The sequence below is a fragment of the Choloepus didactylus genome, chromosome 27, assembly GCF_015220235.1.
Source record: "Choloepus didactylus isolate mChoDid1 chromosome 27, mChoDid1.pri, whole genome shotgun sequence".
NCBI classification, from domain to species: domain Eukaryota; kingdom Metazoa; phylum Chordata; class Mammalia; order Pilosa; family Megalonychidae; genus Choloepus; species Choloepus didactylus.
This window is the reverse complement of record NC_051333.1, coordinates 10,335,989-10,397,753: the sequence shown is the minus strand read 5'-3', so window position 1 is coordinate 10,397,753 and position 61,765 is coordinate 10,335,989. Positions and strand designations below refer to the sequence as shown.

The following is a 61,765-nucleotide window of genomic DNA, read 5'->3' as shown; positions in this document are numbered from 1 at the left end:
ATGGGGGTGGGGTTAGCAGATGGCCTGGGGTAGGTGGGGTGGCCGCCCATCTGTCCCCTCCCCCCCTTTGTCCCCGGTGCCAAGGGGGATGGGAGGGAGTGGTGGTCCACTGCAGTCTGGATCCTCCCCCTCCATCTTCTTGGAGGGAGCTGAGGAGCTGGTTGCCATGGAGACAGGGAAGAGGCAGCAGGATGCAAGGAGACCCTGGGGTCAGGATGCTATCCACACCTTAGACCCTTTGAGTCACATACACTCGAACCACACAGGTTCATACCCCAACATCCATGGAGTTGGGCATGAAGTCCTTCCCCACCCGAAATACACACACAGTCACACATGCCCTCCTGCAGACACACAAGCCCAGGCACAGAGATGCATGGACTCACACAGTTTCACACACGCACACTCTGATCTACAAAGACTCACAGGGGATAGGAGCACACACACACACACACACACATGCACACCAGTAATCCACATTCAGTCATGCAGACCCAAAGCCATAACACAGACTTCTCATACAAATAGACTAATATCTGGATAGTTAATCTAATATCCAGGATGAGTATATTTGCACGAACCCAAGTGAACATATTCAGAGCCACAACAGCAGCTCACTTGGCCACACACAGCCTGAGAAGTTTCAGACACTGGATCGTGGCTGCATCTTGCATGGGAGTGAAACACCCGTGGCCTATGCCACGTGGGACATACATGTAAGGGATGCGTGAGGTGTAGGCTGCCACACAGACTCATCATGCCTCACATACGAGTTGGGTAATCACACACATTTAGATTCACGGCCTCACGTCGTCTCACACACACAGTGCACCGGGACCTTTTGGGCTGCTCACAGGGGAGCACACAACACACGTGGGGTGCCCTGTGCTGCTCAGCCCCCTACCCCCACTCCAATCATGCTTCGGCCCCAGCTCCACCCCACGCAAGCTCTCCGGTTTGGACACAGACAACAGCACAATCGGTCACGCACTCACACTGACACACAAATACAAACCTCCTCCTAGATATTTTTAAACCCAGGCTAGTTCTGCTGCCATGGCAACCGCCCCAAACCCATCGCCATAGCAACCCAACGTCAGCTTTCCAAGCACCAAATCCTGGGGGATTGCAAGGCCCCAATCAGAGGCCGGTGGAGGGGGCTGCTACACCCTCTACCATCATCCGAGCCACCCCAGAACCCCCACCTCAGAGCTTCCAGGGGAGGGGATTGCCCTAAGGCTGGGCAGGGGCTGGAGCCAGGGGCACCAAAGACCCAGACCGAGCTGGGGTAGCCCCAATCCTACTCTTCCCTCCTGCCCAGTTAGGGTTTTACGGCGAGGTTCACTGGCATGAAGGTCAGCATGCACCTGGACACTCACAGGCCTGGGTTTGAATCCCGGCTGTGCCAGTTACATGCTGCGTGACTTGGGCTTGTCCTTACCCTCTCTGAGTCTCACTTTCCTCATTTGGAAAATGCTGCTGCTGCTGTGGATACTAATGCCCTAAGTGTCTGCGGTGACTGAGTGGTCAAAAGCCCAAACTGATGTGCATCCGAATGCTGGCTCTCCCACTTTCCAGCTGTGTGAGCTCAGGCAAGGGCCTTGCCCTTTCTGTGCCAAATTTGGGGGTGGGGGACAAATAATAATCCCATTTCATAGATTCTCCATCTAAGGGGTGGGGCACTTTGCATGTGTTCTAAATTTAGGTCTGAAAATGACTGGATGGGTAGGTAGTACCATTATCCCCATTTTGCAGAAAAAGAAACTGAGGCTTGGAGACTTTGCCAGAGCTCACACAGCTACAAAATTTTGAAGTGTGGGATTTGAACCCAGGCAGTCAAAGACATGTCTTTAGCCATTTCTCTCTCGTGTCTCTCAAAAAGATGAGTTTGGAGAAGGGTGATAGAACCAGGGATTCTTGGGAATGCCTTTTAGGACTTGTTTTCTGGTATAAAAGGCCTCTGCTTTCTAGACTGCAAAATGGGAGTTGAAAGGGTACTGCTGACTGGGATGTTGGAAGGATCTACGAGGCAGCTTCCTCCTGCTGGGCCTGATGACTGGCCCACCTGAGTGCTCTCTGTATGTGGACAGCAGGTGGGGAGAGGCAGTGCAGGTGGGCAGGTGCTCCGTACACAGGCCCAGGAGGCAGGCTGGCTGGGATTCAAGCCATTCTCATCCTTCCCTCCGCAGCCCAATGAACTGGGGCACGGGCTTTTTCCAGTCTGAGCCTCAGTCTCTCCATCTGTCAAATGGGAATCACAACAGGGCTAGGGGCTGGTAAGGAATCCCTGAGCCAAAGTGGGTAAATCCCTGCAAGTATGCCCCAGCCAAGAGATAAAGCCGAGATGATATTACTATCAGCTATACAGTCTGTACATGGGATCTAGGAGGTGCAGGACTGTGTAGTACTGGGTTTTGCAAAATTTTGACCACATAAGATATATACTTACATCATGATTCAGTAACACATAAAACTGAAGCAAAAGTTTCAAGAAACAATACTTCACCTATACCTTAATATATACTATGTCTGTACTATGTGCATAGATTCTGATCTGTCCTATCCCTCTCATCTTGTCTCATCCTATCCTCTCATAAAATGCTGGTTGAGACCCCCCTAACTTGATTTCACAGCCCACTAACGCACTGTGACCCACAGTTTGGAAAAATCGGGGGTGGAGGTTATGAGCTGGAGTCCTGGAGCGACGGGAGGATTTTAAGCAAGGGAGTGACAAGGACATCAGAGGGACAATGGGTGGAAGAGGCCAGACCAGGGGCTGGGATGGAGGCCAGAGCAGACCCAGGGACAAGAGGTTCTTTGCCTGGACCCAGCAGGAGAGATGGCCAGATGGCAACACACAAAGCACTTCGTGCAGGGGATCACACTCAGATCGTGGAACAGTTAAGAGCAATTGAAAGCAGACACTCATCTACTCAACAAATATTTATTGAGCACTTACTGTGTGCTGGGCATGGTAGGCTCTGGGGATATAGCAATGAACCAAATCGACCAAAATTCCTGACCTCAGGAGCCCATATTCTAGGGAGACAGATAATAAACAAGGAAAAGCAGTGACATGTAGTATGTCACAGGGTGGTAAGTGACATGGAGAAAAACACATCTGGGAAGGGGGATGAGAGACCAGGTGGCTGCAGAGTGGCTGCATTTTAATAGGGTAGTCAGGACAGGTCTCACTGAGGAGTTGACATTTGAGCAGAGACCTGGAGGATGTAAGGAAGTGGGTCCTGTGGGTATCTGGGGGAAAAGCAATCCAGGCAGAGGGAACAGCAGGTGCAAAGGTCCTGAGGCAGGAGCACACCCGGTGCCTTGGAGGAGCACTGAGGGGCTCAGGGAAGCCAGAGAAGAGTGGGGAAGGGATGAGGCCTGAGAGGTAGGCAGGGAGCCGACTTCTGTTAAGACTTGACTCTGACTCTGAGAGAGATGGGAGCCATGAGATGCTTTTGAGCATAGGAGGGACATGATCTGACTTAGGTTTCATCACAAGATCCTTCTGGCTGTGTGTGAAGCACACTGTATCAAGGGCAGGGGCAGAAGTAGGGAGACCAATGAGGAAGCCAGCACAGCCATCTGGGTGAGGTGTGCTGGTGGCTGGGCCAGGGGGAGAGCAGTGGAAGTGGGGAGAAGTCAGTGGAGTCCTGGTTCCCCCAAGTATTAACTGGGTGTCTTTGGACAAGTGACTTCACCTCTTTGGAGCCTCAGTTGCCCATTTATAACTGGGGGTGAAAATAAAGCCCCCACCTCATGCACTTGCAGTAGTTGGCACAGAATGTGCTCTCAACAAATATTACCTGCCACAGCCATGGTCACTGATGTTGTCCTCCAGGCTCCTGGACCAGGGCAATTCTGGTTCCTGTCCAGTGGTCCAAGGATGGGCTTTGGGGAGCAGCATGCAGATGGAGGACAGAATCCTGCATGCATAATATATGCGTGTTTATCTGATCCTGGGAATGTTTGAGTCAGAATTTGAGGGAGATTGTGGTCCAGAGAGGGGCTCTATCTTTGCCCAGGAGTCCACCATGGGTTGGAGGTTGAGCCGGGGCTAGGGTTGCCATTACTTGTCTCTCCAGTCTGTGTTCCTGGTCCTGGCTGCCCATATGGTCGTTAAGGCATCTGACCCTGTCCCCTCCCCACTTGCACAGCCTCAAAATCTTCCTATGCCTCCCTACTGGCCAAATTCTCCCAGTTCTCGGGTCCCAAACCTTACATCCCTCTTTTCCCCACACCCACATCTAATCATTAGCAAACACTTTCTGCTGCACCTTTAAACCATATTCCACATCTGACCCCATCTCACCACCTCCAGCACCACCAAGGCTCCCCACAGATTTCTACCCGGACTGTCATAGAACCCTGAGCTTCCTGCTTCCACCCCTGTCTGCCCTTCCCATCCAGCAGCCGGAGTCATACTTTAAAAAGATAAGTCAGATCATGCATGTTTTATGTTATATCCAAAAGAAACAAAAATGGGATTTCTTAAAGAACATTGGGGAGCAATTATTGACTCCTCGCCTTAGGTCTTCTAGAGGAGGAGGGAACTTTCTGTGCATCTCTCCACAGGGTGTGACTTTACAAATATTGTGGATAGGGAAACAAGGCTCCGAGAAGATAGTCCCTCGTCAACCAGTGGAAATGTAGCAGAGCTGGGATTTGAACCCAGATGGCCTGGATGCAGGAGCTGCCCCATTCCCCGCTTCATTACACTGCCTCTCTTTCCCACACACCCCTCTCCTCTCTGCAGTTTCTCCAAGCCCCTACCCCCAAGGGCTCCCTGCTCCCTGGGGATCTCAGTGCTTCCCTGGCTTAGAACCACAAGTGGGTAGACTTGAACTGATTCTCTGCAATCATCTTTGATTTAATCTAATTTTGGTAATTTCCCCCTTTTACCTGCTCCCCCTTTGGCACTCACTCCAGTGTGCTTAACTTTTGTCCTTCCAATGTTTTTTCTATCCTTTTAAGATACGTGAGTATTTTTACTTTTGTCATATGTGTGTTTTAAATGTTCAAAAATGGCATTGAGCTACGAACCTCATTATCTTTCTTTCCTCGTGCATTTTGAGCGCTCTCTGTGTTGCTATGCTTACTTCTAGAACATGGTAAATGAATCTACATAGAATCTGGAGCAGGCTGTCTGAGTTCGAGTCCCAGTCCCGCTGCTGCTGGTTGAATGATCTTGGGAAAATTACCTAACCTCTCTGGGCCTGAGTTTCTCCATTTGAAAACAGTGGCATCTTTCTGAAACGATCATTGCAAGGCTGCATTTTACTGGGCATCTACTAAGCACTACATTGACGTCAGCTTTTCTATATTGCTGTGCAGTCATCTAGTTCCTTCCAACTCTTTGCTATATCAAACTGTACTTCAATGTGTATCCTCATACACAGCTCATCTACAGGCCTTTTGGAGGGTGAGATGTTGGATGGATCATCAGGAATCCTTATATTTAATTTCTCAAAGTATTACTGGATTGCTATCCAGAAAGGATGCACCTATTTACACTTCCCACGTCAGTGCCAAGAGATCCGTTTTGCCACATACTTCTCCAGAACTGAGTGAGATTAGTCTGTCTAACTTTTGCCGATCTGCTGGACTTGAATGTCTTGCTTTACGTGCCTTCCTACGTAGATTGGTTTAGCTTCTCTGGGCTTCTTTGGACTTCATCTCTTAACCCAGAAGTACCACACCCTAACAGATGTTTGTATTAGGGCTGGGAATACTAACCCTTTAATATTTTAGCCCCTATCCTAGTTTAAAAAAAGGAGGGGGGGTGGATCATAAGAGTACACTAGTCTCTGAGTGAGACTGCTGTGAGGATTTATTGAGGTCCTAATAGCCACCAATTATTAAGAGTTTACTACACGAGAAGCACTTTGCTAAGCACTTTACAACTACTAACTCACTTATTCCTCACAAAACACCAGGCAACACGTGCTGCTATTGTTGCCCCCATTTTACAGATGAGAAGACTGTAAATTGACTCCAAAGAGGCAGAGCTGGGATTCAAACCCAGGCAGACGAACCACTTCAACTGCCTCTCAGTGAGCTGATGCAGGGAAAGCAGCTGGGGATCAGCGAGTGTTCCCCATTACCAGAGTTTACTAATCAGAGCAGAAGCCTTGGGGAACGTTTGCTGACTGCCTCAGTGAATTCAGTAATGGGTTTAGCTATTGGGATATTTTACAAGCATAATAATAATAGCACCTCCGTTTAAAAAAGACAACAACTCAGAATTTCCAATTTTAACCACTTTCAAGCATGCACATTATTTATATCCACAGTGGTGGGCTACCATCACCACCATTCATTACTGAAATTTTTTCATCACCCCAAACAGAAACTCTGCATCATTAAGCAATAACTCCCCCTTTTCCCCTCCCTCACTTCATTAAAAAACGTGTTTTTAAAATCATGTGAAACCTATATGGATCCTCACCTGGACCTCCAACTCCCCATCTGTAAAGGGACAAGGTTGATCAAGATTTCCCGATCCTTCCCATGGCCCCTGCATTTCCAAAATCCAAGCACTTATAGCCATCACAGCTGCCCTCCCTTCCAGCTCTCACCAGGCATCAGACCCTGTTCCCAGTGAGCTCAGTGGATCCCACCAGCAGCGCTTCTGGGGGACAACAGTTCTCACCAGATTCTCTACCTGCTCCTTGCCAGCACCAGTGCAGCCGAACATGGCTGGAGCAAAACACATTAGAGTGAGAATGCGCTCACCCTAAAATCTCTCAAGATCACTCACCTGGGGGGATACCTGGCAAAACTACTCAAGTCCATTCACTCTCCCATACTCCCAGAAGATCATTTCATACCTTCTCCTCCAACCTCCACCACCTCCTGTACCATCCTCACTCTCACCCTTAATTCTGCTTCCTATTTCACTGCCAGAAGAGACCCTCTTAGAAGAGAACTTCTGCAAATGTCCACCAACACATCTACCTGTGTTGGTGTCACCTGTAGCTGGGCCCATATTCTCTGCCCTCCTGTTGACTATAGAAACTTCTAGGCCAACTTCTACACTCGTGCACTGGATCCCCCACCCTCTCTTGCCTACTCGGGACATCAGTCAAGCAATTCTCTCCTTTCTTTCCTGCATCATCAATTCTCGCTACTTTCCCAGACCAATCTCATTGTCGTTAAAAACATGTCATACATAGGGGACTGGTGGTTTGATGGGCTGAGCCCTCTACCGCAGGACTTGCCCTTCGCAAGACTGTTGCTACAAAGGAGAGGCTAGGCCTGCCTATAATTGTGCCTAAGAGCCTCCTCCTAAATGCCTCTTTGTTGCTCAGATGTGGCCCTCTCTCTCTAGCTAAACCAATTTGGCAGGTGAAGTCACTGCCCTCCCCCCACATGGGATCTGAATCCAGCAGAATGAATCCCCCTGGCAACATGGAATATGACTCCCGGGGAGGAATCTAGACCCAGCATCGTGGGATGGAGAACATCTTCTTGACCAAAAGGGGGATGTGAAAGGAAATGAAATAAGTTTCAGTGGCTGAGAGATTCCAAAAGAAGCCAAGAGGTCACTCTGGTGGGCACTCTTAATGCACAATACAGACAACTCTTATTAGGTTCTAGTGAATTGGAGTAGCTAGCAGTAAATACCTGAAACTATCAAACTACAATTCAGAACCCATGAATCTTGAAGATGATTGCATAAAAATGTAGCTTATGAGGGGTGACAATGTGATTGGGAAAGCCATGTGGACCACACTCCCCTTTGTCCAGTGTATGGATGAATGAGTAGAAAAATGGGGGCAAAAAAAAAAAAAAAAAGGCACCCAGTATTCTTTTTTACTTCAGTTGTTCTTTTTCAGTTCAATTTTTATTCTTATTATTTTTGTGTGTGTGGTAATGAAAATGTTCAAAAATTAATTTTGGTGATGAACGCACAACTATATCATGGTACTGTGAACAACTGAATGTACACTTTGTATGACTGCATGGTATGTGAATATATCTCAATAAAAATGAATTAAAAAAAAAACCACATCATAATACATGGTGTAATACAAATGTGCTTTTTTGACCCTCCCTGTGTAGCTACAGCACCAATGTCCCACTGCTGTTTACAATGAAACTCTCAAAAACGGTTATCAGTACTCAAGTCTCTGATTCCCTTCCTCCTGGGCCTTTTTGAAGCACTCCAATCAGATGTTGGCCCCACTGCTTGGCCACATCAGCTCTTGACAAGGTTACCAGTGACATCCATGCTGCCCAATCCAATGGTCCAATTAGCCACCCTAATGTTACTTGAGTATTCTTTCATCTCACTCATGGTCAGTCCCTCCTCCTTTGTTTATTTTCTTGCCTTGTCTTCCAAGACATCCCACTCTCATGATTTCCTCCCATTTCAGGGGCTGCCCCTTCCTGTCTTCTCTGCTGTTTCCTTCTCATCTGTGAGTCTCTAAATGTTGGAGACTCTTCCCTTCACTTACTCTTTCGGTGATGGGCTCCCAAATTTATATCTCCAGGCTGGACCTCAACCTTGAATCCAGACTTGAATACCCAACTGTCTCCTCAACATTTCCACTTGCATGTCTATTAGGCACCTCAACTCAACATGTCCCCACTCTTCCCCTCACTGACCCCCACCCCATACACACTTGCTGTTCGTCTAATCGCAGTAGAGGAAAACTCCATCTTGGCAGCTTCTCAGATCAGAAACTTTGGAGTCATTTTTGACTCTTCTCTTTCCCTCTTTCACCCAACACCCAATCCATCAGCAAATTCTGTCAGTCCTACCTTCAGAATATATGCAGATTATAACCACTTTTCACCACCTCCACTGCTACCACCCTCATAAAAGCCACCATTATCTGTTACCTGAATTGTTTTTCCTAATCTTTTGCTTTTTTAAATTTATTTTTTATTCAAGTGAAATTCACATAATATGAAATTAACCATTTAAAGTGTACAATTCAGTGGCATTTAGTACGTTCATCATATTATACAACTTATCATCTTTGTCTAATTCCAAAACATTTTCATCACCCTGAAAGGAGACCCCGTACTCATTAGGCAGTCACTCTTCATTTCCACCTCTCCCCACTCCTAGTAACCTCTATTTTATTTTCTGTCTCTATGAATTTGCCTATTCTAGAAACCTCATAGAAGTGGAATGATACAATATTTATCCTCGTGGGTCTGTATTCTTTCACTCAGAATAATGTTTTCAAGGCTCTCCCAAGTTGTAGCACGTCTCAGAACATTCCTTTTTATGGCTGAATAATATTCCACTGTATGGGTGTACCACATTTTGTTTATCCATTCATCCGTTGATGGACATTTGGGTTGTTTCTACCTTTTGGCTATTGTGAATAGTGCTGCTATGAATGTTTGTGTACAAGTATTTGTTTGAACACCTGTTTTCAACTCTTTGGAGAATATACCTAGGAGTGGAATTGCTGGGTCATGTGGTAATTCTATGTTTCACTTTTTCAGGAACTGCCAGAATGTTTTCTACAGTGACTGCACCATTTTATCTTACCCGAATTATTTTAGCACCTTATTCTTAACTCAGCCACCAGTCTGATCATTGAAGACATGAGTAAAACTATGTCCCTGAAGCCTACAACCTTCAATAGCTCCCACCTCACTCAGAGTAAAGCCCAAAGACATCACAATGACCTGGCCTCACAAACATCATCTCTTACTGTCCCACTCACTCAACAATGACCTCCTTGCTGTTGTGAGGCCATCTCAGGGCCTTCACACTCACCATTTCCTCTTCCTGGAATATTCTCCTCCTGTGCCCAAAAGACTGGCTCCCTTTCTTCCTCTGGTCTCTGCTTTAAGTCAGCTTCTCTGTGACACCTTCCCTGAACTTCCTGCCCTCTTTACTCCACTTCATTTTCTCCACAGCCCTTGCTGCCATGTGCCATGCATTTATCTCCCTTGTTGTCACCCCTTCATGGAGGCATGGACTTTTTCTGTTTGTTTGTTGATGTGCCTACTCCCCAGCATCCAGAACAGTGCCTGGAATGCAGCAGGTGCTCAATAAATGCTTGATGAATGAAAAAAATTGAACTCCATTTATACATGAAGAAAGTGAAGCTCACGGAAGAGGCATGACTAGTGGGAGTGACCAGCCCACAGCTGGTAAGAGGCAGCCTTGGGCTTCTAATCCATGTCTTTCTGACTGCAAAGCCCAAGTTCTTAACCAGACTGAGAACTTTATATCTGGGCCTCATAACAACCCTAAATGTTAGATTTATAGTTATACCCAATTTACAGGTGGGAAAACTCATACCTATAGAGGAAAGGGGGCCCCCACAGCTAGTTGGTGCCAATGTCAGGACTGGATGTTACACTTCAGGGCTGGAGTTTTGGCACTAGTTTTGGGCACACAGTAGGTGCTCAATAAATTCATGGTGACTGATGTTGAGGTATGATATTATCATAAAACTACGTAAGCTTCAGGGCTCCTCATTTGCACAGGCCTTTCAAAAGCCCTTTGAGGGACCCTAGCTATATGTTCCTATGGTCTGATGTTTTCATAAAACTTGCAGAAGGAAGACATTTGAAACACAAATGGTTGAGACCATGGTCTTTTTCTAGTCCTACTTCTCTGTCACACTTTCCTTTGCCATGGGTGGCCGTGGAGCAGCTTCAGGCATTTATGGGCTCTAGGAGAGCTGGGTTTAGTGAGATATTTTTGTGAGACTATAAAATAACTAAATGATTTTTGGTGTTTACGTAAATGACCTAACTAGTCCTGGTGAAGGAATGGCTTTCAGGAATGCCCCTCCTGTCCACTGAGCTACTGCACTATGTGTCAGGCCAGAGTCATATGGTGACATGACCTGATCTCTAGTGGCCAACGCCAGAAGAACATGCATAACAGAGGTGAGGCAAGAAATGAAAGGTTTGGAGCCTCAAGCTAGTCTGCAGAAACATTTTCCAAAACATATAGCTAACATATGAACGAAACTTCATGAAAGTTTTCCCAGATTTCCGAAAAATTTAGATGACATCACCAACGTTAAAGCTAAAGCTAAAAAAAAAAAAAAAAAAAAACCCACAAAAAAAGTCCCATGACCTTGCTAGAGGAAAGATACTTTACTTTTGTATTCGCTCTGTGAATAAGGCTATTGTAAAATAAGTTATGCAGCCAAAGAGAATAGGAAACATATCCGAGAGGTGCGCCAGGCAGTAAATTAATACAGTATATTATCTTTTGGCATTTTGCAAAGTTAGTGGCACTCATCAGTTCTTTTAAATATATAATTTATTTCATTCTCTAAGTAAATTTTCATGCTTATACTCAATTTTGGGTTTGTCATTTCGTATTTGCCGCCGCCCCTGCCCCCCCATCTATGTGTTTCCGCAACACAAAACCTGGCTCTACCCCTGTTGAGGACCCATTGCCTCAAAATAGGGGGTCACTCTCAAGCTGTGTGATCCCGGCCAAAGGCTGTACCTATCTGAACCTGTGTCAGCAAAACGCTTAGCGCAGGCCTGGCACTGAGGGATGATAAATCACAACCAGTCAAAACACTTAGCATATCCCCGCAACTTCCGGACCTGCAACCAAGACCTTCCTGTGCACACGCGCGCCTGACCCTTTCCTCCAGCCCTCCCCTCCACGTGGGCGCGGCTTACCACGCCGCCAGAGGCGGTGGGCGGGGCCAAGGGCCTGCTTCCTTGATTCTCGCCTCCACTCCTCTTCAGGGAAATTGTGTGACTGGCAGCACCATTAGCCAGTAGTGCCTGGAGAGAAGAGAGCCGATGGCTGCCTCCCTCAAGCCGCTTCGGAAACGCCTCTTCCGTGTTGGCCAATTGCAAGCTTCGGGGGGAGGGTTCGCCACTGGGCGGGACGGAGTGACCGACGTCGACTTTGACCAATGGAAGCTTGGCTGTGGGTCAGTCAGGGCCAATCAGAAGCGAGGAGGCCGGATCCAGGGGCGGGGCCGGGGCTTCGGCAGTTGAACCGCTCGCGAGGAGGGGTGTTGGTGGAGAAGGTGAGAGGCGGCGAGAGCCGCGGGTGCGCGGGCTGGGGCGGGGGTCCCGGGGGGAGGGGTGCTCTGGGGGACGGCGGGCTGCGGCGGGCAGCCGATCCGGCAGGGTGGGAATGGTGGTGGTGGTGGAGGGTGCCCTTTAACTCGGATACGCGCTTTAATGAGGAGTTGGGAGGCGGAGGGTGGTATGGGAGTCCGGGGTGATCTGGATTTCGTGGGAGGGTCTTTATGGGCGAATGTGTAAAGCTGGAGACAGCAGATGGTAGAATATGGAGATGCCCTTGTCATGTGGGGTTGCTATTGAATGGGAGGTTCTATGGCAGGGGGTTATTAGAGTGCAGTATGTGGGGGCGCGGCTCCCTGCGATGGGTTCTAAGTTTTGATCTGGGGGCGGGTACCGGGTGGAGGGCATGCGGAGAAGCACCCTGTGGTGGGAAGATGTGAGCCCTCCAGGGAGGAGGAGGCGAAGGCCTCTGACCCATGTGCTGTTTCCCAGGGGCTTACCAGGTCCCAGGCTCCTCACAACCCCGCGGAGGTTGTTGAGTGTTGGCTCTGGCCTGACTTAGGATCGTGGCTTCTCACCGGTCCTGCCAGGGACCCCACAATGGCTTTAGGCGAGTTTAACCCTTTTGGACCTCAGTGTTGTCATCGGTAGGATGACCTCATGTCTTCCTGTCTCTACCACTCACCTGGTAGCCTACCCAATAGTCTCTTGGCTTCAAATGCTCTTTATACGATGCCGTCTTCCAAGTGTGTGTGTGTCTCTAGCCTAGATCCAGATTCATGTCCAGCTGGTGTCCAGACTTAGTCATGTCCTAAACCAAACTTGTGATTTCCCCTTTCAACCTCCAAACCCAAGTCTTCCTTGTCACATTTGATGGCAGTTCCGGCTTTCCAGATGCAAGAGTCTTGGAGTTGTCCCTCACCCCGCCCCGTTTGCTCACCCACGTGCAGTCCAGTCCCCCAGCACATCCTATCAGGCCTACCTTCAGATTAGAATGCAACCACATCTCTCACTCCCTTGCTGCCAGTCTGCTCGTTCAGAGCCATCACCTCATCTCGCTTGGACTGATGCAGTGGCTGTCTCACTGCTCTCCCTGTCTCTGCTCCCTGTCTCTGTCGGGAGGATCCTGTTAAAACAAAAGTCAGAAGATGTTGCTTCTCTCCTCAGACCCTCCAAGGACTCCCACCTCACTCAGTAAAAGTCCTTGCCCGGCCCACTAGGCCTGGTATGTCTAGGTGGCCCCTGCTCCCTGCCCTCAGCTCCTGCCACACCCCCTGGTTCACACTGCTGCAGCCACACCAGCCCCTGGCTGTCTCTCGAACAAAGCAAAGTTGTGCCCATCTCAGGGCATTTATACCCGCTGTTGGCTCTCTCTGGAACTGGATCAGGCTACCCCCCGAGGTCTGCGTGGCTTTCCCTCTCACCTCCTTCACATCTCTGTTCAGACCTCAACTCCCCACTGACCCTTGCTGAGCACCCAAGCTAGAGCTCCTTGCCTGTCACTCTCCCTCATCCACTTTTGTTTTTCTTCGTAACACTTACCACTCCCTGACATATATGTTATTGTTGGTTTATATCCACTGGGCTTCTCAGCCCCTCTCTAGAGTGTTGGCCCCATGTGAACATAGAACTCAGTGCCATGAGGAGTGCCTGGCACACAGGTGCTTAAGAGGTGTTCCTTCCACTACTACCACCATTGCCCCATTTCTCAGGGGTTTCCCTCTGCTGTGGGGCAGGGTTGTTGAGCTGGGAGGGTCTTGTGTCAGGGGATAGGGTCAGGGTGGGGGAATAAACTGGGCAGATTGTGGTGCCCAGAGGGTCTCAACTCTAGTGAGTGTCTAGAAGCAAGGGGGGAAAAGCTTGTGTAAAATGCAGATTTCTGGGCCCACCTCCAGAGACCCTGATTCAGTAGGTTTGGGACCTACTCAGGAGCCTGCACTGTCATCAAGTGCCCCTGGTGATGCTGATGATCTGGGCCCTCACTTTGGAAAACACCATTAGGCCAGTCCAGAGCTTGGGCTAGACGGAAACAGTTCTCGTCACCAAGCTTCTGTGTATCTCATCCTCTGCTGGGCAGTGCTGGGGACTCCACAGGAACCGAGCCAGTCCCTGACCCAGCCTGGGGGGGTCATGGAGTGCTTCCTGCAGGAGGCGGCAAAGGGGCTGAGCTAGAATCCCATATCCTGCCATCCCCCATTAATTCACAAGCAGCCCTGATCTGGGCCAGGCCCCAGGTGTTGACAGTACAAGAATGATCAAAATGGCTCTGTCCTTGTGGATCCCCAGTCTAGGGTGAGGCAGACTGTCATCAAATAATTGCACAGATGTAAACAGCTGACCCAGTGCCAGGGAACATTTGAAGCACCTCATATGTACTAACTAATTTAATCCCCACCACCATCCTGTGCGGTAGCAGCGTGGGTGATTCCCACTTCACTGGTGGGGAAAGGGGCCCAAGAGAATAAGTGCCTTGCCCCTCACACTGCAAGGAAGTGGGTAGAGCCGGGATCTGAATCCAGGAGTCCCTAGCCTGCAGCGTGTGCCCAGCTGAAGGTGTGAAGCCAGGTTTGAATTGGGACCGGGAGGGAAAGGAACAGGGAATTCTGGGAGAAAACGGGGTGGGGTTAGAGAAAGGCATCTGGGTAACGAGTAGGGGGACAAATGTTCCAGTCCCTGGCCGAAGGATCCTAGACATGCCTCAGTTTCAGCCTCTGTAAAATGGGGACGGAGATAATACCTACAGAGAGCAGAATTAGGGTGGGGGTCACTGGGATGATGGGCATGCATGGGGGCAGCTAAGGAAAAAAGTGGGGGGACAGTGGGGAAGGGGAGCTGGGCACACCAGGGGACAGTGTGGGCTGCACTGTGGGCTTTGGAGGTCTGGATTGTGGGGTGTCCTAAAGGCCTTTTTTGTATCTATACAGTCCAGGGGACATGAGGGGGTGGCTTTTGTCAGTATTCCCAGGTGGAAGGGGAGGGATTCTATCAAGCTCAAATTCATGCCCATAGTGGGGAGGTGACTCAGAATGGGGGTGAGGAGGTGTGGCCAGGGCCAGGCTGTGTGTGTGTGTGTGGCAGGGCAGGCTACACTGGGGAGTCCAGCCAGGGCACGGGTAGTGGGGAGCAGGGGCTGCCAGTCCAGTGGTGATGTGGATTTGTTTTGGGGAAGCCCGGCATGGAGGGTTCTCACTCCCGGTCCTGGGGTGAGGGCTGGGAGCGCAGTTTGGGAGAAGGAGCCGGTGGCGGTGATGTAACCCTGGAAAAGAGCAGAGGGTCGCCGCCGTAGTGAAAGAGCGGCTGGAAAATTGTGTGTGCGCGCGCGCGTGTGCTGGGTCCATGATGTCATGAGGCCCGAGAACTGGGGTCAGGCGTGTGGGCCAGAGGGGGGCGCTGGGTGTCCACACAGCAGGCGCGGGGTTGGGTAGTGACGTCAGGGGCTGGCGGGGGCGGGGCCTGAAGGCAGTGCTGGGATGGGGGCGGGGGTCAGGAGGCCCGGGCAGAGACAGGAGCTGGGAGACTCTTGGCACCGCCACGAAACCAGCGGCCAAGATGAGCCACTGGTCACAGAGCGAGGACAGAAGATGCAGGTACAGGGAGGCGGCCGGCGGAAGGGGACGGCGCGCAGGGCCTGGGGAGTCCCAGATTTGGGGACGAGGTTGTTCAGGGAGCACTCTCCGCAGGGAAGAAAGGTGGAAATGCGGGGGTTTACACAGAATTGGGGAGGGTATAGAATCCAGGTGAAATATGGGGGCGATGGAATACAGACGGAAGGTGGGTTGTGTGCAGAGTAGAACCCTGAGCAAAAAACGGGGCAGAATCCAGGTAGACTACGGGGGCACCCACAGGAGAACGTGGGAGGCTGGTGTAGGGAGAAGGGGACGGCGGCTGCACCCCCCAATCTGGAAATCCTGGACTTTGGGCGGGGGCTGGGGGTGGGAAACGTAGTACAAGGGGGCCGGGCTGGAATATAGAGGGAAGGAGGTTCTGCAAAAGGGAGAGGGGACAGGATGCGGGAATCCAGAATCCCGTCGCAGTCTGAGGAATGAGTGATGGGGGGCTGGGGTCAGGGAGGCGGCTCGAGCCGGCAGGGATGTGGGATTTATTCCATCAGCCGCTGTTGAGCGCTTACGGCTTGCCCAGAGAGGGGAGGTGGGGGTGGGAAGCGGGCGAAATTTGTGGAGGTGAAGGAGGGGTGTGAGTGTGTGTGTAAGGAGAGGGTCGGCTTCAGGCAGACTATTGAGGGGCTTAAATCTGGGGGTCGAGGTGGCTGGGTGGGGGCCGGTGACATCAGGCAGGGGTGGGGAGGCGAGGCTTCTGTGGCGGAATGGCTAAGGAGAAGGGCGGGGCGGGTCCCTTACCCCCTGGGTCTCCTGCTGGGGGTTGGGTACCCGGAATGGGGGCGGTGACGCTGTTCGGCTCCCAGGTACTCTGCGGGGCGCGCCCGTCGCCTTGGTAACTGGACGGCGTCTGGTGGGCGGGGCCGCGCTGGCGGGGTGAGCGCTGCCAGGCATCACTTTGCGGGCGCAGGGATGAGGGATATTTTGAAATGCGCGGCGATTCGTTTGCTTCTAGATCAGGGATTTTTAACCCGGACCCCTGGACCCCCAGAGAATGAAAGCACAATTGCGTGAGTTTGTATTTTCCCGGGGAAGGAATCACCAGATCTCTCTCAGAACTTGCAAAGCTCTAGAGAGCCCTCTCTCAAATACAGTTGAGAGCTCGGGGACAGAGACAGAGAGGGGCCTGCCTGTCAGGACGCGTGGGGCTCTCAGGCGGTTGTCCCTGGGCTTCTGAGAAAGTTGATCCCTGGATGGGCCGTGGAGGCTGGGTGGTGTATTCTGAGAGCCCCTGGAATTACATGCAAATGTTGTGGGCCTATTCGTATGTTTGGGGAGGGTTCAAAGATTTCATTAGATTCTCAAGGACCCCAAAAAGGTTAAAAATTACTGGTCTACGGTTTCAGGGATCATTTTCTTCACACTATTAAGCTTTCCAAATTTAGACTTCAGGAAGGACTTTCAGGGGAAAGTGTGAGGACGATAGGAAGTCATGGGGAGAGAAGGAGACCCAGGCGTCTGGGGGCTCTCCTTGATCTGGGATGGGGGCAACCCTGTGGGGGAGGGGGCTCTGTCTTTGGAACATCTGTGGGACCTTGGACTTGCTGAGCTTCAGTTTCCCCATCTGTTTACTGGGGGTGGGGTGGGGAGGGGAGGAGGAGTGGGCTTAACTTGCCACTATGGTCCCTTTCAAGCCCAGAAACAGCAAAGTAATAATAACAGTGATGTTGGTGTCAAGATGTATTGAGTGCCTGCTGTGTGTCAGGCCTAGCTCAGTTCCTCCAAGATTTTTAACAGGCTTAACTCATTTAATCCTTACAACAGCCCAGGGAGGAGGGCCCCGTTATCCTCCTCTGGGCTTCTTGAGGCCTGCTTGAGCATCATCTGGGTCCCATTACATCTCTGATCACATTGCTTACCCTTCCCTCCTTCCCTTTCTTCTGGCCTCAGTGACCTCGTTGCTATTCTTAGAGTGAACTAGGAATATCCCACCTTTGAGCCTTTTCCTGACTATCTCCTCTGCCTGGACAGTCTTCTCCCAGATGTTAATGTCTCCCTCCCTCCCTCCCTCCAGGCCCCTGCTCAGAGAGGCCTTCCCTGGCTACCCTAGCCAAAAGATCAACCCCCAGCCCCAACCGCTCCGCACCCCTCTTCCCAAGCACTTAACATTTATATACATCTGTCTGTGTTCCCCCACCCAAGGGCAGGGCCATAATCTGGTTTCTCATCGTATCCCAGCACCGAGGACAGCATGCACTTTGCAGATGAGGAATCTGGCGCACAGAGAGGTTAAGTAACTTGCTGGTGGGCACACAGCAGAACCCTGGATATGAGCACCAGCAGCCCAAGGCTCCTATTTGGAACCATCCACCCCTAGATTCCTGGGCTGAGGCTGGAGCCCTGAACCTCTCTCCCAGTTCCTCACAGAATTAACAGTGTGTAGTCTCGATTGGCTAAGGGAATGTTCTTATCCTCACAGTGGCCTAATTGATAAAAGCAAGTATTAATTCAATGTAAAGGATATAAGTGTATCCTAGATAATATGTAATGTAGCCCTGGCTGTTCCCTCGGCTTGGAGCACGTCCCCCAGATAGCCATGTGGTTCACTCCCTTCCTCCTTCTGAAAGGTCTCTGACCTTCTTAGCTAAAATCTCTGCCCTGCCCCACCCCAACACTCCTGTCCCTCTACTCAGCTTTATTTTTCTCCATCAATGTTTGCTGAATGAATAATAGTAAATACATAAGGGGTATAAGGAGGAATAATAAACTGATCATCAATGGTATTAATTGTAATTCCCTAGTTGGTAATCATATTTATTAGCTAGCATGTATTGTGCAGATCCCAGTTCTAAGTGCTTCTACATGTATTATCCAACCTAATCATCATGACAACCCTGTGAGGTGGGTGCCTTTAATATACCCATTTTCTAGATGAGGAAGCCGAGGCACAGAGAGGTAAAGTCACTTCCTGAGGTGCCACAGCTGGTAAATGGTGGAGCCAGGATATGAAGTCTGGCCTCCCAGCTCCTGAGCCGGGCTCTCAGCCCTTCTGGGTCTCTGTCTCATCCCCGTCTCCAGCGACCTTGGCCATGGAGCAGCCGGCCGGCCTGCAGGTGGACTACGTCTTCCGGGGCGTGGAGCACGCTGTCCGGGTGGTAGTTTCTGGGCAGGTGCTGGAGCTGGAGGTGGAGGACCGGATGACGGCCGACCAGTGGCGGGGCGAGTTTGATGCCAACTGTGAGTGTGCCTGCCTGGGGTGGGTTCTCCTCTCCTCTCCCACAATCACTTCTCCCATTTGCCCACTGGCCTCTTCTGTCTGACCAGAGGCCCTCCAAGATGGGGAGGGGGTGCCAGGCTCTTCCCTCGAGCCAGAGGCCCGGGGTCAGGGAGAGTTGGTGACCTCGGATCTTGGCCTCCCCGGGCTGGGCAAGTGGTCAGACCTCAGGAGGGACTTTTCTCCCCATCCAGTCATTGAAGATTTGACTCACAAGACAGGAAACTTCAAACAGTTCAGCATCTTCTGTAACATGCTGGAGTCGGCCCTCACCCAGGTAGGGGCCAGGGCTGGGGCCTAGGGGTTCTGTCCCCTGGATTCCTGGGGGGGCAGATCCCCATCTGATGTGTGCAAGGCCCTCTGCTCTCCCTTTCATTGAAAGGACAGGGCTGTCTTCTCTTTTCTTCTTTCCCAAATGTAAATGACTTTATTGTCTTACTCTGATTCTAATGATAGTTATTCTTTATGTAGAAAATTCACGTCACAGAGAAGTTTCAAGAAGAAAGTAAAAATCACTCTGCTCCCTTTACTCAATCCTGTTATATTTTGGTGAAAATCATTTTAGACATCTTCTCTATGTACATACTCATGTGTGTGTGTGTACGTGTGTATTTGCAGGTCTATATTACACATAGTTGATGGCATTTTTCTGAGGTATGCATAAGTTATATTTCATAAACAGTTCCATCAGTGATCATAGCTCTTCATTCATTTCATTTATTCACTTGATGTTTGATAAATATTTACTGAGCACACAGTGTACCAGGTGCTTTTGTAGGCACTGGTGATACAACAGTGAACAAAAGAGACAAAATCTCTGTCCTTGTGGAGCTGATGTTCTAGTAGGGGAGACAGGCAATTAAGAAAAATGTAAGATTGGATGTCAGGTAATTAAAAATATTAATAATAAAAAAAAACAGGGTTAGAACTTAGAGTGACAGGGATGCTATTTAGATAGCTATATGTCAACTTTTAACCTTTTTAAACTTTTTATTGCAAAATACTTTCAAACTTACCAGACAGTTACAAAAATAATACAAACCCCATCCAGAGAACTCCCGCATACCCCTATGCCCCCAAATACCCAGAGACACCAATTTTAACGCTTTGCCAGATTTACCCTTTCTTTTTCTTCCTTCCTTCTTTCCTCCCTCCCTTTCTCTCTCTCTCTCCCTCTTCCTTCCCTCCCTCCCTTCCTCTATCATCCACCCACTCATCCATCCATCTATCCATCTATTTATCTATCTATCCATTTTCTGAACACATGAGTGTAGAGATTGTATACATCATGCTCCTTGAACACGTAACACTGCCGTGTATATTTCCTAAGAACAAGGATATCCACTTATGTAACTACCTTAAGTGCAGTTATCAAGTTCAAGAAATTTAACATTGATAGGAAGCTTACAGTTTATATTCCAATTTTTTCATATATCCAAACATGTCCCTTTGAGCCTTTTCTCCTCCCTTATTAGATCCTGTTCAAGATCATTTCTCTTTTGCTCCTCCTTTTTTTTGTTTTTTTTTTTTTTTTGCATTGTGGGAGCATATATATAACATAAACTTTCCCATCTCAACCACTCCCAAGCTCATAATGTTGTGGTGCCCTCACCACCCTCCATTACCAAAACTTTCCCATCTCCCCAGTAGAAACCCCACACCCATTTTGCATCAACTCCCCATTCACTCTGTTTACTGCCCCTGGCAATCTGTATTCTACTTTCTGTCTCTTTGAGCTTGCATATTCTCTTATTTCTATATATTTTTTCTTGTAATTACCATTGGGCTTATATTTAGCATCTTAAATCTATAACAGTCTTGATTGTTTTGATACCAACTCAACTTCAATAGTATACACAAACTTTTTCCTATGACCCTCTTCCTGCCACATTTATGTAGTTCTTGTCACAAATGACATGTCTATAAGTTATGAGACCCAAACCACTGATTTATCATTTAATTTTATGCATTTGTCTTTTAGATCCTACAAGTAGTAAAAAGTGGAATTGCAAATCAAAAATGCAGTAGTACTGATATTTGTATTTATTCATGTCGGTTACCCTCACTGGAGATCTTTATTTCTTCATGTGGCTTTGGTCAATTGTCTAGTGTCCTTTCCTTTCACCCTGCAGAACTCCCTTTACCATCTCTCGTAGGGCTGATCTAGTAGTGACGAACTCCCTCAGCTTTTGTTTATGTGGGAATGTCTTAATCCTTCCCTCATTTTTGAAAGGAAGTTTTGCCAGATACAGAATTCTTGGTTGGCAGTTTTTTGCTTTCAGCACTTAAAATATGTCATCCCACTGCCTTCTTGCCTCTGTGGTTTCCAGTGAGAAATTGGCATTAATCTGATGGCGGCTCCCTTGTACCTGCCACCTTGCTTCTCTCTTGTGCCTGGCAGAATTCCCTCTCCATTTTGGCATTTGACAGTTGCATTATAATATGCTGCGATGTGGGTCTATCTGGTTTATCCTGTTTGGATTTGAGGAGTGTTTTGGATGTGTCTATTCCTGTCTTTCAGGATCCCTGGGGGTCTGCAGATAACACCTGGAGAACAGCAGCTCTAAGCTAGCCCTCATGGTCGCACATTTCGGTTCTTTCCCATCTCACCCTCTGATGATGTTGTCATGCCAGCTCCAGGGCGAGGGCCACCCTGATCCTCTCCTGGCATTGGTTTTTTAGGAGAGCGTGCGGCTGGGCGTGTGGGCTGTGTGCTCCGGGTGCTTCCTGTCAGGGCCTGTGGCAGCTCTCCCTCCTCTTCCGACAGAGCAGTGAGTCAGTCACCCTGGACCTGCTCACCTACACGGACCTGGAGTCCCTGCGGAGCCGCAAGATGGGGGGCCGTCCGGGCCCCTTGGCCCCACGATCGGCCCAGCTCAACTCCAAGCGCTACCTGATCCTCATCTACTCCGTGGAGTTTGACAGGTGGGGCAGGGGGCTGGCTCCGGGCCCCAGCTGGTGGGCAGGGTGGGAGAGGATGCAGTGGTACCTCCAGAACCCCTGGCACCCAGGCCCAAGTGGGGATGTCGGCTGTGCACTGCCTTTGGAATCTTGGGTTTTGTAGCATTTAATATTGCATTTGGCCGCAAGCAGCAGAATAGCCAGTTACCAGTGCCCTAAACATACAGTAGCTTATCTTTCTCACATAATAAGCTATCTAGAGTAAGTGACTGTTGCTTAGCAATTCCATTAGGGACCCAGGCTCCTTCTGGTTTTTTTCCCCTCCTCTGCCATCCTTAGCGTGTTGGCTTTTTGTCCCCCTCCCTTTATGGTCAGAAAATGGCTACGTCTGTGCCAGGGCAAAAAGAAGGGGTCCAGGGCTGTGCTTACTAATTGCATTTGCCCTTTTTATCAGGAAAACAAAAGCTTTTCTGTAATATTAATTGGCCAAAGGTGGTCATATGGCCTTCCGTAGCTATAAGGAATGCTGGGAAAATGAATATCTGGCTTTTTAGCCTTTCTAGTGGGAGGCGGCAAAGGAGGAAGAGGTTGGGAACGGCTGTTGGGTAGCTGGAGGGCAGTGACTGCCACATTTGTGACTAGCTCCTGGATTTTCTAGTGGGAAACTACCCATCTTCTATGAATATGATCGGGTGGGACGTTAACCCAGATGCCCCACCTTTCCCAGCCAAGACGTGACCCCGGTCAGGCCAGCTGGAATCTCCCCCAGCAGAATCTGAGTTAGGATTGTGCTTGGCTGCAAGTAACCCGACACTGATGTTCAATCCCACCAGCTGGGTGTGAGAGGGGAGTTATTCCAGGCTGCCCCAGGCCCTTCAATCCCGGTGGTTCTGGAATTGCTGTAGGAGAGAGTCTTTGGGGTGGCAGGCTGGTGAAAGTGGTACAGGGGCAGGGAGGGGGTTGAAGCTGCTTTCGGATTTAAGCCAGGCACATAAGGTCTTTGGAATTGTGCATTTTGGCACGCTGAGGCTCTCAGGGCCTGGCAGTTACGGTTGGGCAGATTCTTGGCCTCTGAGATGCCACGGTTCTAACCCCCTCCTCAGGATTCACTACCCGCTGCCCCTCCCGTACCAGGGCAAACCGGACCCCGTGGTCCTGCAGGGCATCATCCGCTCACTGAAGGAGGAGCTGGGCCGCCTTCGAGGGCTCGATGGCCAGGACGCTCGGGACCCCAGCAGTGAGATCTGGCACCTGCGGGAGCAGTGAGTCCGGAAGGGGCGGTGGGTGGGGGTCCTTCCCAGCCTTCCCTGTGACAGCATGTTGGGAGGACGGCCGTCCCACATTCCCCAGCGGTTTGTTCTGAGCCCTTCCTCTGGGCCTGGCCCAGTGCTGGGTTGTGCTGGGGACACAGTGGTGACCGGGGCAGCCCTGGCTTTGTTCTCTTGGGACTCCCAGTCCAATGGGGGAGACAGATGTGTCTGTAGACAGTGACGGCTCACAGTGGACGGGGTTGGGAAGCCCCAAGGGGGGCCCCTGACCCTGCCTGGTAAGGGAGGACTGCTCTAGCGTGAGCAAAGACAGGGTGGGAGGTCGAGCTGCATTCCCTGACTCCACCTTCGCCCGGTGTCCCTTTGGTGCTGGCCCCCTCTGTGCCCTCCTGTAGCGTCCAGTCAAGGGGACAGATAGACGCTAATTTAATGATCTGAGTATGTGACACACACGAGACGGGGTTATGCAGGAAAGGGAGTCTGTGCTTTGGGAGGCTGTCACAGGAACCCGGTGGCTCTTGGGGTGGGTCAGACAAAGGGGATGGGGAAGAGCATTTTAGGCAGCTGGAACAGCATATGTGGAGGTGGGAATGTGGTGAGGACAAAGGGCCTGAAAGGGAAGGGAAGAAAGTGAAGGTGGCAGGCTTTTGTTCTTTCAGCTCATTTATTGAGTACCTGCTGTATGCTGCAGGCTGAGGGGGAACAGAACTGTGGTCTCATTCTTTACCTGGAGGAGCCCAGGCTCATTGTGGAGGACTAACAATATTTTTAGTATTAATAATATTAATAATACATATTATGTAACCTTTACTGAGCATTTAACTGTGTGCCAAGGACTCCCCTCAGTGCTCTATGATGTAGTTCATTTAATCCTCACGGCCACCCTAGGAGGAAGGCACTGTTATCACCCCCAATTTATAGAGGAGGGAACTGAGCCCAGAGAGGGTGAGGGACTTGCCCCAGGTCACACAGTGAGCCGGGCCAGGAGTCCAGGGAGACGTCTTGCCCTGAGCCCCTGTTGTTTCCTTGCTGCCAGCCCAGGGCCGAGCCAGAAGTGCCGACAGGGAGGAACGGCCCTCTCCTCCCCTCAGGGGTGGGAGCTCTGGGGCTGGGGAATCCCGGGGATTCCGGGAGGACGTTGGCTGCACCCTACTGGCGCTGGCGGGAAAGCAGCAGCCGGGAGGCCCAGATGGGACAGGGTGGGTGGGTCAGGGCTGTGGTTCCTAGGCTGGCCACAAGGTGGCGCCCCTGTCCTTTGGAAGCAACCACAGACCCCACAGGGTGACTTGATGCACAGCTGGTCCGTGGCTTCTCCCCTTCTGCCTCCCAACCTAGACTTAGGGTGTTTGGGAAGACTGCAACACCTTCATTCATTCCTCCAGCGTTCCCTAAATTCATACTGCGTGGCAGGCATACTAACCAGCACTAGTTAACTTTTATTGAGCACTTACTTTATGTTCCCCATGGTGCTCCCCTAATGGCTTCCTACAACCTTATCAAGCAGGTATTCTCATTGTCATCATCATCCCTATCAAAGATGAGGAAACTGAGGCCGGAGATGTTAAGTGAATCTGCCCAAGGTCACCCAGCTTGTAATAAATTGAATAAAGAATTGAAGGCAGGCAGCCTGGTGCCTGCACAGTGACCCAGACAGATGGAGACTCTGTCCTCAGACAGAAAGTAGATCGTGCCAGTTCTGCAGTGGTTGGTGCCAGGAAGGAAAGGTACAGGGAGCTAAGAGAGCAGAGGACAGAGGGACAGGAAGGCTTCCCCAAGGAGGCGATGTTTGAAGGATGAGTGGAGTCATTCCTGCCAGGATGGAGGAGGGGGAGAGAATGTTCCAGAAGGAGAGGATTGCATTGGCAAAGGGCCCACAGTCAGGGCAGCCTGGCTGGAGCACCGTGGGAGAGGGAGGTGGGAGGAAAGGAGTGGAGAAGTTGGTCAAGGGCACAGTAGAAGCACCTCAGAGAGTGTGCGGGAATCATGGATTTTCTTAAATGTTTAAAAAAAATTATTATTATTTTTACAAACAAAATGTTTTATTATGAAAAATTCCAAGCACACGCAAAAGTAGATAAAAGTATAATGCACATGTACCCCTGCCCCAGCTTCAATGGCCTTCCGTGTTTTGCCCAGTTGGTTTTCTCTGCCCTCCTCTCTTCTTCTGAGAAGCAAAGCCCAGACATCATATCTTATCCATAAATTCCTCAATATGTATCTTTCACATATAAAGAGATTTTTGAAACATGAGCACAATACTGTTACACACCCAGCAAAATTAACAAAAATTGCTTAATGTCACTTGAAACCTAGTTCTTACGTCTTCACACTTCTCTGATGATCTCACAAACATCTTTTTGTAATTGGTTTGTTTGAATATTAGTATCCAAACTTGGCCACCTATTACAGTTTGATTTGTTTCTGAAATCTCTTTTCATCTCTTGCAATCTCCCACTCCCCGCTGCTTTTTTGTTTTTTTAAACACTACTTATTTCCGGAAGAAGCCAGGTGGTTTGTCCTCTTGAGGTTCCCAGAGCCTGGATTTTGCTGAGTTTATCGCTGTGGCGTTTCACGTGTTCCTCTGTCCCTGTAAGTCCTGTGAAGTGCTCATTAAACCTGTAGGTGTGATCGGGTTTGGATTCAGGTTTTTGGTAAGATGACTTCTCAACAGGGCTGTGTACTCCCTTGTGCTAGTTTGCTAATGCTGCAGAATGCAAAACGCCAGAGATGGATAGGCTTTTATAAAACGGGGGTTTATTTCACTACACAGTTACAGTCTTAAGGCCACAAAGCGTCCAAGGTAACACCTCAGCAATCGGGTACCTTCACCGGAGGATAGCCAATGGCATCTGGAAAACCTCTGTTAGCTGGGAAGGCAGCCGGCGTCTGCTCCAAAGCTCCGGCCTCAAAACGGCTTTCTCCCAGGACATTCCTCTCTAGCAAGCTTGCTCCTCTTCAAAACATCACTCCCAGCTGCACTCTCTCAGTTCCCTCTCTTTGAGTCAGCTCATTTATATAGCTCCACTGATCAAGGCCCACCCCGAATGGGCGGGGCCACACCTCCATGGGAACATCTCATTGAAATCATCACCGACAGCTGGGTGGGGCACACTCCAAGCAAATCCAACCATCACCAAAACTTCTGCCCCACACAAGACCACAAAGATAATGGCATTTGGGGGACACAATACACTCAAACCGGCACATCCCTCATCCAGGGACAGGTGGTGGCAGGTGAGGTTGAGACTGATGAGTTCGGATGCTGTTCTAGCTTGCTACAGCTGCCATTAGGCAAAATACCAGGAATGGATTGGCTTTTATGAAGGGGATTTATTAGGTTACAGATTGACAGTTCTAAGCCCATAAAAGTGGCCAAACTAAGGCATCAACAAGAGGATACCTTCACTGAAGAAGGGCCGATGGCATCCGGAACACCTCTGTCAGCTGGGAAAGCACACGGCTGGTGTCTGCTGGTCCTTTGCTCCCGGGTTCTGGTTTCAAAATGGCTTTCTCCAAAATGTCTCTGGGTTTCTTTCTCTTTTAGCTTCTCTCTCTCAGCTCCTGTGCATCCTTGCTTGTTCTTTCAGGGTGTTTCTCTCTTAAGCATCTGGGGTCCTCTTTTAGCTTCCCCAGGGCAAATTCTGGGCTTCATCTCTTAGCTTAGCATCTCCAAGCATCTTTCTGTTTGTGTCTCCAAATGTTTGGGTCTGTGTTGGCCCCTGAGTTCTCTAAAGGACTCTAGTAAACTAACCAAGACCCACCTTGAATGAGCAGAGTCACACCTCTGTGGAAATAATCTAATCAAAAGGTCCTACCCACAACTGGGTGGGTCACATGTCCATGGAAACAGCCCAGTCAAAAGATCCCACCCATAATAAGTCTGTACCCACAAGATTGGATTAAAGAACATGGCTTTTCTGGAGTACATAACAGTTTCAAACCAGCACAGATGCTGAGAGCTGGACCTTTCTGTTAGAAGCTTTCCCATCAGCCTTTCCCCTAATGCACAGTTCATCCTGGCTGCACATTAGAGGCATCTGGGGAGCTTTGAAAAATCCCATGGCCCAGGCCAGTCCTCAGATACCTGCTCCCCCCGCCCCAAGTCTCACTATTTAACTTTCTTATTGTGAAATGTAATACACATCCAATAAAGAATGCAACATGTAAATGTGCAGTTTAACAAATGATCATAAAGCCAACATCCACCTAACAACTACCCAGATTAAGAAATAAAAAAACGTCCATTTCCCCAATGTCTCCTCATGCCTTTTCCTAGAAGAAACCCCTCCTTCCTCTTCTATCTTAGTTTGCTAGAGCGGTGGAGACAAATACCACCCAATGGGTTGGGTTAAACACTGAGAATTTATCAGCTCACCATTAGAGGCTCGAAGTCCAAAATCAAGAAGTTGGTGAGCCTGTAGCGTTGTGGTGCTGGCTGTCCTCCATCCCTCCTTGTGTCTGTTCCTCTGGTTTCCTCTGACTTGTAACTTCTGGCTGCTTCTCCCACTGTGTCCAAATTGTCTCTTTATAAAGTCTCTAGTCTTACAGATTAAGAACCCACCTTGATTCAGTTTGGCCACACCTAACTATAATACCATCTACAAAAAGTCCTATTAACAAATGGTTTCCCACCCACAGGGACACAGATTAAGACTTGAACATGTCTTCTCTTGTGGGGGGTGAGGTGGAACACATGATTCAATCCTCAGCCCCCAACCAAGATAACCACTCTGCCAATTGCTCTGGTTCTTACTCTCTGGCCCTGTTTAGGGTTTTGCCACCAAACTATGCATCCTTAAATAATATAATTTAATTTGATCTTTTTTGCACTTTACATAGATGGAATTATGCTGCATATACTTGTTTATGTCTGGATCATTTTGTCTAACATTTTTAAGTTCATCCAGGTGGTTGCGTAGAGCTGTATGCAGCTGATTCATTTTCATTGCTGTGTATTATTCCATTGAATGACTACACCACCATTTATTTAAACATTCTTCTGTTGGTAATTTCCAATTTTAGGTTATTACACAAATGAAAAGCTTCTTTGGACATGCATCTTGATGTAAATCCTTGTGCGTTTCTAGGGTAGATACTTAGGAGTGAGAGTTGCTTTCCATAGGGTATGCTATCTTTAAGTCCAACTAGATAAAGTTACAACTAGTGGGTGTAACACCTTGGCATCTCTTGGTAGTCTTAATTTGCATTTTCCTAATTACTAACGAGGTTGAGCACCTTTTCATCTGTGTAGTAGCCATTTGGATTTCCTCTTTTGTGAGTTGCCTGTTCCCATTTTTTTGCCTGTTTTTCTTCTGTTTGTCTTTTTCTTACTGATTTCCAGGACTTCTTTATATAGTCTGGCTAAGAGCCTTCATGTGTTATTTTATGTGTTATTCTGTAATTCTTCCTCTGCTTTTGTTAGCTGGAATTTTTCAATAAAGCAAAATGTTCTCTTATCAACCTTTTGATTTCCCTGAGGTACATTTCCCACTGAGGTCCATTTCTCTCTTTCTGGAAATGTATCTGCTTCCTGGCTCTTTCCGCTAAAAAGGCCTAAGAGCAATGTCAGCCCAATGGCAATTTACCCCTAAAGACCAGACTGAGGTCTCTAAATACCTTTCCCACTAAAGGAAACCAGAGCTCCCTAGAAAAAGTGGCTTATACCAGTTCTGAGGCAGGAAAGACACCCGTAAGATTCTTTTTCAGTATCTTAAATATATTACACCACTTCCTTCTTGCCTCCATGGTTTCTACTGAGAAATCCGCACATGGTCTTATCAAGCTTCCTTTGTGTGTGATGGATTGCTTTTCTCTTGTTTGATTCTTTCCTTTATTTAATTTTTATCAACTGAGAATAATGAGTTGGTCCCCTCACACCCTCCATGGAGACAGTGAGTTCTGTTCTGTTTTTCAGAGCATTTTGAACCCATGAATTTTAACCTGTTTGATGTACTTGTTTCCTGTGGCTGCCATAACAAAGCACCATACGCTCGGTGGCTTAAAACAACAGAAACATGAAGGACAGACGTCCGGTGACTGCCAGCCTTCCTTGGCTTGCAGCACGTCACACTAGTGCCCCTGTGGTCACAGCGCCTATCGTCTTCTGTGTCGACTCTCCCTCTGCCCCCCTCTTGCAAAGATACTTGTGATTGAATTTAGGGACCACACTGATAATTCAGGACAACCTCCCCACCTTAAGATTTTTAATTTAATCACATCTACAAAGTACTTTTTCTGCCATGTAAGGAAGCAGTCACAGGTCTCCAGGATTTAGGATGTAGCTCTCTTTTGGGGGCATTATTTGAAGTTGAATCCAACACTCATTGAAGTTCTTCTTTTTTTTTGATGCTCTCATCTCTGGCCAGTAGGAGCCCCTTTTGACGTGGCCTTAGTATTCTTTGGTGGCTCCTTGCTTCTGGCGTGTTGTATGCCTCAGACTTACGGGTGTCTTTCCTGCCTCAGAACTGGTATAAGCCACTTTTTCTAGGGAGCTCTGGTTTCTTTTAGTGGGAAAGGTATTTAGAGACCTCAGTCTGGTCTTTAGGGGTAAATTGCCATTGGGCTGACATTGCTCTTAGCAATGTCTTTTCCTTTTTAGCGGAAAGAGCCAGGAAGCAGATACATTTCCAGAAAGAGAGAAATAACAGGCTCGGGCTTACTTAACGTCTTTGATTTTTATATTTGTGTCTTTCACATGTTGAAAATCTTAGTTTCTAGAGACAGTAACATAATTACTTATTTGCTCTGTCCTAAACCATATACCAATGTACCAATACCAATGTGATTACTCATAAGAGCACTGAATGAAGTTTAAGATTTCTTTGCAGTTCTTTTTGTCCTTAGACTGTATTCCACTTGCTAAAATAGTTTGTTTTAGTCACTTCATGTAGTTTTTCTCCATTATGCCACCAAGTTTGATAGAGTTAGGTCTGAGCCAGTTTCTTCTAAATTTTTAGGGATTACTTTTGTTAAAATTTAATTTTTATTTCAATCAATTATTTTCATAGCATTCCAAGAGGTCTGGTTTCTATCCCTGTTCCCTCTGCTCTGTTCCTCTCTCCCCTCCAGGGGCCCATTTTCATTAGTGCTTTTTTTTTAAATGCAGTTTTCTTGAGATATCTTCACATACCATACAATTCATTAGTTTTTACTGAGCCTTCTACATATTTTTGAAAATATAACCACATATATAATTTCCGTTTTCTTTTACAAAAAGGGACATACTAAACATAGTGTTCATACGGATCCCAGGCATGTGAGGTGACAGGATAGAGAGATTTTCTTCATTCCTTTCTACAGTTAGGTGTCCTCAATTAAGTGGACCTGCCAGCGAGTTTCAGCCAGTTCTCTGCTGATGTGCACTGTAGCTATTTCCAGTCTTGTGCTGTTACTAGCAGTGCTGCAGAGAATAGCCTTACATGCCTCACTTCCTGGAGAAGAGTTTGAGCGCGGTAGGGACCTGATCGGATTTGCATTTTGGAAAGAGCCCGGTGGTGAATGGGAGAGGGTGAGACTAGGCTGGGAGACCAGGGGGGAGGATAGGTTTTCTCGGTGCAAAGAAGACAACAGATTGATGAAATATTTTGGAGTTAGGACACACACAGCTGTGTCTCCCTTTCCCACCCTCCTTCCCCCTGGGGGGAGACTGGTGCGTGTGCGTGGTGGACTTGTGTTCTCCCCGTGGGGTGGCTGGGAGCCATGTGGCCAGATCCCTCCCCACGTGGGGGAGGTGGAGGGGGGAAACGGCGGGGAGTGCTTACCCCCGTGGGGGAGATGATCGGACCCTGCCGCCCCGCCCGCCCATCGCGGGGGTGATTGGGAATCACGGGGCCGTGTTCCTCTTTCGTGGGGGAGGCTGGGGGTGATGGGCCCGTGCCCCCCCACCCCCACCCCAGCTAGCTCTCCCGCGCCTTTCTCCCCAGGGTGTCGCGCCTGACGTCCGAGAAGCGCGAGCTGGAGGTGCAGCTGGGCCGGTCGCGCGAGGAGGCGCTGGCCGGGCGGGCGGCGCGCCAGGAGGCCGAGGCGCTGCGCGGGCTCGTGCGCGGCCTGGAGCTGGAGCTGCGGCAGGAGCGCGGCCTCGGGCACCGCACGGCGACCCGCCGCAGCCAGGACTGCCGCCGCCTGGCCAAGGAGGTGAGGGGCCGGGCGGGGCGGCCCGCGGGGCCGGGCGGCGGGGGCGACGCTGGGCCTGGGTCTGGACCTCCGCGCCCCTCTCCCCTCCCGGCAGCTGGAGGAGGTGAAGGCTTCCGAGCGGAGTCTGCGCATGCGGCTGAAGACGCTGAACAGCGAGCTGGCCCTGTACCGGCGGGGGTGAGGGGCGCGCCGGGTGGGCGGGCCGGGGCCTTGCGGAGGCGGGGCCTGGGACCTTGTGGGGCGGGGCTGAGTGGGCGGGGGCGCCGGGAGCGACTCCGAATGACTAGGATCGACGGGCGGGGCCTAGGGCCAGATGGGCGGGGCTTGATGAAACTGGGGGCGGGGCTTATAGTTAGGGCCCAAGAAAGGAGCAGCAGATGGGGTTCAGGGTGAAGTTTGCTGGCATTAATTGAGGAGATGGTGGCGGAAAACTGGGAGGTTTCCGGGAAGCTGTGGGAGACCTCGCGAAAAAGGGTCCGATGACGGAGGGGTGTTAGGATGGAGAAAGTGAAAGACAGTCCTTTTGGGGAGGAGTCCATGGGACTCAGACAGGGGCGGAGCCTCCGCGGAGGGCTTCTGAAAAGGTCGTGGAAGGTTACGGGTTGATGGGGGACCGGCCTGAGCGTTGTCGGAGCCGTCCGGAGCCCGACGGCGGGTTTTCTGCTCCAGGAGGCGGACTCCGCCTGTGGTCCCGCCCCCAGCCCGGGAGGACCAGGCCTTGTCGTCCCGGGAACGCTCTACGTCGCGGGGCCGCGGCGCCACCCGCTCCTCGTCCCGGGAGAGCGGCCGGGGGGGCCGGGGTCGGGGCCGCCCCGCCCGCCCCTCGCCCTCGCCCACAGGTCGGTGCCCACCCCACCCCGCCTTGCCCTGCCTTGCCCTGTTGGAGGGGGGAGGCGGGCCGCAGCCGTGGAGCCAAGATCCTGTGACTCGGGCCTCCAGTCTCCCCCCTCGCTCCCCGTCCTAGGTGGTCGCGCGCCCCGTTTCGACCCCACTGCCTTCGTGAAAGCCAAGGAGAAGAAGCAAAAGGAGATCAAGATGAAGTTAGTGCCCTTGCGTCCCTTTCCGTGGCCCGCTCACCGGAGCTCCCCACCCTCATCTTACTGTACCCCTCCCGTGCCCTGACCCCGCGTCCACATGACCTCCGCCCCTCCTGATCCCCGACCTGCCCTGCTCACTGGCCCCTCCGGCCCAGTCTGTGACCCCTTCCCCGCATTAGCTGGGCGCGCACATGGGCGTCTCCCCCCGCCTTCCCCCCAGGCAGCAGCAGCAGCGGAACCGATTGGGCAGCGGAGGCAGCGGGGATGGCCCTTCGATCTCCTGGTCGCGCCAGACCCGGCCTCCCGCCGCCGTGACCGGCAGAGGGGACGCCGCTAACCGCTCCCGAAACCGCAGCTCCTCGGGTAACTGGGCTGGCGCCCCGGGCGGGCAGTACTGGTGATTGGGCGGGTAGGCTGACACCCTTCTCCCTGCAGTGGACAGTTTCCGCAGCCGCTGCTCGTCCGCCAGCTCCTGCAGCGAGTACGAAGATTTCTCAGAGTCACTCTCCAGAGGGTAAAACTTGAGCAGGGGAAAAGGACCACATCAAGTCAGTCGGTTTCTGGGGAGACTAGAAACAGCCTTTTTTTGCAGAGAGATTGGGTGATGCCGGCCGGGGGGCCTTGAAACCACGAAGGAGGGTGGGGGGGTGTCAAAGACTCTCCTCCCCCATTGTGCTTTGATGACTCCCTCCTCTCAGCGTTCGTCGCCGTCGGAAGCCGTCCAGCCCCACCGCCTGGAGTGGGTCCAAGACAGTAAGAGTTTTCCCTCAGGCCTTGGAGGGGTTAGGGGCAGCCTTAAAGCCACTGTCCCTATTTCCCATGATTCCATCCTGGGGGTTGGGGTTGCAGAGGCAACTCCAAAATGCCTCTGGAAATAGTCTTTTGAGGTTCACTGTCTTGGAGGTGGGAATAGTGGGGACAGAGGATGCTGGTTAAAAAAGCATTTTATAATGGGGCTCCCCTCCTCCCACCTGTGTGACCCCAGGCAGTTAACTTAGCCTCCCTGTGCCTCAGTTTCTTAATCAGGTAAATGGGGATGCTAATAGTACCCATCTTAGAGAGTGTTGGGAAGATACAAGGAGATTTTTGTGCATGTGACAAGTGCCCAGTAGGTGTCTGGCTTCATTTTTTTCTGAAGCCCTTAGATTCGGAATTTCCAGTGGGATGGGGGTGGGGTGGGGTGGAGGTGGGCAGGAAGAGAGGGAGGATGCCTGACCTCCCCCACTGCCTCCCCCAACAGCAGAAGTCCACTCCCCTGGAACGCGGCCACCACCAGAGACACCTGGCCAATTCGGGGGGCTGGGTCCCCATGAAAGGTGAACCTGGGATTGCCCCCCCCCACCCCCAGAGCCTGCTGGGATGGTACCGAGGGTATCGGGCCCTGGGAGTTCCTGGCAGCACCAGGTCCTTCACAGCACCCGATCCCACCTCCATGTCCACAGAGTACAGCTCTGACCACCAGGCGGCTGACATGGCCGAAATAGATGCGCGCCTGAAGGCCTTGCAGGAATACATGAACCGACTGGACATGAGGTCGTGACCTTGAAGGTGGGAGGGGTTCTGCCCCTCCATCCCCCTCCCGCCCCACTCATGTGGGGCATGGGGCTGGGGCTGGGGCCAGGGTGGCCTCCAGGCCCCCGCCTGCCCCACCCAACCTGGATGGTGCTCCTGGGGTGTCGGGTGTGTGAGGCCTTGACCCCCAGGCAATGCATGCTGGGAAGGAGGGTGTGTGCATTTTGTAAATAAACATATTTTATCCTTGGTACCCCTCAGCTTGTGCCTGAAGGGTTGGAGTAGGGGTGGGGGAAATGAGAGGTTGGGGTGTAATTGGGACCTGTGGGTTTTTCTGGGTGTGCCTGTGACTGGGAGGCAGATTGGGGGTCAGGCTCATGAAAACTTCTGCTCTCTAAAGCAGTGACGAGGTAGTGAGCAGCCCATCCCCAAAGGGGGCCAAACAGATTTCTGCCCAAGGACCTGTCTGGCCACAGGGTGGGAACAGGTGTCTTGAGCATGGTGCACTGCTAGGGAGGCTCCACAGCTGCCACCCATGACGTCTGGGCCTACTTGGTGCTGATTCCTGTGCTCTGACCTGAGACCTCTGGGTTCTGAGCTGTGATGTTGCTTCCAAGCTGGGATCTCCGGGGTCTTGGTTCAGGGTTGAGACCTCTGGGTTCTGAGCGCCAGTGAGGACAGAGTGCCAGGGGGTCTTGTGAGAGGGAGGGGAGGCGTGTGGTGGCACCTGATTGGGGACATGGTTTGAGCTGCACCTTTATTGGAGGAGGTGACAGTGGGGTTTTCCATGGTGGTGGGAGAGGAAGGGGTTGCTGACAGCAGGGTCTCACTCGCGGTAGTGAGGCCACGTCTGGATGATTTGGTAGAGCTGATCGCCAGGGGAGAGCGTCTGCTGCACGTCCCGGTGGCCTTTGACCTCGTAGTTGGGGTTCAGGGCTCCTTTGGCCACCCCGCAAGCAAGCAGGCTCTGGGCCGCCCGGAGGGCCCGGGTCGGGGGTAAGCGCTCTGGGAGAGACGGAGGCTGGCGTTAGTCAGGGGCTTCTGTGAAGGGCAGGGGTTGGGTGGGGGTTGCACACTCCCTAGTGGTGCCTCGGTTTCCTCATTCGTGAAAGGAGAGGATGGTGGCGCTTACCCACAGGGACGTGAGAGGATTAAGCGAGTTACTTTCCCACAACACTCTTAGAACCGTGCCTGAGTCAGCCCTTCCTTGGCACGTGGCGGCTCTCCGGGTCATCACTGCCCGCACAACTCCGGGCCCACCCCAAATGATAGCTAACCCCTATCACACACTGCCAGGTGCCATGGACTGGCCTAAGATCCTTCACCTAGATAAACTAGTCCTTCCCCAGACCCTGTGGTTGCAACAGGGCCCTGTTATCCAGAGGAGGAAACGAGGCCCCAAGAAGCCCAGAACTTGTAGGTAGCAGAGCCCTCCAAGCCACCCCATGGCACAGGCCCCGCGTCAGCCCCTGTCCTGCCCGGCTGAACGGTCACTCACCCATGTAGTTGCCCATGAAGGTAATGCCAATGGCTATGGGGTTCCAGTGGCGGCCCGAGTGGTCGCCCTTGATGTCCCAGCCTCGGCCCTCATACACGAGCCCGTCCTCTCCAATCAGGAAGCTGGGGGTGGGGGTTGATGCATCAGGGAGGGCTTCCTGGAGGAGGACTCCCTCCCCCTCTTCCATTCGTTCCTGCCACTCAAACGCAAATTCCCCAACATCTTCACGTCCCCGGTCTTCCACAGTGGTGACAGTGGCCATTTGTTGAACCACATGGCACCTTATTTCATCCTCACGGCAGTGCCAGGGGTCCCCGCGTCTTCATCTTACAGTCAAGAAAATCAGAAATGTGGCATCACCCGCCCAGGGTCACACAGCCTGTTGGGGCAGAGCCGGGGTTTTCACCCAGGTCTCCATGACCCCCACCCACATGGTCTTATTGCTTGCTCTCTCCTGCCTCCCTAGAGGATTTGTTGAGCTCTGCCGAAATCTCACATTGTAGCCCTCTAAGTCCGTGGCTGTTGTCACCCCCGTTTTAACCCAAGGAAGCAGGAACTCGGAAAGGGAGGTGATTTGCCGAGGTCAGGCCCCCAGGGACCCTGCCTCTCAGAACTCTCTACTGGGGAGCTCTTGTGCCGCTGCCCCAGCCTACTTCCTACTCTGGGTCCCCCCCAGGCAGTAGGATCAGGGCCTGAAGGCTCGGGGTCACGATCAGACTCAGACCCTGGCACCCCAGCTACCTCACTGAGGTTTCTAATCCTGCAGCTGACCCTTGAGACTCAATCCACGTGTCTTGATGGCAACTGCTTGGCACACAGGAGTTAACAAAGGATCAGCCTGCGGTGCTGCCAGCTTGGTCCTCCCCTCTCGGGTCACCAATGAAGGAAGGGGGATTCAGAACCTTGAGTCCTAAAATCTGAGAAACAGACTGCAGTGTGCTTTTCTACAAGTCGTTTAGACCAGAAGCTCCAGGCCCCTGGTTCCTCCTGGGGCAGACTCAGAATCAAAACATCCACTCTTGGAAACAGAACCTTGGAGCCAGGGCCTTTGAATTTAAAATCTGGGGGCCAGAAGAGCTGGGACCACCCTTGGAAGTGGGTTTCTCTGCGTGTTTAGTCTGCTTTCCAGGTGAGTGTCATGCTGAACCAAAGTCTAGGAACCTGTTGTGTTGGAACTTGCCCTCCCACGGTGGGAACCCTTATGCAGGACTCCAGGTCCCTCCTCTGCTCAGAGCCCTCACCCCAGGTCAAAGCCAAAGTCCTCCTGGTGGCCCATAGGACCCCACACGACCCCTTCCTCCTCATCTGAGAGCACGCCCCCAGTTCGCTGTCCCGGGCCACGCTCCCCTCTGTCTTTCAGTCGAGACACCCTCACTCCAGCCTCGGCGCCTTTGCACCTGCTGTACCCCTTGCTTACTGCATTCTTCCCACAGCTCCCCCATCCCACTGCCAACCCCAAAGACTCCTTTTCGGGAGGTCTTTCCTCACCCCACTCTTCTAGACGAGTCTGTGTGGGTCCGGTTCCAGCTTCCGAGACCCTCACGCCCCTCGTTCCTTGTTTCCATCAAGTCTGTCACCATCTGAATTCACCTCCTTGACTTGGCCCCTTTCTCCCCACTGGTCTTTGAATCCCGCATCATGTTCACACATCCCAGGGTCCCTCATGTGGCCTGGTACATAGTAGGTGCCTAACAGCAACTGCCCATGCATTTTGGGGCTCCTCTTGGATGCTAGGCAGTGCCCTCAGTGCTTTCTATGCATTGGCTCGTGACTTTGCAGAGGAGGAAAATACAGCCCAGAGAAGGCGGGGGGATCTAGCAATAAGCAACACCGGGCCGGGAACTCAGCCCAAGGGACTCCAGCAGCGAAGGCCTTTGTGGGCGTTAGGCAAAGCCTGCACTTTCCTCCCGGGAGCAGAACCGCTTTGGCCCCATTGTCCACATGGTGGTTTCTTTGTGCTGCCTGCACCCGCCCAGCTTTCCGCGGTGACCTTGGGTGACCAGCCTCCCAGGCTGCCCACCTTCCCGCCCCGGCGGGCCCCGCAGCACTCACTTGTAGGCCACATCGCACCAGCCCAGCTTCTGCTTGTGGTAGAACTGCACGTTCCGGGCCTGCTGCTCGCACAGGGCAGGGCTGTTGCATGTGCTGCCCGCAGTGTGTGACACCACCACGTAGCGCACAGGCTGGGACAGGGACTGGGTGCACAGCGATGGGAGGGCCTGCCACTCTTTCCGGGGCACGATGGGGAGGGAGCAGTCCTCTTCCCTAGCCGCCCCGAGCCCGAGGAGGGGGAAGAGGACCCAGGTGAGCAATGCGCAGTGGTGGGGCATGGCGGACAGGGCGCACAGGGATGGCCAGAAGTGCGCGGTCGCCGGGCAGCCACCTTTATCTGTTGCGGCAGAGCGCCCGGAAAGCCTTGCTTCACAACCCAGGGGAACTTCCTGGGCACCGGATCCCAAACTTCCCTTCCCCACCTGGCAGGGCGCGAACAGGATGTGGTACCATGGGGTCTGGGTATGGGGAGGTGGCAGGGGGCCACTCATCCAGGGCGGGAGCAGGGGTGGGGAGCGGCACACAGGTCCTTGGGTACTTTGTCCTGTGGTTTCTGGAAACTCAGTGGGTCATGAGCTCCCTTACCAGGAAATTACCCAAGGCGGGGGTGGGGGGAGGCTTGAGGCGTTGGGACATACCCTTCTCCTTCCGTCTTGGCTGAGGTAATAAAAGCTCCCTTTGTTAAAATACTTCTGCCAGGTCCAAGCTCAATGCCATTTAACTCTTGCAGCAAACTGGAGAGGTGAGAACTGGGAAGCCCATTTCAAGGTTGAATAAACTGAGGCCGGGAGAGGGGAAGTTACATGCTGAGAAGAGGGAGGCAGTAGCACCTGGTGGTCCAGCCCTGGGGCTCAGAGCCAGGCAGCCTGCATTTGAATTCTGCCCACTTTCTGGTGTGTGAGCTTGGGCAAGGGACTTAACCTTTCCGGGCCTCGGTTTTCCCACCTGCAAAACGGGGACGATAATATAAACACCCAACTCGTACTATGGCTGGTGTGTGATGACAAGGGGAGGGCCCTGGGAAGATGTCTGGCACATAGTGACATAGCGCCAGTGGGATGTGAATTCAGCCAGCTCTTCATATTAAGCAACATGCTTTTATGGATGCCACCAGCAGCTCCATTCTGCAGAGGAGGGAAACTGAGGTCTGGAGAGGACAGCCACTTGCCCAAAGTCACTGCGTGCATTGGGGTGACCTGCTGGACCAGAGGGCTTTCATGGAGCCTCTGCCCTGCCCAGGGCATGGCGGGGAGAACAGGGTGGAGGAACGGCTGCTCAGAAGACACTGCCTGACTCATTCTTCCTCTTTTTCCTTCTACTTTATTAGATTTGTATAAAATTACAGAAGTAACACATGCTAGCTGTAAAACATTGCATATTATGAAATTTTGATCACCTGTGCCCCACACCCCTCTGTACTCACCTGCCTAAGGCAATGGATGAAAACAGTGCGGTCTGCTTTCTTCCACCATATTCTCCAAGCTCGTCTACACTACACGAACAATCTCATCACACACTCGCAACAAGCCTGCATTATGAATCCCCCTTTACAGTTAAGGAAACTGAGGCCCAGAGAGGTTGGCGCATACGGTGTGGAGGTGGACAAGCTGGGGCTTCCTGGCTCCAGAGATTAAATTCTAAACCATATCCTGCCTCCTACAACTTATAGAAGGACCTTTTTTTTAATTTACTTATTTTTGACAAAATTGAAGCCGTGCTCTGCCATTTGCCTTTTAACCACGTAAGATTTCATTGGCAGCTCTCCAAGGTCAGCACAAGTAATTCTAATTTATTCTTCATAATAGTTACACAATGTTCCGTGGTTGTTTTTGTTTCCTAGGCTGCTCATACAAATACGACGAAATGGGTCAGAATAAAAAATGGGGATTTATTTGCTCACGGTTTGAGGCTGGGATAAAGTCCAAATCAAGGCGTCAGCAAGACGATACTTTCTTTCTGAAGACTGTGGCGTTCTGGGACTGGCGACCCTTGGTCCTTGGCTCATTATGCGGCAAAACACATAGCGGCGTCTCCTGGTCTCTCCCTTCTCTTTTGGGTTCTGTTGATATTGAGCTTCTGGCTCCTCCCTGTGTGGCTTTCTCTCTGTGTCTGAATTTCATTCTGCTCATAAAGGGCTCCAGTAATAGGACAGCCTGACTGAGGCGGGCCACACCTTAACTGAAGTCACCTCATCAACAAGACCTTCCTAGGATGGGTTCACGCCCATGGGAATGGATTGAGTTTAAGAACATGTTTTTCTGGGGGGCATACAGCTGCTAACCACCGCAGTGCTCTAGGCTCACTATATTTATTGGAATCTTTTCCCTTTTGAAGACTTTCCAGCACCCTCTCCCCCATGCTGTGCAAAATATTCTTGGTCATACAAACTTGCACACTAGAGCATTCATTAATTAGACACTTGCTGGGTCAAAGTGTATTCATATTTAAAATGCTAATAGATATTACCAGATTGCTTCCCCCAAAAACCTGTTAACACTTCACATTTCCACCAGGCAGGCCTGTATTGAAGGACCCTCTTCCCACACCCACCCACCCCCCCTGCCCAAGAATTGGGTGTTATCACTTCTTAAATTTACGGGCATAAAGTGATAACTCATTGGAATTTTAATTGGCATTTCTATGCCCACTCAGGAGATAGAGTATTTTTCTGTGTGCTGTCCATTTGGACTTACTCTTCAGTCAATTGCTTGTTCCTATCCACTGCCCCTCCACCCCTTTTTTTCTATCGGGTTGTTTTTTTGTTACCAATTTGCAAAATGAAGAAAAGGATTCTGTAAACTAGGATTTTTGAGTTGGGGGTATGTACACGAGAATATTGTATGTTTCAGTTTTGGTAAGAAACTACTAAAGAATAACATTCATAGAGAAAAGTGCACACATCTTAAGTGGATAGCTCTGCCAGTGTTCACAGTGCAAACACACCCAGGCACGCAGCACCCAGATCAGGAAATAGAGCAACCCTTTTTATTTTAATAGATATTGCCAAATGCTGTTCCAAAAAGGCATTAGCATTGCATATTCCCTCCTCCATTTTTCAAATGCTATTCCAGTTCAAGGGGCTTTGTTACTGTACTTGCATGACCTTGAACATGAAAGAAGTGACTGTTTTTTTTTAATCTTCATTTTATTGAGATATATTCACATACCACGCAGTCATACAAAACAAATCGTACATTCGATTGCTCACAGTACCATGACATAGTTGTACATTCATCACCTAAATCAATCCCTGACACCTTCATTAGCACACACACAAAAATAACAAGAATAATAATTAAAGTGAAAAAGAGCAATTGAAGTAAAAAAGAACACTGGGTACCTTTGTCTGTTTGTTTCCTTCCCCTATTTTTCTACTCATCCATCCATAAACTAGACAAAGTGGAGTGTGGTCCTTATGGCTTTCCCAATCCCATTGTCACCCCTCATAAGCTACATTTTTATGCAATTGGAAGTGACTGTTTTTTAAGTCGTTTTCCAGCTGTTGGCATCTGCCTTCTATGAACTGTCCATTCATCTTTTTTTAATCATTTTCCTGTAGGATTGTTGCATGTTAAGGATATTAACCCAAGGTCTTGTCAAATGTGCCTCAAACCTTTTTCTCCAGTCTACTGAAAACAATCTACTTTTCCTTTTTTGGTTTCGGTGTTTCCTGTCATGCCTTAAGAAGTTCTTTCCAACCATGAGATTATACAACTTTTTATTTTTAAAAGTATTATTATTTTATGTTTTCCTTTTACCTTTAACTTGGCTAGAATTTATAGTGCATTTGGCATGAGGTAGGGGTTGGACTCTGTCCATATGGCTAGCTCTTTGACCCAGCACTATTTATTAAATATTTAGACCTGGCTTTAAATTTCAGTTCTGTCACTTATTAGCTGGATGACGTTGGGCAACTTGGAAGCATTCAACAGTTGACTGCTTCCTCCTTCTTGAAATGTTCACTTCCCTTTGCTTCTGTGATGGAAGACCTCCTGGTTTTCCTCTGCTTCTCTGGCTCTCTTTCCTCTCCCTTTCAGACTCATTCTTTTTTCCCTGGCTATTATACTATACTTTTTCCCCCAGGTTGTCTTTGCCACATAATGGCCTCAGCCACCACCAAAATGCAGATGCCTCCCAGTTATCTGTTTCCAGCCTGGAGCTCTCCTCTGAGCTCTGGGGCCACGTATCCAGCTGCCTGCTAGATATCTCCATAGGCAACTCAAGAGTTCCAAAATGACTCATGATTTTTCCCTCCAAAATCAGCCCTTTTTTAGGAGCCCCTGTCTAAGAGAATGGTATTACTCTCTTCAAGTGACAAAAGTCATAAATCTCAACACCACCCTTGCCCAATCCCTGCCTCCTACCCTCATACATCCCAAAACAATGCCCAGCATATAACAGTCACTCCATAGTTACCGAAAGATTGGATGAAAATCCAACCCACCCCCAAGTCATACATTTCTTACAGATTAGATCATCCCACCCATCTCTGTCCTCTCCACCCTGCTCCCATCTCCTCTCCCCTGCATCTTGCTCCCACCTCCTCAATGAATTCCCAGCTTGCATTCTGTCTCCTTAGGAGTTTAAAGCTTGGAGCAGTTCTTTCCTGAAGGCCACCTTCAAAGGCGAGTCAAATTCTTCTGTGGCTTCTCATGACTCAGGACAAAGCCCAAACTCCTCACCTTGGCTGACACCATGGCCAAGGCCCAAGCTGCCTGCACCCCAGCTTCACCTCCCTCATCTCCCTCACTCCCAAGGCCTTCTCTCTCCATCCCCCAGCTACCCTGCCCTTCCTGTTGGCCTCGGTGATGCCCTGACCGCCCCATCCCCACTGGGCCTTTGTACATACTGTGTACAAGTTTTAAATAAAGGGACCTTGAGAAAATCAGGAACTTTGAACCATAGCTTTAAGATTACAAAACACAGAGCTAGCCTTTTGTAAAAAGAATGGGAAATAGTTATACAGCAGATTCCTTAAAGATACTAAGAATACAATCATTAGCCAGGTGGGGTGAAGTCTTCCTTTGTCAGAGTTTTATTTATTTTGTGTCTTGTCAGCATAAATTTGAGACATGTCCTGTGTGCGTTTGCAGCAACTTCAGTGGGTAATTGTTATATCACCTTTAATCTCGAGACTATATTACTGGGTACTTTTTTGATAGGAGGAAACTAGATTTACTCCTTTATGCTTTTTGGAAATTGAATTTTGTAATACTTAACTCACTGACTGCCTTTATTGATCTTGTTATAATTCATTTGGCCAGTATAAAAACTCCTCAGATTCTTTTGGAGGTAGAAAAAAACACTTTTCTATATTGTATAAAAAATGATAGAAATAAAATTAAATGGTGATATAGCACGGACATGTTTAAAACACAACTCAGAATCCTCATTGCTTTTTTCCCAGACTTTCTCAAGTCTAGAATGTTCACCCCCCTCCCTTGCCCTGTCCTAATTGTCGGTTACTGTTCCTTCCGTGCCACCTCCTCAGGAAAGCCCACTGTGATATCTCCAATAGGGACAAACCACTCTCTTTGCTCTCCTCACATCCTTTCCTTTCCTTCTACATATTTTATCATGGGGGTAGCTATTGAGTTACCTGTGTCATTTTTAATTGATTTTTCTCTCTCCTACTATACGGCAAAGTCTATAAGTTAAGTCATCATAGAATTTATTGCGAAAGTCAGGGGCACTTTGAGAGTAAAAGGGGGATCTACTCATATTTATACTGGGTCTGGGACTGTCCCAGAAAATCTGGGGTGCAGATTCTCCTCTCTAAAGCCAGGAAGGGACTGCCATTTTTCCTCTTGCTCAAACCGTATCCACAATTACTAACACCTAGTTGGCAATATTGCTCCACCCTCAGTTTCTTCATTCGTGAAATAGACTTACCTCCTTCACGGGGCTGATGTCAAGATCAGGGCTGCCCTGCATTTGCGGGCTCCTGGACAAGGGTACAAAGAGAGTTCTACATGCTGGATTGCTAAATATCTAAGAGTTACACATCCGGCTAACATTGCTAAACAAAAATATCTTCTTCCCAAGAACACCTTCAAAAAAGACCAATAGAAAAACACGTTTAAAGGAACAGTTCACACCAAATAACGGATAGCTTGATTTCAAAACCGATGTCCCCTTTTCTGCCAGAGACTGTGGTTCACACTGGGGATGGGGCAGGAGGAGGGGAGGGGACAGCTGTCTCCCACGCTGGTTGGGTCACCTGGGCACCCTCTGTCAACCTCCTCTTCCAGGCACTTGGAAAACCCACATGATCAACACCCACTTTCTCTGTCTCTTTACTGGGGGAGGGAACTGTCCTCCTATCTCACCCTCACCCCACCCAACCAGGCACTTCCTGGGCAGAGCCCAGAGGTGTATCCTCTCCTCACAGAGTCCAGCCTCAGTTCTCAAGATGATCCCATTCTCCACATCACTTTTAAGTTCCTCAGAGGAACGGGAGCCTGGAAGAGTTCTTGGACGCCTGGGATTTCAGGCTATGGAGGCTTTTGCAGAGCTGGCCCCACCCTGCCCACTCCTCTTATTTTCTAAATCCCCTCCCCTCTGTCTCACCATGGGGCCTCCTGGATACCCCACCTGCTTGCCCCAGCTCTGTCCACAGCTCTACAGACAGCTGTTCCTCGGTGCTCACCTGGCCCCCTGACTCAGGGAAGAGGTCCATGCAGGTTCTGGAACGAAGCTAGGGGCTGCCTGTACAGGGAATCCTGGGGTTCCTGAGCGTGGTCCAGAAGGGGACCTGGCTCTTGGTGTCTCCTGGCCCCCGTGGAGAGGGGTGAGGTCAGAGGAGGGCCAGAGCAGACCCATTCAAGCTCAGGCCTGGGTCTAAGTGTGGTGGTGACACAGATTCCATCTTACACGTATTTATTGAGCACCTATTGTGTACTCCACTTACTCGTCGTTGCTAGCTATGAACAAAACAGAAGTCTCTGTACCCACATTTTAGCAGGGAAGCCAGACAGCAAATAAACTAATAGCTATTAGAAAACCTCAATATACTATATTTCACGTCGGTGATGCTCCCTAGCAGAGTCAGCTCTGACCTTGTATTGGTCTTGGCCCTGGGAAGAGGGTGCAGCCCCCTTCTCCGCATTTCCCTCCTTCTGCCGCCAGAGGGCGCGCCGCCCTCGTTTGTCCTCACCCTCCGATGCGCGCTTTCTCCCCGACCCGCGGATCCCATCCAGGGCGGCCTTCTCAGCCTCTCGAGGGTCCTGTTTTATGGTTTTCCTGAGGGCGTGACTTGCCCCTAATAACAGTAATAGCAACCTTAGTATCAATAAGAGCCAAGAGCTACTGAGCGTAATACTGACGCCAGGCTCGTCGCAACCCACCAAAAGCAAGCCAGAGCAGCGGGCACCCATTGTTCAGATGAGCAAACTGAGGCCAAGAGAAGGGAAGGATACGTTCAAGATCACACAGCATTCCAGTCCCACAGGTCTGCCTTACCCTACAGGCATAACTAGCCAGAAAGAGGAGAGGGAGATGGCCGTTCCAGGCAAAGGCGGGGAGAAGGTCAGAGCTCCCACACGGAGCGCCGTGGGACAGCGAGACTGTTGTTTCTGGTGTGTAGACGACCAGCCCGAGTGGGAAGAGACGAGGCTGCAGGTCAGCGGGAGCCACAGCTTGCTAGGTCGCGTCCTGCACGTGAGCAGTAAGGACTTCTTGTGCTGAGGAGCCAGGGACGAGGATTTGAGGACAGAGTGACTGATCCACTTGGCATTTCTAGGAGCTCATTCTGGTGGCCTCGTGGTGAATGGATTGGAGGGAACACAGCGGGTTTGGGGAAACGGGTTGGGAGACGGGAGGCTAGGTGCCTGGGATAGGTGCCTGGGATCAGGAACGCGCTCGCTCCCCTGACACTGGTCTCGACCCTGGTTTGATGTCGTTGGTCTGCTGTCTTGTGGCCCAGAAATCTGAGTCAGTGTTCCATGGAGGACTGATGTGGATTCAGGTGGAATTCTTAATCGCTTACAATCATCCAGGAAAGAAGAGCCGAAAGCTCTCTCCTTCAGAAGGAGGTCTGTTCGGGTTAAAATTTGAGAGAATTTTTTTCCGTGGTGAATATGAGGTCCGCGTGGCCATGGGGTGTTTCCCACACTGCCACATTGTTAGAGAAGTTGGAGGGAGCTGAGGAGGCTGAGATGGACACAGGCAATAGCCGGAAGAGGTTGTCTTTCCTTGGGGATGGGTGCTTCCCTGCCCTCTGGGGTTCAGGAAGGGACAGATGGGTTCCCATTGTCCTCTGCCCATCTTTCTGACTCTAATCTCAACTTTAGCGTCCCTAATCTCAGTTGGTTCTGAGTGGCTGGTCCTTTCTTTCCCCCTGGAAGAAAAAAAAAAACAGAGAAATCTCACAAAAATGTGCAAATGAATCAAGTCAAGATGTGCTGGGATCTTCATGATAGAACCAAATGTTACATGGGTGGGGGGAAGTTGAGAAATTGGGAGAGATACCTCTGGACTAAAAATCTAAAAATGTCTCATTGTGGAGTTGACCTGTTTCCTTAACAATGCTATTACACTAGACAAGATAGTTCCTTGCTAAAGGATGCTAGAAATACAGGTCATGAGGATTCTCCAAATCATGTGAGCTCCTATTTGATTTTACAGGATGCTAAGTGCTTTCATAAGCTGCAAATGGGCATAGCCTACAAGGAAAATATAAAGGCTCAAGTTCATGTGTTTAGATAAAAAGTAAAGCTAGTCTTCTAGCAACCTCCTCATGTACTCAATTAGCACATGTAAAAAAAGTTATATCAAAAACCAAAGATAGCTTGGATCTTATTGATTGGAAACTATCACTCACTCGTCCCGACTCAGCATCATCAAATGATAATAGTCACTTATAGTTCTCTGCTAAAATAGATAAGGCTACCTTGGAGATGATGGCTGCTTTGCAGGATGGAAAAATACAAAAAAACTTAAAATTCCAATGTGGTCATGCTGCTTCAGTATCAACAGCCCAATAATACCTAAGAAAAATTTAGATGTACTGATTTATAAAAAGTAGCTCATATCACAAGATCCAAAGTTATCTACTCTGGCTATCTCTGTATCTCATAAAGTCAGCCAAATGGCTCATAAACATAAGCAAATAGCTGGTAAATTTAAGTAGGAATCAAAAATGTACTAACCAGAGGCGGGGCAAGATGGCAGACTGGTGAGCTGTATGTTTTAGTTACTCCTCCAGGAAAGTAGGTAGAAAGCCAGGAACTGCGTGGACTGGACACCACAGAGCAATCTGACTTTGGGCATACTTCATACAACACTCATGAAAACGTGGAACTGCTGAGATCAGCGAAATCTGTAAGTTTTTGTGGCCAGGGGACCCGCGCCCCTCCCTGCCAGGCTCAGTCCCGTGGGAGGAGGGGCTGTCAGCTCCGGGAAGGAGAAGGGAGAACTGCAGTGGCAGCCCTTATTGGAAACTCATTCTACTGATCCAAACTCCAACCATAGATAGACTGAGACCAGCCACCAGAGAATCTGAGAGCAGCCAGCCCAGCAGAGAGGAGACAGACATAGAAAAAAAACAGCACGAAAAACTCCAAAATAAAAGCGGAGGATTTTTGGAGTTCTGGTGAACACAGAAAGGGGAAGGGCCCTGAGACGCATATGCAAATCCCGAAGAAAAGCTGATCTCTCTGCCCTGTGGCCCTTTCCTTAATGGCCCTGGTTGCTTTGTCTCTTAGCATTTCAATAACCCATTAGATCTCTGAGGAGGGCCTGTTTTTTTGTTTTTTTGTTTTTTTGTTTTTTTTTAATTCTTTTTTCTTTTTCTAAAACAATTACTCTAAGAAGCCCAATACAGAAAGCTTCAAAGACTTGCTATTTGGGCAGGTCAAGTCAAGAGCAGAACTAGGAGAGCTCTGAGACAAAACGCAATAATCCAGTGGCTGAGAAAATTCACTAAACACCACAACTTCCCAAGAAAAGGGGGGTATCCGCTCACAGCCATCATCCTGGTGGACAGGAAACACTCCTGCCCATCGCCAGCCCCATAGCCCAGAACTGCCCCAGACAACCCAGTGTGACGGAAGTGCTTCAAATAACAGGCACACACCACAAAACTGGGCGTGGACATTAGCCTTCCCTGCAACCTCAGCTGATTGTCCCAGAGTTGGGAAGGTAGAGCAGTGTGAATTAACAAAGCCCCATTCAGCCATCATTTCAGCAGACTGGGAGCCTCCCTACACAGCCCAGCAGCCCAGAACTGCCCTGGGGGGACGGCACTCACCTGTGACATAGCACAGTCATCCCTCAACAGAGGACCCGGGGTGCACGGCCTGGAAGAGGGGCCCACTTGCAAGTCTCAGGAGCCATACGCCAATACCAAGGACTTGTGGGTCAGTGGCAGAGACAAACTGTGGCAGGACTGAACTGAAGGATTAGACTATTGCAGCAGCTTTAAAACTCTAGGATCACCAGGGAGATTTGATTGTTAGAGCCACACCCCCCCTCCCTGACTACCCAGAAACACGCCCCATACACAGGGCAGGCAACACCAACTACACATGCAAGCTTGGTACACCAATTGGACCCCACAAGACTCACTCCCCCACTCACCAAAAAGGCTAAGCAGGAGAGAACTGGCTTGTGGAGAACAGGTGGCTCGTGGACCCCACCTGCTGGTTAGTTAGAGAAAGTGTACTCCACGAAGCTGTAGATGTGATAAATTAGAGATAAGGACTTCAATTGGTCTACAAATCCTAAAAGAACCCTATCAAGTTCAGCAAATGCCACGAGGCCAAAAACAACAGAAAATTATAAAGCATATGAAAAAACCAGACGATATGGATAACCCAAGCCCAAGCACCCAACTCAAAAGATCAGAAGAGACACAGCATCTAGAGCAGCTACTCAAAGAACTAAAGATGAACAATGAGACCATAGTACGGGAGACAAAGGAAATCAAGAAGACCCTAGAAGAGCATAAAGAAGACATTGCAAGACTAAATAAAAATTGGATGACCTTATGGAAATTAAAGAAACTGTTGACCAAATTAAAAAGATTCTGGACACTCATAGTACAAGACTAGAGGAAGTTGAACAACGAATCAGTGACCTCGAAGATGACAGAAGGGAAAATGAAAGCATAAAAGAAAGAATGGGGAAAAAAATTGAAAAAATCGAAATGGACCTCAGGGATATGATAGATAATATGAAACGTCCAAATATAAGACTCATTGGTGTCCCAGAAGGGGAAGAAAAGGGTAAAGGTCTAGGAAGAGTATTCAAAGAAATTGTTGGGGAAAACTTCCCAAATCTTCTAAACAACATAAATACACAAATCATAAATGCTCAGCGAACCCCAAATAGAATAAATCCAAATAAACCCACTCCAAGACATATACTGATCACACTGTCAAACACAGAAGAGAAGGAGCAAGTTCTGAAAGCAGCAAGAGAAAAGCAATTGACCACATACAAAGGAAACAGCATAAGACTAAGTAGTGACTACTCAGCAGCCACCATGGAGGCGAGAAGGCAGTGGCACGATATATTTAAAATTCTGAGTGAGAAAAATTTCCAGCCAAGAATACTTTATCCAGCAAAGCTCTTCTTCAAATTTGAGGGAGAGCTTAAATTTTTCACAGACAAACAAATGCTGAGAGAATTTGCTAACAAGAGACCTGCCCTACTGGAGATACTCAAGAGAGCCCTACAGACAGAGAAACAAAGAAAGGACAGAGAGACTTGGAGAAAGGTTCAGTACTAAAGAGATTCGGTATGGGTACAATAAAGGATATTAATAGACAGAGGGGAAAAATATGACAAACATAAACCAAAGGATAAGATGGCTGATTCAAGAAATGCCTTCACGGTTATAACGTTGAATGTAAATGGATTAAACTCCCCAATTAAAAGATATAGATTTGCAGAATGGATCAAAAAAAAATGAACCGTCAATATGTTGCATACAAGAGACTCATCTTAGACACAGGGACACAAAGAAACTGAAAGTTAAAGGATGGAAAAAGTATTTCATGCAAGCTACAGCCAAAAGAAAGCAGGTGTAGCAATATTAATCTCAGATAAAATAGACTTCAAATGCAGGGATGTTTTGAGAGACAAAGAAGGCCACTACATACTAATAAAAGGGGCAATTCAGCAAGAAGAAATAACAATCGTAAATGTCTATGCACCCAATCAAGGTGCCACAAAATACATGAGAGAAACACTGGCAAAACTAAAGGAAGCAATGGATGTTTCCACAATAATCGTGGGAGACTTCAATGCATCACTCTCTCCTATAGATAGATCAACCAGACAGAAGACCAATAAGGAAATTGAAAACCTAAACAATCTGATAAATGAATTAGATTTAGCAGACATATACAGGACATTACATCCCAAATCACCAGGATACACATACTTTTCTAGTGCTCATGGAACTTTCTCCAGAATAGATCATATGCTGGGACATAAAACAAGCCTCAATAAATTTAAAAAGATTGAAATTATTCAAAGCACATTCTCTGACCACAATGGAATACAATTAGAAGTCAATAACCATCAGAGACTTAGAAAATTCACAAATACCTGGAGGTTAAACAACACACTCCTAAACAATCAGTGGGTTAAAGAAGAAATAGTAAGAGAAATTACTAAATATATAGAGACGAACGAAAATGAGAACACAACATACCAAAACCTATGGGATGCAGCAAAAGCAGTGCTAAGGGGGAAATTTATAGCACTAAACGCATATATTAAAAAGGAAGAAAGAGCCAAAATCAAAGAACTAATGGATCAACTGAAGAAGCTAGAAAATGAACAGCAAACCAATCCTAAACCAAGTACAAGAAAAGAAATAACAAGGATTAAAGCAGAAATAAATGACATAGAGAACAAAAAAACAATAGAGAGGATAAATATCACCAAAAGTGGGTTCTTTGAGAAGATCAACAAGATTGACAAGCCCCTAGCTAGACTGACAAAATCAAAAAGAGAGAAGACACATATAAACAAAATAATGAATGAAAAAGGTGACATAACTGCAGATCCTGAAGAAATTAAAAAAATTATAAGAGGATACTATGAACAACTGTATGGCAACAAACTGGATAATGTAGAGGAAATGGACAATTTCCTGGAAACATATGAACAACATAGACTGACCAGAGAAGAAATAGAAGACCTCAACCAAGCCATCACAAGCAAAGAGATCCAATCAGTCATCAAAAATCTTCCCACAAATAAATGCCCAGGGCCAGATGGCTTCACAGGGGAATTCTACCAAACTTTCCAGAAAGAACTGACACCAATCTTACTCAAACTCTTTCAAAACATTGAAGAAAATGGAACACTACCTAACTCATTTTATGAAGCTAACATCAATCTAATACCAAAACCAGGCAAAGATGCTACAAAAAAGGAAAACTACCGGCCAATCTCCCTAATGAATATAGATGCAAAAATCCTCAACAAAATACTTGCAAATCGAATCCAAAGACACATTAAAAAAATCATACACCATGACCAAGTGGGGTTCATTCCAGGCATGCAAGGATGGTTCAACATAAGAAAATCAATCAATGTATTACAACACATTAACAAGTCAAAAGGGAAAAATCAATTGATCATCTCAATAGATGCTGAAAAAGCATTTGACAAAATCCAACATCCCTTTTTGATAAAAACACTTCAAAAGGTAGGAATTGAAGGAAACTTCCTCAACATGATAAAGAGCATATATGAAAAACCCACAGCCAGCATAGTACTCAATGGTGAGAGACTGAAAGCCTTCCCTCTAAGATCAGGAACAAGACAAGGATGCCCGCTGTCACCACTGTTATTCAACATTGTGCTGGAAGTGCTAGCCAGGGCAATCCGGCAAGACAAAGAAATAAAAGGCATCCAAATTGGAAAAGAAGAAGTAAAACTGTCACTGTTTGCAGATGATATGATCTTATATCTAGAAAACCCTGAGAAATCGACGATACAGCTACTAGAGCTAATAAACAAATTTAGCAAAGTAGCGGGATACAAGGTTAATGCACATAAGTCAGTAATGTTTCTATATGCTAGAAATGAACAAACTGAAGAGACACTCAAGAAAAAGATACCATTTTCAATAGCAACTAAAAAAATCAAGTACCTAGGAATCAACTTAACCAAAGATGTAAAAGACCTATACAAAGAAAACTACATAACTCTACTAAAAGAAATAGAAGGGGACCTTAAAAGATGGAAAAATATTCCATGTTCATGGATAGGAAGACTAAATGTCATTAAGATGTCAATTCTACCCAAACTCATCTACAGATTCAATGCAATCCCAATCAAAATTCCAACAACCTACTTTGCAGACTTGGAAAAGCTAGTTATCAAATTTATTTGGAAAGGGAAGATGCCTCGAATTGCTAAAGACACTCTAAAAAAGAAAAACGAAGTGGGAGGACTTACACTCCCTGACTTTGAAGCTTATTATAAAGCCACAGTTGCCAAAACAGCATGGTACTGGCACAAAGATAGACATATAGATCAATGGAATCGAATTGAGAATTCGGAGATAGACCCTCAGATCTATGGCCGACTGATCTTTGATAAGGCCCCCAAAGTCACTGAACTGAGTCATAATGGTCTTTTCAACAAATGGGGCTGGGAGAGTTGGATATGCATATCCAAAAGAATGAAAGAGGACCCCTACCTCACCCCCTACACAAAAATTAACTCAAAATGGACCAAAGATCTCAATATAAAAGAAAGTACCACAAAACTCCTAGAAGATAATGTAGGAAAACATCTTCAAGACCTTGTATTAGGCGGCCACTTCCTAGACTTTACACCCAAAGCACAAGCAACAAAAGAAAAAATAGATAAATGGAAACTCCTCAAGCTTAGAAGTTTCTGCACCTCAAAGGAATTTCTCAAAAAGGTAAAGAGGCAGCCAACTCAATGGGAAAAAATTTTTGGAAACCATGTATCTGACAAAAGACTGATATCTTGCATATATAAAGAAATCCTACAACTCAATGACAATAGTACAGACAGCCCAATTATAAAATGGGCAAAAGATATGAAAAGACAGTTCTCTGAAGAGGAAATACAAATGGCCAAGAAACACATGAAAAAATGTTCAGCTTCACTAGCTATTAGAGAGATGCAAATTAAGACCACAATGAGATACCATCTAACACCGGTTAGAATGGCTGCCATTAAACAAACAGGAAACTACAAATGCTGGAGGGGATGTGGAGAAATTGGAACTCTTATTCACTGTTGGTGGGACTGTATAATGGTTCAGCCACTCTGGAAGTCAGTCTGGCAGTTCCTTAGAAAACTAGATATAGAGTTACCATTCGACCCAGCGATTGCACTTCTCGGTATATACCCGGAAGATCGGAAAGCAGTGACACGAACAGATATCTGCACGCCAATGTTCATAGCAGCGTTATTCACAATTGCCAAGAGATGGAAACAACCCAAATGTCCTTCAACAGATGAGTGGATAAATAAAATGTGGTATATACACACGATGGAATACTACGCGGCAGTAAGAAGGAACGATCTCGTGAAACATATGACAACATGGATGAACCTTGAAGACATAATGCTGAGCGAAATAAGCCAGGCACAAAAAGAGAAATATTATATGCTACCACTAATGTGAACTTTGAAAAATGTAAAACAAATGGTTTATAATGTAGAATGTAGGGGAACTAGCAATAGAGAGCAATTAAGGAAGGGGGAACAATAATCCAGGAAGAACAGATAAGCTATTTAACATTCTGGGGATGCCCAGGAGTGACTGTGGTCTGTTGATTTCTGATGGATGTAGTAGGAACAAGTTCACAGAAATGTTGCTATATTAGGTAACTTTCTTGGGGTAAAGTAGGAACATGTTGGAAGTTAAGCAGTTATCTTAGGTTAGTTGTCTTTTTCTTACTCCTTTGTTATGGTCTCTTTGAAATGTTCTTTTATTGTATGTTTGTTTTCTTTTTAACTTTTTTTTCATACAGTTGATTTAAAAAAGAAGGGAAAGTTAAAAAAAAAAAAAAAGAAAAAGAAAAACAAGGAAAAAAAAAAAGATGTAGTGCCCCCTTGAGGAGCCTGTGGAGAATTCAGGGGTATTCGCCTACCCCACCTCCATGGTTGCTAACATGACCACAGACATAGGGGACTGGTGGTTTGATGGGTTGAGCCCTCTACCATAGGTTTTACCCTTGGGAAGACGGTTGCTGCAAAGGAGAGGCTAGGCCTCCCTATGGTTGTGCCTAAGAGCCTCCTCCTGAATGCCTCTTTGTTGCTCAGATGTGGCCCTGTCTCTCTAGCTAAGCCAACTTGAAAGGTGAAATCACTGCCGTCCCCCCTACGTGGGATCAGACACCCAGGGGAGTGAATCTCCCTGGCAACGTGGAATATGACTCCCGGGGAGGAATGTAGACCTGGCATCGTGGGACGGAGAACATCTTCTTGACCAAAAGGGGGATGTGAAAGGAAATGAAATAAGCTTCAGTGGCAGAGAGATTCCAAAAGGAGCCGAGAGGTCACTCTGGTGGGCACTCTTATGCACACTTTAGGCAACCCTTTTTAGGTTCTAAAGAATTGGGGTAGCTGGTGGTGGATACCTGAAACTATCAAACTACAACCCAGAACCCATGAATCTCGAAGACAGTTGTATAAAAATGTAGCTTATGAGGGGTGATAATGGGATTGGGAAAGCCATAAGGACCACACTCCACTTTGTCTAGTTTATGGATGGATGAGTAGAAAAATAGGGGAAGGAAACAAACAGACAAAGGTACCCAGTGTTCTTTTTTACTTCAATTGCTCTTTTTCACTCTAATTATTATTCTTGTTATTTTTGTGTGTGTGCTAATGAAGGTGTCAGGGATTGATTTGGGTGATGAATGTACCACTATGTAATGGTACTGTAAACAATCGAAAGTACGATTTGTTTTGTGTGACTGCGTGGTATGTGAATATATCTCAATAAAATGAAGATTTAAAAAAAAAAAAAGTAAATGAACAGTGGAGAGAGGAGAGGAATGAGATGTTTTGGATGTTCTTTTTTATTTTAATTTTAATTTTATTTTTTGGAGTAATGAATGTGTTCATTTTGATTGTGGTGATGAAAGCACAACTATATGACAATACTGTGAGCAAGTGATTGTACACTTTGAATGATTGTATGTTATGTGATTATATCTCAATAAAATTACATTAGAAAAAAAAAAAGAATTGCTAGAACAGTTCTGTTTTGACTTTAAATGGAAAATAAATCCCCGTTTCGAGTTGATAAGCCCTTAGAGAAAGCCTAAATTCTCGCCCTAAATGGTTTGCCATTTTGAACAGCAATCAACACAGCCTAGCAAGCGTCTGTCCTGCAGGCGGGTGGCAAATGGGGCCGGGGGAGGCCCCCTGAGGAGATTGGAGGCCCCGCCCCTTCCGCTGCGCGCCCCGCCCACGGGTATTTAAACCCAGCCCGCGCGCGCCCGAGGCCCTCGGAGCCTCCCGGGAAGATGAGCGGCGGCCTCGGTGGGTCCGAGCTCCCTGCCTGCGCCTGGTGCTCTCCGCGTCCCGCCGACCCGAAGCGATTCACAGCCGCGCTGGACAGAAATCTTGGGTAAGTGAATCCCCGTGTACCTCGTTTGTTTATTCCCACATCCGCTTAGGGAACGCACGAACACACACACCCTTACCGCCCTACTACAACACACACACACACGAACACACACACCCTTACCGCCCTACTACAACACACACACACACACACGAACACACACACCCTTACCGCCCTACTACAACACACACACACACGAACACACACACCCTTACCGCCCTACTACAACACACACACACACACACGAACACACACACCCTTACCGCCCTACTACAACACACACATACACGAACACACACACCCTTACCGCCCTACTACACCACACACACACACACACACACGAACACACACACCCTTACCGCCCTACTACAACACACACATACACGAACACACACACCCTTACCGCCCTACTACACCACACACACACACACACACACGAACACACACACCCTTACCGCCCTACTACAACACACACACACACACACACACACACACACCTACCGCCCTCCATTTGTCAGACGCCTCCCATGAAGTTTCCCGTCCCCACCGGGCTTCTCAGTCCCCTCCCCCAACAGCTCAGCCCTAATGGCCAACTGTTCTGCAGAGACCACGGGCTACCGTCCTCCTCCCACTGAGGGTCCCTGGCCTCACTCCCATTGTCACGGGAATCAGCCCACTTCCCGTTGTGCTCTCCACATCACGTGCCCGACCATCAGATTCCTCACACCCATCAGTCGTATACCACACCTTCTTACTTCCGTCACCAAGTAATTCAACTACAGCCGTCGGAGACTCCCCACCGTCACAGGGATCCCCTACTGTCCCCCCCCCCCATCTCTCCAGGAGGCACCCCGTCACGCAAAGGAAACCCTCCACAACTCACAGACCTCTCCAGGTTCCCGTGACTCCGATGACTTTCCTGCAAGCTTTAGGAGAATCTCCAGTGTCCCCCAGCTCCTTTTCTTTTTCTTTTTTTTGCCCCCGTTTTTCTACTCATCCATCCATACACTGGACAAAGCGGAGTGTGGTCCACATGGCTTTCCCAATCACATTGTCACCCCTCATAAGCTACATTTTTATGCAATTGTTCCTAAGATTCAAGGGTTCTGGGTTGTAGTTTGATGGTTTCAGGTATCTACTGCTAGCTATTGCAATTCATTAGAATCTAAAAAGGGTTATCTATATTGTGCATAATAGTGCCCACCAGGGTGACCTCTTGGCTCCTTTTGGAATCTCTCCGCCACTGAAGCTTATTTCATGTCCTTTCACATCCCCCGTTTGGTCAAGAAGCTGTTCTCCCTCCCACGCTGCCGGGTCTAGATTCCTCCTGGTGTATTGATTTTGACATACCTCCATTTATTTATGTGGCAGGAGGTGTTCTTTATGGCACAGACACGCCCCCCCCCCCCACACACTTTTTGGTCAAGAGGTAGTCTAAGTCTAGGAGGTTGTCCAAGACTCCCTGGGCTGGGAAGCTATTTGTTGTGTATTACTCCTGATCTTAGGCAAACTTGGGGGCCTCTAGATATTGGAAGGAGGTCCCTGCTGTGTGATATTAAAGACATAACATTTATCTTGCAGTAGGGGGCGGCAGAGAGCAAGGCGGCTGAATAATCATGGGGGCTCGACTCAGAGCAACAAGCATCATCTAAGAAAGAGGGGTCCATGGTTAGGAAGCCTGTCATTTTAGCCAGGTAGTATTCTGATGGTTTTTTCTCATGTCTCAAAGCAGCATCTGTGTTTATCAGCTGGCTCAAGTGTAGAGATGGCTTTGGTTCATCAGGGAGACAGGAGCAGTGGTGGGTGACCCCCAGTGGTGGCCTTGGACAGTGTCCACTCCATCGGCGAACTCGTGGGCTGGGGCGATGTTGTCTGAGGCTAGTTGGTGACTGCCAGGAGCCAAGCCCAGTTATCCCGAGACCTCTGAGAATGTGGGATGCTGGCGTTCTACGTGTTTATGGGCCTCCAAGACCTAGGGCAGTAGCCTGATCCAATCACATGTGCCCTCCCTACACATGTGACAGAAAGAGATGGTCCTGCCATCAGAGAGGGGGAATGTGGTTTCTGGAGATACGGATGGAGTAGGGGACAATGGAGCAAGAAGGGAAAGGGAACTTCTGTATAACAAACAGATTGAACAGAAGGTGGATCCACCTAAACTCCAGGAGGGCATGTCTCCTGAGCCAACCGGTGGGGTGCCCCACAGCCCCGTCCCAGTCTCACCTAACCCCCAGCCCCTCTTCCTGATCCTCCCCTTAGCTCAGCTCAGCTTGAGGTCCCCCCTGAATCCACCCACCTCTTGGAGATGCGATCTAGTAGGAACGTCTTGATGTGGTTCCTAACTCTGCCTCCCCAGTCTTGATGACATGACGGCAGTCCCCTTTCCTTCTCCTTACCCTTCCCTGGTCCTCCCCCAGCCCTTCCTGGGCCCACCCAAGGCTCCGTGGTACCTTTATAAAGAGTGTTTCAAAATTCTTGAGAGAAATGAATGTCCTTTTCTCTTGATTCATTATATTCTAACAAATGTCATATCGAATCTTGAAAGAAAAGTGAGGTGGCTCTGGATCACCTAGAATGGGGTCTCCCTAGACAGCCCACTCCCCCAGCCCCCCGACTTTCTGTCCAACCCATTTAGAGTGGGTGGTGTTCTGAATGTAGCCTGAGCGGAAATGGGGTTTCTGTTGGAGGCTCCCCCATCCCTGTGTTCTCAGGTCTAGTTGTCCACCGGAGCTGACTCTTGGGGGTCCCTACAGAGTTCACCCCCCTTCTGAAGGAAAAGCACAGAATCTTGAGGGAGGTCTTCTCTGACATTTATCTCTACTTTGGGGTACTAAATCCAGATCCATAATTTTTCCAGAATTCCCCAAGACTGATATGCTTCTGTTTCACCCAAGGGAAAACCCCTGTGGAGGCAAAGCAAGTCTACTATGTGGGTATCCCAAACCCCACTCCCACAGACTACTGTTGGCTGGTGGGACCTAGAGTTCTGAGCCACCATGGACTTGAGAGTGGGGTGGGGCACACAGGTTAGGGTCTGTGTGTTTTGGGATCTGGAGGAGGACTTTTGGGAGAGGCCTGGTGCAGGGCCCTGGGATTGCAGGAGACTGGGTCGGAGATTAGACCCCGGGAGACAGATGTCCTTAGCCTTGGCACAGGGGCCTGGGGAGGAGCTTGGGTGGGTTGACCACAAGTGTGGTCCTGATTATTTCCTTCCCCACTCGCGCTCCTTGATTGTAGATGGCCTGCAGGTTGTGGGCCCAGTGCTGGCGACTTTTCTAGCCCCGGCGAGGGTGTCTCCTCCCGGGTCCGCACTCGGAGCAGCCCTGCCCTCCTCGCGCTGCACCCACCTCCTGCCAGGGGGCGCCCGGCCCCACCCTCCCTTCTCCCAGTGGGACCATGAAGGGTCTCAGGGACCCCACCGAGGCTCCCTCCCTCCTTGAGGAGCGTGTCCCCTCCCTGTCCCACAACCTGCCCACGTCAGTGTATTCACTGGAATACTGTAAGTTCTAGGTGTTTATCATGAAATGTTTTCATAGATGGAACAAGTAGGAGTATGTTGCCACATCTGGATGCCAGAGAAGCGGCCCCATATCTGTCCACCTCCCATGATGACAGTAGGGTCAGGGTCCAACATTTATATGAGCCTTGTGATTTGTCCTGGGGGAGAAAGGGATGTGAAGCAACGAAATAAATGAGAAAGTCCCCAGAGACTGCCTGGGTATCTTGACACTTGATAATGGCTAAAGGGATAATTGGGAAGGGTCAGTGGGCCTGGGATACCTCATCCCAATAAAAGCCCCTCCCCCACATCCAGCATCGTAGCTAAGGGACCCGTCCCCTTCCTCAGCACAGATCCAGGCCATGTTAAGCAGGGGTCAGGATGAAGATACAGCCTCTCGCCCACTCCCTGTGTGCTGGTTTGGTTGTATCATGTCCCCCAAAACACCATGTTCTTTGATGCAGTCTTGTGGGGGCAGACATATTAGTGTTGATTAGGTTGGAATCTTTGGATTGGGTGGTTTCCATGGAGATGTGATCCACCCATCTGTGAGCAATACCTGTGATTGGATTGTTTCCATGGAGATGTGGCCCCACCCATTTGGCATGGGTCTTCATTTAATCACCAGAGTCCTATAAAAAAACTCACAAAGAGAAGGACCTCAGAGCAGCTCAGGGGGACATTTTGGAGAGAAAAGGTTTGCTGGCAAAGCTAAGAGAGGAACCCAGATGCTTAGATGCATAGGAGCTGAAGAAGCTAAGAAAGGACAAAATGCCTCAAAAACAACGTTTTGAAGAACGCACAGGAGCTGAGAGAGGAGTTGGAACCCAACCTGAGATCAGCAGACGCCAGCCATGTACCTTCCGAGCTAACAGCGGTTTTCCAGACACCATTGGCCTTCCTTCCGTGAAGATATACTTGTTTGGATGCCTTAATTTGTACATTTTCATGGCCTTCAGACTGTAAATTTGTAACCAAATAAACCTCCTTTATAAAGGGCAATCCATTTCTGGTATTTTGCATTCTGGCAGCATTAGCAAACCAGAACACCCTGGATCCAGGCCAGACGCTGTCCCAGGATGGTGCTGCCCATCAGTGGCACGGGCTGGACTGGAGCCCAGGTCTCATGACCCCAGTCTAGGGTCCTCCAAACAGCCCTGGCCAAGCTCCCTGGAAAGGGTAAGCAGGAACTGATCTCAAAAACCCTGGACAAGACCCAGGTCCACTTCCACCGCTCCAGGGCCTGTTTGTGGAGACTTGGGACACAGAAGGATTATTTTGGGAAAAGAGGATCCCAACCCAAGTCAGTCCCAACCCCAGTGCCCAAACCTTCAAACCATCATCTCTTTCTTGCCTCTATTCTCACCCTGCTCCACCCAGGAAGCCCCAAGGCCTGGCTCTCTCCAGCTACCTTGTCCTTATAACCAGCATTTTTACCATTTTTACCCCTTACCCAGAAAGATAAATTCTCCCAGGATCTTTCCCTTTATTCTCTCCCTGCCCAGGGACCCATAATAGCCAGGCCCCACCCCTAGGGCCCCCCATCCATAAAACCAGATCCCGCTCATAGTCAGCCCCAAACCCAACCCTGAGTTGTCATCCTCAGTGAAATTATTTGCAGTTGGCACAGATGCACACATACATGTACACACACACACACACACACACACACACACACACACACCCACACCCTAGTCTGTCTCCCCTGTCCCAGCCCATCCTCAGCCCCTTCCTTTCACCTCCTGCAGCCCTGTTTTCTCCTCGCAGAAGTAAAAAGCATCACAGGTGAGAACAGAGATGTTGGGGGCGGGGGCTTTGAGATCACAGGAGAAATTGTTTTCAATGCTGGTCAGTAGTTTCTGGAACATGGGAATATGGCAGTGGCTTTTGTGCTCAGGAGCTGGGAAGCTGAGGACAACTGATGACGAAAACAACAGCTACAAGAAAACATCTACTAGACACACAGCAATACCAACACCTTTTATTAAATGTCACTTAAGTGTTCTATTTCCATATTATTGAAGGAAACCACAAAATTTCCTTAAGATGTTGGTTCTCTTAAGGAAAGTGTGGCTCAGAGAGAGAGAGAATGACTTACCCAGTGTTTCCCAGCTAGTAGTCTGCAGAGCGAGCAGAGGGGGTTTTTTGTGCAAAGGACACTGGCAGCAAATGGAAACCGTGGAGATGCACCACTCAGATCTCCCTTTAGGCAAGCACTGGCTGTTCAGCTGCAAAGAGTGCAACTAGCTGACTGTCTCCAGCTGCAACTCCTTCAGGATCTGCTGTAGCTCTCCAGCCCTGGTGGTAGCCTTCCTGGGCAGCTCCAGCCAGTGCTAAGCCCAGCAGGGGCCTGAAGCCTGGACATTTCTGCCCATGGCAGGAATCCTCTAATGGGAAAGCTTTGCTCCAGAGCTCCCTGTTGGGTTTGCAAGACTTGGTGTCAGATCTGTATCACCACCTGAGGCTTCCCCCACCCAATCTTACTTCCTCTCTGTCAAGCTAGGCTGACAGATTTGGCTGATAAAGATACAACAAGCCCCTCTTAGATTCAGACAGGTTGTTACTTTCATAGATAGTGAAATCGAGGACAAGCAGCCAAGATATCCTTCAATAGGTGAATGAACAAACTATGGTAGCTCCATGCTATGTGTTCTAGTTTGCTAATGCTGTGGAATGCAAAACACCAGAGATGGATTGGCTTTTATAAAAAGGGGATTTATTTGGCTACAGAGTTACAGTCTTAAGGCCATAAAGTGTCCAGGGTAACACATCAGTAATCGGGTACCTTCACTGGAGGATGGCCAATGGTGTCCGGAAAACCTCTGTTAGCTGGGAAGGCACGTGGCTGGCATCTGCTCCAAAGTTCTGGTTTCAAAATGGCTTTCTCCCAGGACGTTCCTCTCTAGCAAGCTTGCTCCTCTGCAGAACGTCACTCACTGCTGCACTGAGCTCCGTCTCTTTGAGTTAGCTCATTTATATGGCTCCACTGATCAAGGCCCACCCTGAATGGGTGGGGCCATGCCTCCATGGGCGTAGCTCATCAGGGTCATCACCCACAGCTGGGTGGGGCACAGTCCAAGCAAATCTAATCAGCACCAAAACCTCTGCCCCACAAGACTACATCAAAGATAATGGCGTTTGGGGGACACAATACATTCAAACACTATGGGATAGTATTCAGCCATAAAAAAGAAATGAGCTATCAGCCCACTAATAAATACAGAGGAAACTGAAGTGCACATTGCTAAGTTAAAGAATCCAGTCTGATCATAGGGGACTGGTGGTTTGATGGGCTGAGCCCTCTACCATAGGTTTTACCCTTGGGAAGACGGTTGCTGCAAAGGAGAGGCTAGGCCTCCCTATGGTTGTGCCTAAGAGCCTCCTCCCGAATGCCTCTTTGTTGCTCAGATGTGGCCCTCTCTCTCTGGCTAAGCCAACTTGAAAGGTGAAATCACTGCCCTCCCC

At 49.0% G+C, this 61,765-nt stretch overlaps 2 protein-coding genes across 8 annotated transcripts; one reads left to right on the top strand and one right to left on the bottom strand.

The window, feature by feature from the left end:
• The first annotated feature begins 11,934 nt into the window (after nucleotides 1-11,934).
• On the top strand, nucleotides 11,935-33,923 carry CCDC61 (coiled-coil domain containing 61). 7 transcript variants are annotated; one of them, XM_037819919.1, is made up of 14 exons: nucleotides 11,935-11,987; nucleotides 18,624-18,782; nucleotides 19,014-19,096; nucleotides 21,587-21,744; nucleotides 22,824-22,982; nucleotides 30,911-31,121; nucleotides 31,216-31,298; nucleotides 31,791-31,960; nucleotides 32,086-32,161; nucleotides 32,379-32,521; nucleotides 32,594-32,672; nucleotides 32,857-32,911; nucleotides 33,399-33,474; nucleotides 33,601-33,923. In XM_037819919.1, the coding sequence occupies exons 2-14, from the start codon at nucleotides 18,635-18,637 to the stop codon at nucleotides 33,696-33,698; spliced, it is 1,539 nt and encodes a 512-aa protein (XP_037675847.1). In that variant the 5' UTR covers nucleotides 11,935-11,987; nucleotides 18,624-18,634; the 3' UTR covers nucleotides 33,699-33,923. The 7 variants fall into 7 exon arrangements, 5 of the variants coding, with proteins under 5 accessions (XP_037675847.1, XP_037675850.1, XP_037675848.1 ...); XM_037819922.1 differs by lacking the exon at nucleotides 11,935-11,987 and adding an exon at nucleotides 11,994-12,010; XM_037819920.1 differs by lacking the exon at nucleotides 11,935-11,987 and adding an exon at nucleotides 15,460-15,575.
• Nucleotides 33,924-34,413: 490 nt separating this feature from the next.
• PGLYRP1 (peptidoglycan recognition protein 1) lies at nucleotides 34,414-37,634 on the bottom strand. The gene is made up of 3 exons (XM_037819924.1): nucleotides 37,221-37,634; nucleotides 35,169-35,290; nucleotides 34,414-34,675 (listed from the first exon to the last, which is right to left on the bottom strand). Exons 1-3 carry the CDS (start codon nucleotides 37,496-37,498, stop codon nucleotides 34,497-34,499), a joined length of 579 nt encoding a protein of 192 aa, XP_037675852.1. The 5' UTR covers nucleotides 37,499-37,634; the 3' UTR covers nucleotides 34,414-34,496.
• Nucleotides 37,635-61,765: the final 24,131 nt, after the last annotated feature.

Bases quoted from the DNA above. Each gene is read 5' to 3' on its own strand.
- CCDC61 (XM_037819919.1), top strand. From the start codon at position 18,635: ATGGAGCAGCCGGCCGGCCTGCAGGTGGACTACGTCTTCCGGGGCGTG. The intron at 32,162-32,378 runs GTTAGTGCCCTT...CCTTCCCCCCAG, and splicing joins CAAAAGGAGATCAAGATGAA to GCAGCAGCAGCAGCGGAACC. The intron at 32,673-32,856 runs GTAAAACTTGAG...CCCTCCTCTCAG, and splicing joins TCAGAGTCACTCTCCAGAGG to CGTTCGTCGCCGTCGGAAGC.
- PGLYRP1 (XM_037819924.1), bottom strand. From the start codon at position 37,498: ATGCCCCACCACTGCGCATTGCTCACCTGGGTCCTCTTCCCCCTCCTC. The intron at 35,291-37,220 runs GTGAGTGCTGCG...CCCCACCCCCAG, and splicing joins TGGTGCGATGTGGCCTACAA to CTTCCTGATTGGAGAGGACG. The intron at 34,676-35,168 runs GTGAGTGACCGT...CGTCTCTCCCAG, and splicing joins CTTCATGGGCAACTACATGG to AGCGCTTACCCCCGACCCGG.